The sequence below is a fragment of the Pelecanus crispus genome, chromosome 6, assembly GCF_030463565.1.
Source record: "Pelecanus crispus isolate bPelCri1 chromosome 6, bPelCri1.pri, whole genome shotgun sequence".
NCBI lineage: Eukaryota > Metazoa > Chordata > Aves > Pelecaniformes > Pelecanidae > Pelecanus > Pelecanus crispus.
In genome coordinates, this window is record NC_134648.1 from 65132560 (window position 1) to 65200982 (window position 68423).

Genomic DNA, 68423 nt, shown 5'->3' on the forward strand with positions numbered 1-68423 from the left:
TAGCGGCGCTGCCAGAGTTTGGGCTTTTTCAATCATGGGGTGGCCTGTGCGACACCAGGCCTGCTGGGGCCTGACGAGATTCACCGTTCTCAACGGGGGAAGAGTATTTTTGCTCACGAATTAGCGGTGCTGCTTGAAAGAGCTTTAAACTAGGTTTGAAGGCGGGGAGGGATAAAATCCGGCCTACTAGTGCTAAGCTATGGGACGGTATGTCACTGCTTGAGGGACGCTGTGCTAGCGAGAGCCTTCGCTCTGCTCCACGATGTACTGAGTACACTGGAGCGCATCTGAAATGTTTGTACGTTTTTTTCCAGTGAGGGTGGTGAGGCACTAGAACGGGTTGCCCAGACAGGTAGTGGAGGCCCCGTCCCTGGAAACCTTCAAGGTCAGGTTGGATGGGGCTCTCAGCAACCTGATCTAGTTAAAGGTGTCCTTGCTCGCTGCAGGGCGGTTGGGCTAGGTGACCTCTAAAGGTCCCTTCCAAGCCAAAGCATTCTACGATTCTGTGATTCTGTGATTCTGTGATTCCATGGAGTAGAGGCCTTGGCTCGGTGCCAGAGCTACGACATCATTGGCGTAAGTGAGACTTGTTGGGAAGAGTCCTGAGAGTGGAGCGCTGTGATGGAGACGGTTACAGGCTCTTCAGGAGAGAGAGGCAGGGCAGGCGAGGCGGACCGGTAGCGCTGCGTGTAAGGGAGGGGTCGGACTGTGCAGCGCTTGCAGGGGAGGACGACCTGGTTGAGAGCCTCTGCGTAAAGATTAGGGGAAAAGCTAATGAAGTGCGTGTACTTGCAGGAGTCTACTCTGGATTACCCAGCCAGGATGATGACACCGATGTCTTATTCTAGAAGGAATCAAGGGAAATGTCTAGATGAGTCGCCCTGTGTCGTCCTTACGGGCGACTTCAGCTTCCCAGCTGCTAACTGGGACTGCCATCGAGCAGACATGAACAGGCCCAGGAAATCCCTGAAGCCCACACTCAAGAGAACTTTTTGGTACGGGTACTAAGGGAGACGACTCGGAAAGGTGCCCTCCTAGACCTGTTGTTTGTACCTAGAGATGGCGTCGTGGGTGAAGTGACGATCGGTGGCTGTCTTGGCCGTGTAGCGATCGAGAAGCGGTTGAGTGGAAAACCTGGTGATATGGGAAAAACTGTCTGCAGAGCTACTACCCCGCACCCCGGGAGAGCAGACTTCAGGCTGCTCAAGGAGCTAGTTAGTAAGGTCCCCTGGCAGTCTGCTTTTGCGGGTATTGGTGTCCGTAAATGCTGGTCACTTTTTAAGAGCCCTTTCTTAAGAGCACAGGAGCGGGCAATTCCAACGTGTCGCAAGTCAAGCGAGAGGGGCAGAAGGCCAGTGGCTTGGCTGACCAGGAATCTCCTTTGGGAACTTAGGCAGCGAGCAAACACGTATGGGCTTTGGAAAGGGATCTGGGCATTTGGGTTGGTGGTCAGCTCAATAGGAGTCAAGAACGTGCCCTGGTGGCCAAAAGGGCCAGCCGTCTCCTGGGGTGCGCTAGGCACGGCGTAGCTAGCTGCTCGGAAGAAGGGATTGACCCACGACCCTCCGTCCTGGTGCGGCCTCACCTCGAGTACTGTGTGCCCTTTGGGGCACCACAGTGTAGGAAGGATATCAAACTATTAGAATGCGCTTCAAAAGAAGGCAGCAAAGATGGTGAAAGGACTAGCGGGCATGTGCTTACGAGGCGCGGCTGAGGACGCTGGGGTTGTTCAGCTTAGAGGAGAGGAGACCGAGGGCTGAGCTCACTGCTGTCTACAAATTCCTCACGACGGGGAGCGCAGAGGGAGGTGCTGATCTCTTCTCTCTGGGGGCCCGTGGTAGGACGCAAAGGAATGGCTTCAAGCGGCCTCAAGGGAAGTTCGGATTGGGTATTAGGAAAAAGTTGTTCACTGAGAGGGCGGGCAAGCAGCGGAGCAAGCTCCTCCCAGGAAACGGTCATGGCCCCAAGCCTGTTGGTATTCAAGAAGCGATGGGGCAACGCTCCTAGGTATACGCTTTAACTTCAAGGCTGCCCGGGGCGGAGTCACGGGTTGGACTCGATGATCCTCGTGGGTCCCTTCCAACTCAGGATATTCTGTGACTATGAGATTGCCGTGGCAGGCCGACGATAATAAATCCAAAAGAAAGCAGCACGCAAGCTCCTGTGGTTAAGCAGTTCACTCTAGGCCAGCCTTAGCCAGTAGAGCAGGGCAACTGCGAGTGGCTGAGCTGGGGGGGGGGGCCGAAGGGCGGGGCTGGCCGGCGGGCGTGCCTGTGATGCGCTCTGGCGCATAGGGGACGAGTCACAATGGGGGGCGGTTATAAAAGGCGCCAGCAGGCAGCGCTGCCCCAGTACGGCCTGGGACAGCGGTGAGTGCGCACGCGGCGGGAAGCCGGGCTGGACGAGGGCCGGGGCAGAAAGGCGGGCCCCCGGCACGGTGGGTTCTCACCCTGCACCGAGAGCCCAGCCGCTCGTGGCAGTGCCTTGGGCAAGGCACGGTGCTGCCAGGGCTGGGCTCGGGCCTTGCTGCCTCCCAGCTGCCTCGCCCCCTCGCCTACCTGCCCCCAGCTCCCTGCGGCTCCCCTCCCCGCTCCCCCCGCCACCAGCTCTCTCCCTCCCGGACCCAGCCAACCCCTGCTCTCCCTCCTCCTGCAGGCCATGGCTGCCACAAAAGTCCTTGCCGTGCTTCTGCAAAGCATCTTCCAGCTCCCCCAGATGGTCGGTGACGAGCTGGATGAGGCCACGCGCGAGCGCATGCAGCAGCGTGCGGAGCTGCTCAACGCCGAGATGACTCGCCTGCTGCAGGAGCTGGAGCAGAGGAGCCAGGAGCCGCGCAGCATTGCCTGGGGAGGCCAGCTCTTGGCTGCCTTGCAGCAGTGGCAGTTCTGGCTGATTGCCGGAGTCCTTGTCCTGCTCTTCGGGCTCTGCTGGTGGCTCAGGAAAACAATCCACGACGTGGATGGACAGCAGCAGCGACGGGGAGAGCTCCAGCAGCAGCACAGAGCTGGAGGAGGAAGAGGAGCAGCGGGAGGAAGAGGAGCAGGGGGAGGAAGAAGAGCAGGAGGAGGAAGAAAGTGAAGGAGAAGATCCTGCTGATGAGAGGGGTCTCGGCGGGAGTTTTGCAAAGCGCATCCAGTGGCCAGTGCAGAACCTGGCGTACAGGAGCCAGGTGGTGGGCGAAGCTGGTGGCCGACCTCCTCCGTGTCTTCCAGGTGCTCTTGTCAAATAGTTTCTTCCCGGTGCGGCAACCAGCCATCGGGGTGGGCAGTGCTTTTGAAGGTTGCAGTCCCCGTGGGGATGATGCTGTCTCCCGCCTGCTCGTGCCCCTGCAGCCCCGCTGTGGGCACACCTTCCACCTGGAGCTGGGCAACACGGGGGAGATGCAGGCAAAGGACTCCTGCCTCCGCGTGGAGCTGGAGTGCACCTGCACGAGGGAGCAGCTGGTGGAGAACCTGCTGTGCTTCCTCCACCACCCCAAGGAGGAGCTGAGGAGAAATCAGGGTCCCAGCCTCCTAGGCACCCTCTGCACTGGCTCCTACCTAGATGTGCAGAAAACTGCCCGCTGGTTCCAGAGCTTCGTCAGGTCAGCCCGGGTGGCAGTGCCTCGGTCGCGTCGCCACAATACGAAGGTGCTGCCCTCCAGCCGCTCCTGCAAGCTGCAGCTGACGAATGCCTCCGGGAGAACCCTCTTCATTGAGATAATGCTTGGGGTGCGGCAAGGCGACTCGGACATCTTCCTGAGCAGCCAGACTGCAGAGGCCATCTTCACCCCAAGCACAACGTGGCCAGAGAGCTACGCTGTGGCAGAGGTGAAGGTCTTCAGGCATACGGCCAGGCAGGCCCCGCATAACAGCTTCCACCTCAAATGCCTGCAGCTCTGCGCCCGCATCCTGGCGGGCACAGGCTTTTCCACCTGTGCCTTGAAGACAGCTGTGATGCACCTCCTGACCACCGCACCCCTGTCAGGCTGGCGCAGGAGGGATTTCCTGCTGCGGCTGCAGGGTATCATGCGCTACCTGCGCTGCTGCCTGCAGGAGAAACGCCTCGACCACTTCTTCTTTGGCAATGAGAACATGCCCGACGACGTCATCTTGCTCCCAGCTTTCCAGACGGCCAAGCCACCCAACCTCTTCCAGCGCCTGGCACAGGATCCAGCCGCCCATGCCGAGGCGCTGCGTGAGTCCGATGAGCTGCAAGACCGGCTCGTAAGACTGCTGTTCTACGGGCACTGAAGGAGGTCTTCATGCACGGGGCTGTGTTTGTGGGACTCACAGCTGATGGCAGACGGCCACCTCACACAGGACGGAGACAGAGGGAAGAATGCGGGACGCAGAAAGGAAAGGGCGAACCCCGTGCAGCAGCCCTCTGCCAAGGGCGGCACTGTTCTCCTCTCGATGGAGTCCCCAGCACAGCAGCCAGGGACAGCTACAGTGGCGACAAGGATGAGTTTTGCCCTGCTTTCCCCTCGCACTGGGCCAGCCAGGATGGCATTTCACACGGGCCCAGAAATTGTTGCTGGCACCTCCGGCTGTGCAGGGACCAAGCGAGAGGCACCGCTGATGTGCCTCTGTGTGTTCACTGGGGGCCAGGTGGAGAATCTGTGCTTCCTAGACGCTCCCCGGGGAGCTGGTGCTGCAGAACCCGGCACGCTGCACACGGAGAACACGCTGCTCAGTCGGCAGCGGGAACTGCTGCCACACCTGCCCCGCAGCTCCGCAGCAAAAGCGCGGTCCGGGCAGTGGGACCCGATGCAGCTGGAGCGGCCGTTGCAAGGAGCCTGGCAACAGAGACTCCCGTTACCACCTGGACAGCCACCGCCCTCCCTCTCTGGGAGAGTCCCTTCCCTCTGGGAGCTTGACCCTGTGCAAAGATGCCAATAAAGGACTCGTTTAACGCACAGACGCCGCCTCTGTGAGTGTCTGTGCATCACTCTGGGGAGGAAGGCAGGCACGGGCGACTGGGCTCTGGTTTCAACGATTCACTGGGCTTTGGCTTCCCAGGCGCGGCGGGTTAATCCCAGCAGGCAGCTTGGCATCACACAGCAGCTCAATCCCTTGCCCCCGGTGGGATGGTGGAGAGAATCTGACGGGCAAAAGCGGGAAAACGCGTGGGCTGGGAGCGGACAGGTTAGCAGGGAAAGCAAAATAAAGAATTCATTCACTACTCCCCTGCTCTGCCGACCAGGCCTGCCTTTTGGGGAAGCGTTCTGCCTCCCTGCGGCTCGGGTAGAAGGCGTCGCCAGGAAACCTCCTAGCCTTGTACGGCCCTCAGGTTATTATCAGCTCTTGCTTTTTCGTGCGGGTACCAACAAAGTCGCGACGAGAAGCCCAAGGGCGGTCAAGAGAGACTTCAGGGCCTCGGGGAGATTGGTGACGGGATCACGAGCGCAGGCAGGACTCTCCTCTGTCCTCCCAGCTCTAGGGAATGACATGGAAAGAAACAGGCAGACGCCGCGTATCACTACCTGGCCCCGAGGCTAGCGGCGCTGCCAGAGTTTGGGCTTTTTCAATCATGGGGTGGCCTGTGCGACACCAGGCCTGCTGGGGCCTGACGAGATTCACCGTTCTCAACGGGGGAAGAGTATTTTTGCTCACGAATTAGCGGTGCTGCTTGAAAGAGCTTTAAACTAGGTTTGAAGGCGGGGAGGGATGAAATCCGGCCTACTAGTGCTAAGCTATGGGACGGTATGTCACTGCTTGAGGGACGCTGTGCTAGCGAGAGCCTTCGCTCTGCTCCACGATGTACTGAGTACACTGGAGCGCATCTGAAATGTTTGTACGTTTTTTTCCAGTGAGGGTGGTGAGGCACTAGAACGGGTTGCCCAGACAGGTAGTGGAGGCCCCGTCCCTGGAAACCTTCAAGGTCAGGTTGGATGGGGCTCTCAGCAACCTGATCTAGTTAAAGGTGTCCTTGCTCGCTGCAGGGCGGTTGGGCTAGGTGACCTCTAAAGGTCCCTTCCAAGCCAAAGCATTCTACGATTCTGTGATTCTGTGATTCTGTGATTCCATGGAGTAGAGGCCTTGGCTCGGTGCCAGAGCTACGACATCATTGGCGTAAGTGAGACTTGTTGGGAAGAGTCCTGAGAGTGGAGCGCTGTGATGGAGACGGTTACAGGCTCTTCAGGAGAGAGAGGCAGGGCAGGCGAGGCGGACCGGTAGCGCTGCGTGTAAGGGAGGGGTCGGACTGTGCAGCGCTTGCAGGGGAGGACGACCTGGTTGAGAGCCTCTGCGTAAAGATTAGGGGAAAAGCTAATGAAGTGCGTGTACTTGCAGGAGTCTACTCTGGATTACCCAGCCAGGATGATGACACCGATGTCTTATTCTAGAAGGAATCAAGGGAAATGTCTAGATGAGTCGCCCTGTGTCGTCCTTACGGGCGACTTCAGCTTCCCAGCTGCTAACTGGGACTGCCATCGAGCAGACATGAACAGGCCCAGGAAATCCCTGAAGCCCACACTCAAGAGAACTTTTTGGTACGGGTACTAAGGGAGACGACTCGGAAAGGTGCCCTCCTAGACCTGTTGTTTGTACCTAGAGATGGCGTCGTGGGTGAAGTGACGATCGGTGGCTGTCTTGGCCGTGTAGCGATCGAGAAGCGGTTGAGTGGAAAACCTGGTGATATGGGAAAAACTGTCTGCAGAGCTACTACCCCGCACCCCGGGAGAGCAGACTTCAGGCTGCTCAAGGAGCTAGTTAGTAAGGTCCCCTGGCAGTCTGCTTTTGCGGGTATTGGTGTCCGTAAATGCTGGTCACTTTTTAAGAGCCCTTTCTTAAGAGCACAGGAGCAGGCAATTCCAACGTGTCGCAAGTCAAGCGAGAGGGGCAGAAGGCCAGTGGCTTGGCTGACCAGGAATCTCCTTTGGGAACTTAGGCAGCGAGCAAACACGTATGGGCTTTGGAAAGGGATCTGGGCATTTGGGTTGGTGGTCAGCTCAATAGGAGTCAAGAACGTGCCCTGGTGGCCAAAAGGGCCAGCCGTCTCCTGGGGTGCGCTAGGCACGGCGTAGCTAGCTGCTCGGAAGAAGGGATTGACCCACGACCCTCCGTCCTGGTGTGGCCTCACCTCGAGTACTGTGTGCCCTTTGGGGCACCACAGTGTAGGAAGGATATCAAACTATTAGAATGCGCTTCAAAAGAAGGCAGCAAAGATGGTGAAAGGACTAGCGGGCATGTGCTTACGAGGCGCGGCTGAGGACGCTGGGGTTGTTCAGCTTAGAGGAGAGGAGACCGAGGGCTGAGCTCACTGCTGTCTACAAATTCCTCACGACGGGGAGCGCAGAGGGAGGTGCTGATCTCTTCTCTCTGGGGGCCCGTGGTAGGACGCAAAGGAATGGCTTCAAGCGGCCTCAAGGGAAGTTCGGATTGGGTATTAGGAAAAAGTTGTTCACTGAGAGGGCGGGCAAGCAGCGGAGCAAGCTCCTCCCAGGAAACGGTCATGGCCCCAAGCCTGTTGGTATTCAAGAAGCGATGGGGCAACGCTCCTAGGTATACGCTTTAACTTCAAGGCTGCCCGGGGCGGAGTCACGGGTTGGACTCGATGATCCTCGTGGGTCCCTTCCAACTCAGGATATTCTGTGACTATGAGATTGCCGTGGCAGGCCGACGATAATAAATCCAAAAGAAAGCAGCACGCAAGCTCCTGTGGTTAAGCAGTTCACTCTAGGCCAGCCTTAGCCAGTAGAGCAGGGCAACTGCGAGTGGCTGAGCTGGGGGGGGGGGCCGAAGGGCGGGGCTGGCCGGCGGGCGTGCCTGTGATGCGCTCTGGCGCATAGGGGACGAGTCACAATGGGGGGCGGTTATAAAAGGCGCCAGCAGGCAGCGCTGCCCCAGTACGGCCTGGGACAGCGGTGAGTGCGCACGCGGCGGGAAGCCGGGCTGGACGAGGGCCGGGGCAGAAAGGCGGGCCCCCGGCACGGTGGGTTCTCACCCTGCACCGAGAGCCCAGCCGCTCGTGGCAGTGCCTTGGGCAAGGCACGGTGCTGCCAGGGCTGGGCTCGGGCCTTGCTGCCTCCCAGCTGCCTCGCCCCCTCGCCTACCTGCCCCCAGCTCCCTGCGGCTCCCCTCCCCGCTCCCCCCGCCACCAGCTCTCTCCCTCCCGGACCCAGCCAACCCCTGCTCTCCCTCCTCCTGCAGGCCATGGCTGCCACAAAAGTCCTTGCCGTGCTTCTGCAAAGCATCTTCCAGCTCCCCCAGATGGTCGGTGACGAGCTGGATGAGGCCACGCGCGAGCGCATGCAGCAGCGTGCGGAGCGGCTCAACGCCGAGATGACTCGCCTGCTGCAGGAGCTGGAGCAGAGGAGCCAGGAGCCGCGCAGCATTGCCTGGGGAGGCCAGCTCTTGGCTGCCTTGCAGCAGTGGCAGTTCTGGCTGATTGCCGGAGTCCTTGTCCTGCTCTTCGGGCTCTGCTGGTGGCTCAGGAAAACAATCCATGGCGTGGACAGCAGCAGCGACGAGGAGAGCTCCAGCAGCAGCACAGAGCAGGAGGAGGAAGAGGAGCAGCAGGAGGAAGAGGAGCAGGTGGAGGAAGAAAGTGAAGGAGAAGATCCTGCTGATGAGAAGGATCTCGGCAGGATTTTTGCAAAGCGCATCCAGTGGCCAGTGCAGAACCTGGCGTACAGGAGCCAGGTGGTGGACGAGCTGGTGGGCGACCTCCTCTGTGTCTTGCAAGTGCTCTTGTCAAATAGTTTCTTCCCGGTGCTGCAACCAGCCATTGGGGTGGGCAGTGCTTTCGAAGGTTGGAGTCCCCGTGGGGATGATGCTGTCTACCGCCTGCTCGTGCCCCTGCAGCCCCCCTGTGGGCACACCTTCCACCTGGAGCTGGGCAACACGGGGGAGATGCAGGCAAAGGACTCCTGCGTCCGTGTGGAACTGGAGTGCACCTGCACGAGGGAGCAGCTGATGGAGAACATGCTGTGCTTCCTCCACCACCCCAAGGAGGAGCTGAGGAGAAATCAGGGTCCCAGCCTCCTAAGCACCCTCTGCACTGGCTCCTACCTAGATGTGCAGAAAACTGCCCGCTGGTTCCAGAGCTTCGTGAGGTCAGCCTGGGTGGCAGTGCCTCAGTCGCATCACTACAATATGGAGGTGCTGCCCTCCAGCCGCTCCTGCAAGCTGCAGCTGACGAATGCCTCCGGGAGAACCCTCTTCATTGAGATAATGCTTGGGGTGCAGCAAGGCGACTCGGACATCTTCCTGAGCAGCCAGACTGCAGAGGCCATCTTCACCCCAAGCACAACGTGGCCAGAGAGCTATGCTGTGGCAGAGGTGAAGGTCTTCAGGCGTATGGCCAGGCAGGCCCCGCATAACAGCTTCCACCTCAAATGCCTGCAGCTCTGCGCCCGCATCCTGGCGGGCACAGGCTTTTCCACCTATACCTTGAAAACAGCTGTGATGCACCTCCTGACCACCACACCCCTGTCAGGCTGGCGCAGGAGGGATTTCCTGCTGCGGCTGCAGGATATCATGCGCTACTTGCGCTGCTGCCTGCAGGAGAAACGCCTCGACCACTTCTTCTTTGGCAATGAGAACATGCCCGACGACATCATCTTGCCCCCAGCTTTCCAGACGGCCGAGCCACCCAACCTCTTCCAGCGCCTGGCACAGGATCCAGCCGCCCATGCCGAGGCACTGCGTGAGTTCGATGAGCTGCAAGATCGGCTCGTAAGACTGCTGTTCTACGGGCACTGAAGGAGGTCTTCATGCACGGGGCTGTGTTTGTGGGACTCACAGCTGATGGCAGACGGCCACCTCACACAGGACGGAGACAGAGGGAAGAATGCGGGATGCAGAAAGGAAAGGGCAAACCCCGTGCAGCAGCCCTCTGCCAAGGGCGGCACTGTTCTCCTCTCGATGGAGTCCCCAGCACAGCAGCCAGGGACAGCTACAGTGGCGACAAGGATGAGTTTTGCCCTGCTTTCCCCTCGCACTGGGCCAGCCAGGATGGCATTTCACACGGGCCCAGAAATTGTTGCTGGCACCTCCGGCTGTGCAGGGACCAAGCGAGAGGCACCGCTGATGTGCCTCTGTGTGTTCACTGGGGGCCAGGTGGAGAATCTGTGCTTCCTAGACGCTCCCTGGGGAGCTGGTGCTGCAGAACCCGGCACGCTGCACACGGAGAACACGCTGCTCAGTCGGCAGCGGGAACTGCTGCCACACCTGCCCCGCAGCTCCGCAGCAAAAGCGCGGTCCGGGCAGTGGGACCCGATGCAGCTGGAGCGGCCGTTGCAAGGAGCCTGGCAACAGAGACTCCCGTTACCACCTGGACAGCCACCGCCCTCCCTCTCTGGGAGAGTCCCTTCCCTCTGGGAGCTTGACCCTGTGCAAAGATGCCAATAAAGGACTCGTTTAACGCACAGACGCCGCCTCTGTGAGTGTCTGTGCATCACTCTGGGGAGGAAGGCAGGCACGGGCGACTGGGCTCTGGTTTCAACGATTCACTGGGCTTTGGCTTCCCAGGCGCGGCGGGTTAATCCCAGCAGGCAGCTTGGCATCACACAGCAGCTCAATCCCTTGCCCCCGGTGGGATGGTGGAGAGAATCTGACGGGCAAAAGCGGGAAAACGCGTGGGCTGGGAGCGGACAGGTTAGTAGGGAAAGCAAAATAAAGAATTCATTCACTACTCCCCTGCTCTGCCGACCAGGCCTGCCTTTTGGGGAAGCGTTCTGCCTCCCTGTGGCTCGGGTAGAAGGCGTCGCCAGGAAACCTCCTAGCCTTGTACGGCCCTCAGGTTATTATCAGCTCTTGCTTTTTCGTGCGGGTACCAACAAAGTCGCGACGAGAAGCCCAAGGGCGGTCAAGAGAGACTTCAGGGCCTCGGGGAGATTGGTGACGGGATCACGAGCGCAGGCAGGACTCTCCTCTGTCCTCCCAGCTCTAGGGAATGACATGAAAACAGGCAGACGCCGCGTATCACTACCTGGCCCCGAGGCTAGCGGCGCTGCCAGAGTTTGGGCTTTTTCAATCATGGGGTGGCCTGTGCGACACCAGGCCTGCTGGGGCCTGACGAGATTCACCGTTCTCAACGGGGGAAGAGTATTTTTGCTCACGAATTAGCGGTGCTGCTTGAAAGAGCTTTAAACTAGGTTTGAAGGCGGGGAGGGATAAAATCCGGCCTACTAGTGCTAAGCTATGGGACGGTATGTCACTGCTTGAGGGACGCTGTGCTAGCGAGAGCCTTCGCTCTGCTCCACGATGTACTGAGTACACTGGAGCGCATCTGAAATGTTTGTACGTTTTTTTCCAGTGAGGGTGGTGAGGCACTAGAACGGGTTGCCCAGACAGGTAGTGGAGGCCCCGTCCCTGGAAACCTTCAAGGTCAGGTTGGATGGGGCTCTCAGCAACCTGATCTAGTTAAAGGTGTCCTTGCTCGCTGCAGGGCGGTTGGGCTAGGTGACCTCTAAAGGTCCCTTCCAAGCCAAAGCATTCTACGATTCTGTGATTCTGTGATTCTGTGATTCTGTGATTCCATGGAGTAGAGGCCTTGGCTCGGTGCCAGAGCTACGACATCATTGGCGTAAGTGAGACTTGTTGGGAAGAGTCCTGAGAGTGGAGCGCTGTGATGGAGACGGTTACAGGCTCTTCAGGAGAGAGAGGCAGGGCAGGCGAGGCGGACCGGTAGCGCTGCGTGTAAGGGAGGGGTCGGACTGTGCAGCGCTTGCAGGGGAGGACGACCTGGTTGAGAGCCTCTGCGTAAAGATTAGGGGAAAAGCTAATGAAGTGCGTGTTCTTGCAGGAGTCTACTCTGGATTACCCAGCCAGGATGATGACACCGATGTCTTATTCTAGAAGGAATCAAGGGAAATGTCTAGATGAGTCGCCCTGTGTCGTCCTTACGGGCGACTTCAGCTTCCCAGCTGCTAACTGGGACTGCCATCGAGCAGACATGAACAGGCCCAGGAAATCCCTGAAGCCCACACTCAAGAGAACTTTTTGGTACGGGTACTAAGGGAGACGACTCGGAAAGGTGCCCTCCTAGACCTGTTGTTTGTACCTAGAGATGGCGTCGTGGGTGAAGTGACGATCGGTGGCTGTCTTGGCCGTGTAGCGATCGAGAAGCGGTTGAGTGGAAAACCTGGTGATATGGGAAAAACTGTCTGCAGAGCTACTACCCCGCACCCCGGGAGAGCAGACTTCAGGCTGCTCAAGGAGCTAGTTAGTAAGGTCCCCTGGCAGTCTGCTTTTGCGGGTATTGGTGTCCGTAAATGCTGGTCACTTTTTAAGAGCCCTTTCTTAAGAGCACAGGAGCGGGCAATTCCAACGTGTCGCAAGTCAAGCGAGAGGGGCAGAAGGCCAGTGGCTTGGCTGACCAGGAATCTCCTTTGGGAACTTAGGCAGCGAGCAAACACGTATGGGCTTTGGAAAGGGATCTGGGCATTTGGGTTGGTGGTCAGCTCAATAGGAGTCAAGAACGTGCCCTGGTGGCCAAAAGGGCCAGCCGTCTCCTGGGGTGCGCTAGGCACGGCGTAGCTAGCTGCTCGGAAGAAGGGATTGACCCACGACCCTCCGTCCTGGTGCGGCCTCACCTCGAGTACTGTGTGCCCTTTGGGGCACCACAGTGTAGGAAGGATATCAAACTATTAGAATGCGCTTCAAAAGAAGGCAGCAAAGATGGTGAAAGGACTAGCGGGCATGTGCTTACGAGGCGCGGCTGAGGACGCTGGGGTTGTTCAGCTTAGAGGAGAGGAGACCGAGGGCTGAGCTCACTGCTGTCTACAAATTCCTCACGACGGGGAGCGCAGAGGGAGGTGCTGATCTCTTCTCTCTGGGGGCCCGTGGTAGGACGCAAAGGAATGGCTTCAAGCGGCCTCAAGGGAAGTTCGGATTGGGTATTAGGAAAAAGTTGTTCACTGAGAGGGCGGGCAAGCAGCGGAGCAAGCTCCTCCCAGGAAACAGTCATGGCCCCAAGCCTGTTGGTATTCAAGAAGCGATGGGGCAACGCTCCTAGGTATACGCTTTAACTTCAAGGCTGCCCGGGGTGGAGTCAGGGGTTGGACTCGATGATCCTCGTGGGTCCCTTCCAACTCAGGATATTCTGTGACTATGAGATTGCCGTGGCAGGCCGACGATAATAAATCCAAAAGAAAGCAGCACGCAAGCTCCTGTGGTTAAGCAGTTCACTCTAGGCCAGCCTTAGCCAGTAGAGCAGGGCAGCTGCGAGTGGCTGAGCTGGGGGGGGGCCGAAGGGCGGGGCTGGTCGGCGGGCGTGCCTGTGATGCGCTCTGGCGCATAGGGGACGAGTCACAATGGGGGGTGGTTATAAAAGGCGCCAGCAGGCAGCGCTGCCCCAGTACGGCCTGGGACAGCGGTGAGTGCGCACGCGGCGGGAAGCCGGGCTGGACGAGGGCCGGGGCAGAAAGGCGGGCCCCCGGCACGGTGGGTTCTCACCCTGCACCGAGAGCCCAGCCGCTCGTGGCAGTGCCTTGGGCAAGGCACGGTGCTGCCAGGGCTGGGCTCGGGCCTTGCTGCCTCCCAGCTGCCTCGCCCCCTCGCCTACCTGCCCCCAGCTCCCTGCGGCTCCCCTCCCCGCTCCCCCCGCCACCAGCTCTCTCCCTCCCGGACCCAGCCAACCCCTGCTCTCCCTCCTCCTGCAGGCCATGGCTGCCACAAAAGTCCTTGCCGTGCTTCTGCAAAGCATCTTCCAGCTCCCCCAGATGGTCGGTGACGAGCTGGATGAGGCCACGCGCGAGCGCATGCAGCAGCGTGCGGAGCGGCTCAACGCCGAGATGACTCGCCTGCTGCAGGAGCTGGAGCAGAGGAGCCAGGAGCCGCGCAGCATTGCCTGGGGAGGCCAGCTCTTGGCTGCCTTGCAGCAGTGGCAGTTCTGGCTGATTGCCGGAGTCCTTGTCCTGCTCTTCGGGCTCTGCTGGTGGCTCAGGAAAACAATCCATGGCGTGGACAGCAGCAGCGACGAGGAGAGCTCCAGCAGCAGCACAGAGCAGGAGGAGGAAGAGGAGCAGCAGGAGGAAGAGGAGCAGGTGGAGGAAGAAAGTGAAGGAGAAGATCCTGCTGATGAGAAGGATCTCGGCAGGATTTTTGCAAAGCGCATCCAGTGGCCAGTGCAGAACCTGGCGTACAGGAGCCAGGTGGTGGACGAGCTGGTGGGCGACCTCCTCTGTGTCTTGCAAGTGCTCTTGTCAAATAGTTTCTTCCCGGTGCTGCAACCAGCCATTGGGGTGGGCAGTGCTTTCGAAGGTTGGAGTCCCCGTGGGGATGATGCTGTCTACCGCCTGCTCGTGCCCCTGCAGCCCCCCTGTGGGCACACCTTCCACCTGGAGCTGGGCAACACGGGGGAGATGCAGGCAAAGGACTCCTGCGTCCGTGTGGAACTGGAGTGCACCTGCACGAGGGAGCAGCTGATGGAGAACATGCTGTGCTTCCTCCACCACCCCAAGGAGGAGCTGAGGAGAAATCAGGGTCCCAGCCTCCTAAGCACCCTCTGCACTGGCTCCTACCTAGATGTGCAGAAAACTGCCCGCTGGTTCCAGAGCTTCGTGAGGTCAGCCTGGGTGGCAGTGCCTCAGTCGCATCACTACAATATGGAGGTGCTGCCCTCCAGCCGCTCCTGCAAGCTGCAGCTGACGAATGCCTCCGGGAGAACCCTCTTCATTGAGATAATGCTTGGGGTGCAGCAAGGCGACTCGGACATCTTCCTGAGCAGCCAGACTGCAGAGGCCATCTTCACCCCAAGCACAACGTGGCCAGAGAGCTATGCTGTGGCAGAGGTGAAGGTCTTCAGGCGTATGGCCAGGCAGGCCCCGCATAACAGCTTCCACCTCAAATGCCTGCAGCTCTGCGCCCGCATCCTGGCGGGCACAGGCTTTTCCACCTATACCTTGAAAACAGCTGTGATGCACCTCCTGACCACCACACCCCTGTCAGGCTGGCGCAGGAGGGATTTCCTGCTGCGGCTGCAGGATATCATGCGCTACTTGCGCTGCTGCCTGCAGGAGAAACGCCTCGACCACTTCTTCTTTGGCAATGAGAACATGCCCGACGACATCATCTTGCCCCCAGCTTTCCAGACGGCCGAGCCACCCAACCTCTTCCAGCGCCTGGCACAGGATCCAGCCGCCCATGCCGAGGCACTGCGTGAGTTCGATGAGCTGCAAGATCGGCTCGTAAGACTGCTGTTCTACGGGCACTGAAGGAGGTCTTCATGCACGGGGCTGTGTTTGTGGGACTCACAGCTGATGGCAGACGGCCACCTCACACAGGACGGAGACAGAGGGAAGAATGCGGGATGCAGAAAGGAAAGGGCAAACCCCGTGCAGCAGCCCTCTGCCAAGGGCGGCACTGTTCTCCTCTCGATGGAGTCCCCAGCACAGCAGCCAGGGACAGCTACAGTGGCGACAAGGATGAGTTTTGCCCTGCTTTCCCCTCGCACTGGGCCAGCCAGGATGGCATTTCACACGGGCCCAGAAATTGTTGCTGGCACCTCCGGCTGTGCAGGGACCAAGCGAGAGGCACCGCTGATGTGCCTCTGTGTGTTCACTGGGGGCCAGGTGGAGAATCTGTGCTTCCTAGACGCTCCCTGGGGAGCTGGTGCTGCAGAACCCGGCACGCTGCACACGGAGAACACGCTGCTCAGTCGGCAGCGGGAACTGCTGCCACACCTGCCCCGCAGCTCCGCAGCAAAAGCGCGGTCCGGGCAGTGGGACCCGATGCAGCTGGAGCGGCCGTTGCAAGGAGCCTGGCAACAGAGACTCCCGTTACCACCTGGACAGCCACCGCCCTCCCTCTCTGGGAGAGTCCCTTCCCTCTGGGAGCTTGACCCTGTGCAAAGATGCCAATAAAGGACTCGTTTAACGCACAGACGCCGCCTCTGTGAGTGTCTGTGCATCACTCTGGGGAGGAAGGCAGGCACGGGCGACTGGGCTCTGGTTTCAACGATTCACTGGGCTTTGGCTTCCCAGGCGCGGCGGGTTAATCCCAGCAGGCAGCTTGGCATCACACAGCAGCTCAATCCCTTGCCCCCGGTGGGATGGTGGAGAGAATCTGACGGGCAAAAGCGGGAAAACGCGTGGGCTGGGAGCGGACAGGTTAGTAGGGAAAGCAAAATAAAGAATTCATTCACTACTCCCCTGCTCTGCCGACCAGGCCTGCCTTTTGGGGAAGCGTTCTGCCTCCCTGTGGCTCGGGTAGAAGGCGTCGCCAGGAAACCTCCTAGCCTTGTACGGCCCTCAGGTTATTATCAGCTCTTGCTTTTTCGTGCGGGTACCAACAAAGTCGCGACGAGAAGCCCAAGGGCGGTCAAGAGAGACTTCAGGGCCTCGGGGAGATTGGTGACGGGATCACGAGCGCAGGCAGGACTCTCCTCTGTCCTCCCAGCTCTAGGGAATGACATGAAAACAGGCAGACGCCGCGTATCACTACCTGGCCCCGAGGCTAGCGGCGCTGCCAGAGTTTGGGCTTTTTCAATCATGGGGTGGCCTGTGCGACACCAGGCCTGCTGGGGCCTGACGAGATTCACCGTTCTCAACGGGGGAAGAGTATTTTTGCTCACGAATTAGCGGTGCTGCTTGAAAGAGCTTTAAACTAGGTTTGAAGGCGGGGAGGGATAAAATCCGGCCTACTAGTGCTAAGCTATGGGACGGTATGTCACTGCTTGAGGGACGCTGTGCTAGCGAGAGCCTTCGCTCTGCTCCACGATGTACTGAGTACACTGGAGCGCATCTGAAATGTTTGTACGTTTTTTTCCAGTGAGGGTGGTGAGGCACTAGAACGGGTTGCCCAGACAGGTAGTGGAGGCCCCGTCCCTGGAAACCTTCAAGGTCAGGTTGGATGGGGCTCTCAGCAACCTGATCTAGTTAAAGGTGTCCTTGCTCGCTGCAGGGCGGTTGGGCTAGGTGACCTCTAAAGGTCCCTTCCAAGCCAAAGCATTCTACGATTCTGTGATTCTGTGATTCTGTGATTCTGTGATTCCATGGAGTAGAGGCCTTGGCTCGGTGCCAGAGCTACGACATCATTGGCGTAAGTGAGACTTGTTGGGAAGAGTCCTGAGAGTGGAGCGCTGTGATGGAGACGGTTACAGGCTCTTCAGGAGAGAGAGGCAGGGCAGGCGAGGCGGACCGGTAGCGCTGCGTGTAAGGGAGGGGTCGGACTGTGCAGCGCTTGCAGGGGAGGACGACCTGGTTGAGAGCCTCTGCGTAAAGATTAGGGGAAAAGCTAATGAAGTGCGTGTTCTTGCAGGAGTCTACTCTGGATTACCCAGCCAGGATGATGACACCGATGTCTTATTCTAGAAGGAATCAAGGGAAATGTCTAGATGAGTCGCCCTGTGTCGTCCTTACGGGCGACTTCAGCTTCCCAGCTGCTAACTGGGACTGCCATCGAGCAGACATGAACAGGCCCAGGAAATCCCTGAAGCCCACACTCAAGAGAACTTTTTGGTACGGGTACTAAGGGAGACGACTCGGAAAGGTGCCCTCCTAGACCTGTTGTTTGTACCTAGAGATGGCGTCGTGGGTGAAGTGACGATCGGTGGCTGTCTTGGCCGTGTAGCGATCGAGAAGCGGTTGAGTGGAAAACCTGGTGATATGGGAAAAACTGTCTGCAGAGCTACTACCCCGCACCCCGGGAGAGCAGACTTCAGGCTGCTCAAGGAGCTAGTTAGTAAGGTCCCCTGGCAGTCTGCTTTTGCGGGTATTGGTGTCCGTAAATGCTGGTCACTTTTTAAGAGCCCTTTCTTAAGAGCACAGGAGCGGGCAATTCCAACGTGTCGCAAGTCAAGCGAGAGGGGCAGAAGGCCAGTGGCTTGGCTGACCAGGAATCTCCTTTGGGAACTTAGGCAGCGAGCAAACACGTATGGGCTTTGGAAAGGGATCTGGGCATTTGGGTTGGTGGTCAGCTCAATAGGAGTCAAGAACGTGCCCTGGTGGCCAAAAGGGCCAGCCGTCTCCTGGGGTGCGCTAGGCACGGCGTAGCTAGCTGCTCGGAAGAAGGGATTGACCCACGACCCTCCGTCCTGGTGCGGCCTCACCTCGAGTACTGTGTGCCCTTTGGGGCACCACAGTGTAGGAAGGATATCAAACTATTAGAATGCGCTTCAAAAGAAGGCAGCAAAGATGGTGAAAGGACTAGCGGGCATGTGCTTACGAGGCGCGGCTGAGGACGCTGGGGTTGTTCAGCTTAGAGGAGAGGAGACCGAGGGCTGAGCTCACTGCTGTCTACAAATTCCTCACGACGGGGAGCGCAGAGGGAGGTGCTGATCTCTTCTCTCTGGGGGCCCGTGGTAGGACGCAAAGGAATGGCTTCAAGCGGCCTCAAGGGAAGTTCGGATTGGGTATTAGGAAAAAGTTGTTCACTGAGAGGGCGGGCAAGCAGCGGAGCAAGCTCCTCCCAGGAAACAGTCATGGCCCCAAGCCTGTTGGTATTCAAGAAGCGATGGGGCAACGCTCCTAGGTATACGCTTTAACTTCAAGGCTGCCCGGGGTGGAGTCAGGGGTTGGACTCGATGATCCTCGTGGGTCCCTTCCAACTCAGGATATTCTGTGACTATGAGATTGCCGTGGCAGGCCGACGATAATAAATCCAAAAGAAAGCAGCACGCAAGCTCCTGTGGTTAAGCAGTTCACTCTAGGCCAGCCTTAGCCAGTAGAGCAGGGCAGCTGCGAGTGGCTGAGCTGGGGGGGGGCCGAAGGGCGGGGCTGGTCGGCGGGCGTGCCTGTGATGCGCTCTGGCGCATAGGGGACGAGTCACAATGGGGGGTGGTTATAAAAGGCGCCAGCAGGCAGCGCTGCCCCAGTACGGCCTGGGACAGCGGTGAGTGCGCACGCGGCGGGAAGCCGGGCTGGACGAGGGCCGGGGCAGAAAGGCGGGCCCCCGGCACGGTGGGTTCTCACCCTGCACCGAGAGCCCAGCCGCTCGTGGCAGTGCCTTGGGCAAGGCACGGTGCTGCCAGGGCTGGGCTCGGGCCTTGCTGCCTCCCAGCTGCCTCGCCCCCTCGCCTACCTGCCCCCAGCTCCCTGCGGCTCCCCTCCCCGCTCCCCCCGCCACCAGCTCTCTCCCTCCCGGACCCAGCCAACCCCTGCTCTCCCTCCTCCTGCAGGCCATGGCTGCCACAAAAGTCCTTGCCGTGCTTCTGCAAAGCATCTTCCAGCTCCCCCAGATGGTCGGTGACGAGCTGGATGAGGCCACGCGCGAGCGCATGCAGCAGCGTGCGGAGCGGCTCAACGCCGAGATGACTCGCCTGCTGCAGGAGCTGGAGCAGAGGAGCCAGGAGCCGCGCAGCATTGCCTGGGGAGGCCAGCTCTTGGCTGCCTTGCAGCAGTGGCAGTTCTGGCTGATTGCCGGAGTCCTTGTCCTGCTCTTCGGGCTCTGCTGGTGGCTCAGGAAAACAATCCATGGCGTGGACAGCAGCAGCGACGAGGAGAGCTCCAGCAGCAGCACAGAGCAGGAGGAGGAAGAGGAGCAGCAGGAGGAAGAGGAGCAGGTGGAGGAAGAAAGTGAAGGAGAAGATCCTGCTGATGAGAAGGATCTCGGCAGGATTTTTGCAAAGCGCATCCAGTGGCCAGTGCAGAACCTGGCGTACAGGAGCCAGGTGGTGGACGAGCTGGTGGGCGACCTCCTCTGTGTCTTGCAAGTGCTCTTGTCAAATAGTTTCTTCCCGGTGCTGCAACCAGCCATTGGGGTGGGCAGTGCTTTCGAAGGTTGGAGTCCCCGTGGGGATGATGCTGTCTACCGCCTGCTCGTGCCCCTGCAGCCCCCCTGTGGGCACACCTTCCACCTGGAGCTGGGCAACACGGGGGAGATGCAGGCAAAGGACTCCTGCGTCCGTGTGGAACTGGAGTGCACCTGCACGAGGGAGCAGCTGATGGAGAACATGCTGTGCTTCCTCCACCACCCCAAGGAGGAGCTGAGGAGAAATCAGGGTCCCAGCCTCCTAAGCACCCTCTGCACTGGCTCCTACCTAGATGTGCAGAAAACTGCCCGCTGGTTCCAGAGCTTCGTGAGGTCAGCCTGGGTGGCAGTGCCTCAGTCGCATCACTACAATATGGAGGTGCTGCCCTCCAGCCGCTCCTGCAAGCTGCAGCTGACGAATGCCTCCGGGAGAACCCTCTTCATTGAGATAATGCTTGGGGTGCAGCAAGGCGACTCGGACATCTTCCTGAGCAGCCAGACTGCAGAGGCCATCTTCACCCCAAGCACAACGTGGCCAGAGAGCTATGCTGTGGCAGAGGTGAAGGTCTTCAGGCGTATGGCCAGGCAGGCCCCGCATAACAGCTTCCACCTCAAATGCCTGCAGCTCTGCGCCCGCATCCTGGCGGGCACAGGCTTTTCCACCTATACCTTGAAAACAGCTGTGATGCACCTCCTGACCACCACACCCCTGTCAGGCTGGCGCAGGAGGGATTTCCTGCTGCGGCTGCAGGATATCATGCGCTACTTGCGCTGCTGCCTGCAGGAGAAACGCCTCGACCACTTCTTCTTTGGCAATGAGAACATGCCCGACGACATCATCTTGCCCCCAGCTTTCCAGACGGCCGAGCCACCCAACCTCTTCCAGCGCCTGGCACAGGATCCAGCCGCCCATGCCGAGGCACTGCGTGAGTTCGATGAGCTGCAAGATCGGCTCGTAAGACTGCTGTTCTACGGGCACTGAAGGAGGTCTTCATGCACGGGGCTGTGTTTGTGGGACTCACAGCTGATGGCAGACGGCCACCTCACACAGGACGGAGACAGAGGGAAGAATGCGGGATGCAGAAAGGAAAGGGCAAACCCCGTGCAGCAGCCCTCTGCCAAGGGCGGCACTGTTCTCCTCTCGATGGAGTCCCCAGCACAGCAGCCAGGGACAGCTACAGTGGCGACAAGGATGAGTTTTGCCCTGCTTTCCCCTCGCACTGGGCCAGCCAGGATGGCATTTCACACGGGCCCAGAAATTGTTGCTGGCACCTCCGGCTGTGCAGGGACCAAGCGAGAGGCACCGCTGATGTGCCTCTGTGTGTTCACTGGGGGCCAGGTGGAGAATCTGTGCTTCCTAGACGCTCCCCGGGGAGCTGGTGCTGCAGAACCCGGCACGCTGCACACGGAGAACACGCTGCTCAGTCGGCAGCGGGAACTGCTGCCACACCTGCCCCGCAGCTCCGCAGCAAAAGCGCGGTCCGGGCAGTGGGACCCGATGCAGCTGGAGCGGCCGTTGCAAGGAGCCTGGCAACAGAGACTCCCGTTACCACCTGGACAGCCACCGCCCTCCCTCTCTGGGAGAGTCCCTTCCCTCTGGGAGCTTGACCCTGTGCAAAGATGCCAATAAAGGACTCGTTTAACGCACAGACGCCGCCTCTGTGAGTGTCTGTGCATCACTCTGGGGAGGAAGGCAGGCACGGGCGACTGGGCTCTGGTTTCAACGATTCACTGGGCTTTGGCTTCCCAGGCGCGGCGGGTTAATCCCAGCAGGCAGCTTGGCATCACACAGCAGCTCAATCCCTTGCCCCCGGTGGGATGGTGGAGAGAATCTGACGGGCAAAAGCGGGAAAACGCGTGGGCTGGGAGCGGACAGGTTAGCAGGGAAAGCAAAATAAAGAATTCATTCACTACTCCCCTGCTCTGCCGACCAGGCCTGCCTTTTGGGGAAGCGTTCTGCCTCCCTGCGGCTCGGGTAGAAGGCGTCGCCAGGAAACCTCCTAGCCTTGTACGGCCCTCAGGTTATTATCAGCTCTTGCTTTTTCGTGCGGGTACCAACAAAGTCGCGACGAGAAGCCCAAGGGCGGTCAAGAGAGACTTCAGGGCCTCGGGGAGATTGGTGACGGGATCACGAGCGCAGGCAGGACTCTCCTCTGTCCTCCCAGCTCTAGGGAATGACATGGAAAGAAACAGGCAGACGCCGCGTATCACTACCTGGCCCCGAGGCTAGCGGCGCTGCCAGAGTTTGGGCTTTTTCAATCATGGGGTGGCCTGTGCGACACCAGGCCTGCTGGGGCCTGACGAGATTCACCGTTCTCAACGGGGGAAGAGTATTTTTGCTCACGAATTAGCGGTGCTGCTTGAAAGAGCTTTAAACTAGGTTTGAAGGCGGGGAGGGATAAAATCCGGCCTACTAGTGCTAAGCTATGGGACGGTATGTCACTGCTTGAGGGACGCTGTGCTAGCGAGAGCCTTCGCTCTGCTCCACGATGTACTGAGTACACTGGAGCGCATCTGAAATGTTTGTACGTTTTTTTCCAGTGAGGGTGGTGAGGCACTAGAACGGGTTGCCCAGACAGGTAGTGGAGGCCCCGTCCCTGGAAACCTTCAAGGTCAGGTTGGATGGGGCTCTCAGCAACCTGATCTAGTTAAAGGTGTCCTTGCTCGCTGCAGGGCGGTTGGGCTAGGTGACCTCTAAAGGTCCCTTCCAAGCCAAAGCATTCTACGATTCTGTGATTCTGTGATTCTGTGATTCCATGGAGTAGAGGCCTTGGCTCGGTGCCAGAGCTACGACATCATTGGCGTAAGTGAGACTTGTTGGGAAGAGTCCTGAGAGTGGAGCGCTGTGATGGAGACGGTTACAGGCTCTTCAGGAGAGAGAGGCAGGGCAGGCGAGGCGGACCGGTAGCGCTGCGTGTAAGGGAGGGGTCGGACTGTGCAGCGCTTGCAGGGGAGGACGACCTGGTTGAGAGCCTCTGCGTAAAGATTAGGGGAAAAGCTAATGAAGTGCGTGTACTTGCAGGAGTCTACTCTGGATTACCCAGCCAGGATGATGACACCGATGTCTTATTCTAGAAGGAATCAAGGGAAATGTCTAGATGAGTCGCCCTGTGTCGTCCTTACGGGCGACTTCAGCTTCCCAGCTGCTAACTGGGACTGCCATCGAGCAGACATGAACAGGCCCAGGAAATCCCTGAAGCCCACACTCAAGAGAACTTTTTGGTACGGGTACTAAGGGAGACGACTCGGAAAGGTGCCCTCCTAGACCTGTTGTTTGTACCTAGAGATGGCGTCGTGGGTGAAGTGACGATCGGTGGCTGTCTTGGCCGTGTAGCGATCGAGAAGCGGTTGAGTGGAAAACCTGGTGATATGGGAAAAACTGTCTGCAGAGCTACTACCCCGCACCCCGGGAGAGCAGACTTCAGGCTGCTCAAGGAGCTAGTTAGTAAGGTCCCCTGGCAGTCTGCTTTTGCGGGTATTGGTGTCCGTAAATGCTGGTCACTTTTTAAGAGCCCTTTCTTAAGAGCACAGGAGCGGGCAATTCCAACGTGTCGCAAGTCAAGCGAGAGGGGCAGAAGGCCAGTGGCTTGGCTGACCAGGAATCTCCTTTGGGAACTTAGGCAGCGAGCAAACACGTATGGGCTTTGGAAAGGGATCTGGGCATTTGGGTTGGTGGTCAGCTCAATAGGAGTCAAGAACGTGCCCTGGTGGCCAAAAGGGCCAGCCGTCTCCTGGGGTGCGCTAGGCACGGCGTAGCTAGCTGCTCGGAAGAAGGGATTGACCCACGACCCTCCGTCCTGGTGCGGCCTCACCTCGAGTACTGTGTGCCCTTTGGGGCACCACAGTGTAGGAAGGATATCAAACTATTAGAATGCGCTTCAAAAGAAGGCAGCAAAGATGGTGAAAGGACTAGCGGGCATGTGCTTACGAGGCGCGGCTGAGGACGCTGGGGTTGTTCAGCTTAGAGGAGAGGAGACCGAGGGCTGAGCTCACTGCTGTCTACAAATTCCTCACGACGGGGAGCGCAGAGGGAGGTGCTGATCTCTTCTCTCTGGGGGCCCGTGGTAGGACGCAAAGGAATGGCTTCAAGCGGCCTCAAGGGAAGTTCGGATTGGGTATTAGGAAAAAGTTGTTCACTGAGAGGGCGGGCAAGCAGCGGAGCAAGCTCCTCCCAGGAAACGGTCATGGCCCCAAGCCTGTTGGTATTCAAGAAGCGATGGGGCAACGCTCCTAGGTATACGCTTTAACTTCAAGGCTGCCCGGGGCGGAGTCACGGGTTGGACTCGATGATCCTCGTGGGTCCCTTCCAACTCAGGATATTCTGTGACTATGAGATTGCCGTGGCAGGCCGACGATAATAAATCCAAAAGAAAGCAGCACGCAAGCTCCTGTGGTTAAGCAGTTCACTCTAGGCCAGCCTTAGCCAGTAGAGCAGGGCAACTGCGAGTGGCTGAGCTGGGGGGGGGGGCCGAAGGGCGGGGCTGGCCGGCGGGCGTGCCTGTGATGCGCTCTGGCGCATAGGGGACGAGTCACAATGGGGGGCGGTTATAAAAGGCGCCAGCAGGCAGCGCTGCCCCAGTACGGCCTGGGACAGCGGTGAGTGCGCACGCGGCGGGAAGCCGGGCTGGACGAGGGCCGGGGCAGAAAGGCGGGCCCCCGGCACGGTGGGTTCTCACCCTGCACCGAGAGCCCAGCCGCTCGTGGCAGTGCCTTGGGCAAGGCACGGTGCTGCCAGGGCTGGGCTCGGGCCTTGCTGCCTCCCAGCTGCCTCGCCCCCTCGCCTACCTGCCCCCAGCTCCCTGCGGCTCCCCTCCCCGCTCCCCCCGCCACCAGCTCTCTCCCTCCCGGACCCAGCCAACCCCTGCTCTCCCTCCTCCTGCAGGCCATGGCTGCCACAAAAGTCCTTGCCGTGCTTCTGCAAAGCATCTTCCAGCTCCCCCAGATGGTCGGTGACGAGCTGGATGAGGCCACGCGCGAGCGCATGCAGCAGCGTGCGGAGCTGCTCAACGCCGAGATGACTCGCCTGCTGCAGGAGCTGGAGCAGAGGAGCCAGGAGCCGCGCAGCATTGCCTGGGGAGGCCAGCTCTTGGCTGCCTTGCAGCAGTGGCAGTTCTGGCTGATTGCCGGAGTCCTTGTCCTGCTCTTCGGGCTCTGCTGGTGGCTCAGGAAAACAATCCACGACGTGGATGGACAGCAGCAGCGACGGGGAGAGCTCCAGCAGCAGCACAGAGCTGGAGGAGGAAGAGGAGCAGCGGGAGGAAGAGGAGCAGGGGGAGGAAGAAGAGCAGGAGGAGGAAGAAAGTGAAGGAGAAGATCCTGCTGATGAGAGGGGTCTCGGCGGGAGTTTTGCAAAGCGCATCCAGTGGCCAGTGCAGAACCTGGCGTACAGGAGCCAGGTGGTGGGCGAAGCTGGTGGCCGACCTCCTCCGTGTCTTCCAGGTGCTCTTGTCAAATAGTTTCTTCCCGGTGCGGCAACCAGCCATCGGGGTGGGCAGTGCTTTTGAAGGTTGCAGTCCCCGTGGGGATGATGCTGTCTCCCGCCTGCTCGTGCCCCTGCAGCCCCGCTGTGGGCACACCTTCCACCTGGAGCTGGGCAACACGGGGGAGATGCAGGCAAAGGACTCCTGCCTCCGCGTGGAGCTGGAGTGCACCTGCACGAGGGAGCAGCTGGTGGAGAACCTGCTGTGCTTCCTCCACCACCCCAAGGAGGAGCTGAGGAGAAATCAGGGTCCCAGCCTCCTAGGCACCCTCTGCACTGGCTCCTACCTAGATGTGCAGAAAACTGCCCGCTGGTTCCAGAGCTTCGTCAGGTCAGCCCGGGTGGCAGTGCCTCGGTCGCGTCGCCACAATACGAAGGTGCTGCCCTCCAGCCGCTCCTGCAAGCTGCAGCTGACGAATGCCTCCGGGAGAACCCTCTTCATTGAGATAATGCTTGGGGTGCGGCAAGGCGACTCGGACATCTTCCTGAGCAGCCAGACTGCAGAGGCCATCTTCACCCCAAGCACAACGTGGCCAGAGAGCTACGCTGTGGCAGAGGTGAAGGTCTTCAGGCATACGGCCAGGCAGGCCCCGCATAACAGCTTCCACCTCAAATGCCTGCAGCTCTGCGCCCGCATCCTGGCGGGCACAGGCTTTTCCACCTGTGCCTTGAAGACAGCTGTGATGCACCTCCTGACCACCGCACCCCTGTCAGGCTGGCGCAGGAGGGATTTCCTGCTGCGGCTGCAGGGTATCATGCGCTACCTGCGCTGCTGCCTGCAGGAGAAACGCCTCGACCACTTCTTCTTTGGCAATGAGAACATGCCCGACGACGTCATCTTGCTCCCAGCTTTCCAGACGGCCAAGCCACCCAACCTCTTCCAGCGCCTGGCACAGGATCCAGCCGCCCATGCCGAGGCGCTGCGTGAGTCCGATGAGCTGCAAGACCGGCTCGTAAGACTGCTGTTCTACGGGCACTGAAGGAGGTCTTCATGCACGGGGCTGTGTTTGTGGGACTCACAGCTGATGGCAGACGGCCACCTCACACAGGACGGAGACAGAGGGAAGAATGCGGGACGCAGAAAGGAAAGGGCGAACCCCGTGCAGCAGCCCTCTGCCAAGGGCGGCACTGTTCTCCTCTCGATGGAGTCCCCAGCACAGCAGCCAGGGACAGCTACAGTGGCGACAAGGATGAGTTTTGCCCTGCTTTCCCCTCGCACTGGGCCAGCCAGGATGGCATTTCACACGGGCCCAGAAATTGTTGCTGGCACCTCCGGCTGTGCAGGGACCAAGCGAGAGGCACCGCTGATGTGCCTCTGTGTGTTCACTGGGGGCCAGGTGGAGAATCTGTGCTTCCTAGACGCTCCCCGGGGAGCTGGTGCTGCAGAACCCGGCACGCTGCACACGGAGAACACGCTGCTCAGTCGGCAGCGGGAACTGCTGCCACACCTGCCCCGCAGCTCCGCAGCAAAAGCGCGGTCCGGGCAGTGGGACCCGATGCAGCTGGAGCGGCCGTTGCAAGGAGCCTGGCAACAGAGACTCCCGTTACCACCTGGACAGCCACCGCCCTCCCTCTCTGGGAGAGTCCCTTCCCTCTGGGAGCTTGACCCTGTGCAAAGATGCCAATAAAGGACTCGTTTAACGCACAGACGCCGCCTCTGTGAGTGTCTGTGCATCACTCTGGGGAGGAAGGCAGGCACGGGCGACTGGGCTCTGGTTTCAACGATTCACTGGGCTTTGGCTTCCCAGGCGCGGCGGGTTAATCCCAGCAGGCAGCTTGGCATCACACAGCAGCTCAATCCCTTGCCCCCGGTGGGATGGTGGAGAGAATCTGACGGGCAAAAGCGGGAAAACGCGTGGGCTGGGAGCGGACAGGTTAGCAGGGAAAGCAAAATAAAGAATTCATTCACTACTCCCCTGCTCTGCCGACCAGGCCTGCCTTTTGGGGAAGCGTTCTGCCTCCCTGCGGCTCGGGTAGAAGGCGTCGCCAGGAAACCTCCTAGCCTTGTACGGCCCTCAGGTTATTATCAGCTCTTGCTTTTTCGTGCGGGTACCAACAAAGTCGCGACGAGAAGCCCAAGGGCGGTCAAGAGAGACTTCAGGGCCTCGGGGAGATTGGTGACGGGATCACGAGCGCAGGCAGGACTCTCCTCTGTCCTCCCAGCTCTAGGGAATGACATGGAAAGAAACAGGCAGACGCCGCGTATCACTACCTGGCCCCGAGGCTAGCGGCGCTGCCAGAGTTTGGGCTTTTTCAATCATGGGGTGGCCTGTGCGACACCAGGCCTGCTGGGGCCTGACGAGATTCACCGTTCTCAACGGGGGAAGAGTATTTTTGCTCACGAATTAGCGGTGCTGCTTGAAAGAGCTTTAAACTAGGTTTGAAGGCGGGGAGGGATGAAATCCGGCCTACTAGTGCTAAGCTATGGGACGGTATGTCACTGCTTGAGGGACGCTGTGCTAGCGAGAGCCTTCGCTCTGCTCCACGATGTACTGAGTACACTGGAGCGCATCTGAAATGTTTGTACGTTTTTTTCCAGTGAGGGTGGTGAGGCACTAGAACGGGTTGCCCAGACAGGTAGTGGAGGCCCCGTCCCTGGAAACCTTCAAGGTCAGGTTGGATGGGGCTCTCAGCAACCTGATCTAGTTAAAGGTGTCCTTGCTCGCTGCAGGGCGGTTGGGCTAGGTGACCTCTAAAGGTCCCTTCCAAGCCAAAGCATTCTACGATTCTGTGATTCTGTGATTCTGTGATTCCATGGAGTAGAGGCCTTGGCTCGGTGCCAGAGCTACGACATCATTGGCGTAAGTGAGACTTGTTGGGAAGAGTCCTGAGAGTGGAGCGCTGTGATGGAGACGGTTACAGGCTCTTCAGGAGAGAGAGGCAGGGCAGGCGAGGCGGACCGGTAGCGCTGCGTGTAAGGGAGGGGTCGGACTGTGCAGCGCTTGCAGGGGAGGACGACCTGGTTGAGAGCCTCTGCGTAAAGATTAGGGGAAAAGCTAATGAAGTGCGTGTACTTGCAGGAGTCTACTCTGGATTACCCAGCCAGGATGATGACACCGATGTCTTATTCTAGAAGGAATCAAGGGAAATGTCTAGATGAGTCGCCCTGTGTCGTCCTTACGGGCGACTTCAGCTTCCCAGCTGCTAACTGGGACTGCCATCGAGCAGACATGAACAGGCCCAGGAAATCCCTGAAGCCCACACTCAAGAGAACTTTTTGGTACGGGTACTAAGGGAGACGACTCGGAAAGGTGCCCTCCTAGACCTGTTGTTTGTACCTAGAGATGGCGTCGTGGGTGAAGTGACGATCGGTGGCTGTCTTGGCCGTGTAGCGATCGAGAAGCGGTTGAGTGGAAAACCTGGTGATATGGGAAAAACTGTCTGCAGAGCTACTACCCCGCACCCCGGGAGAGCAGACTTCAGGCTGCTCAAGGAGCTAGTTAGTAAGGTCCCCTGGCAGTCTGCTTTTGCGGGTATTGGTGTCCGTAAATGCTGGTCACTTTTTAAGAGCCCTTTCTTAAGAGCACAGGAGCAGGCAATTCCAACGTGTCGCAAGTCAAGCGAGAGGGGCAGAAGGCCAGTGGCTTGGCTGACCAGGAATCTCCTTTGGGAACTTAGGCAGCGAGCAAACACGTATGGGCTTTGGAAAGGGATCTGGGCATTTGGGTTGGTGGTCAGCTCAATAGGAGTCAAGAACGTGCCCTGGTGGCCAAAAGGGCCAGCCGTCTCCTGGGGTGCGCTAGGCACGGCGTAGCTAGCTGCTCGGAAGAAGGGATTGACCCACGACCCTCCGTCCTGGTGTGGCCTCACCTCGAGTACTGTGTGCCCTTTGGGGCACCACAGTGTAGGAAGGATATCAAACTATTAGAATGCGCTTCAAAAGAAGGCAGCAAAGATGGTGAAAGGACTAGCGGGCATGTGCTTACGAGGCGCGGCTGAGGACGCTGGGGTTGTTCAGCTTAGAGGAGAGGAGACCGAGGGCTGAGCTCACTGCTGTCTACAAATTCCTCACGACGGGGAGCGCAGAGGGAGGTGCTGATCTCTTCTCTCTGGGGGCCCGTGGTAGGACGCAAAGGAATGGCTTCAAGCGGCCTCAAGGGAAGTTCGGATTGGGTATTAGGAAAAAGTTGTTCACTGAGAGGGCGGGCAAGCAGCGGAGCAAGCTCCTCCCAGGAAACGGTCATGGCCCCAAGCCTGTTGGTATTCAAGAAGCGATGGGGCAACGCTCCTAGGTATACGCTTTAACTTCAAGGCTGCCCGGGGCGGAGTCACGGGTTGGACTCGATGATCCTCGTGGGTCCCTTCCAACTCAGGATATTCTGTGACTATGAGATTGCCGTGGCAGGCCGACGATAATAAATCCAAAAGAAAGCAGCACGCAAGCTCCTGTGGTTAAGCAGTTCACTCTAGGCCAGCCTTAGCCAGTAGAGCAGGGCAACTGCGAGTGGCTGAGCTGGGGGGGGGGGCCGAAGGGCGGGGCTGGCCGGCGGGCGTGCCTGTGATGCGCTCTGGCGCATAGGGGACGAGTCACAATGGGGGGCGGTTATAAAAGGCGCCAGCAGGCAGCGCTGCCCCAGTACGGCCTGGGACAGCGGTGAGTGCGCACGCGGCGGGAAGCCGGGCTGGACGAGGGCCGGGGCAGAAAGGCGGGCCCCCGGCACGGTGGGTTCTCACCCTGCACCGAGAGCCCAGCCGCTCGTGGCAGTGCCTTGGGCAAGGCACGGTGCTGCCAGGGCTGGGCTCGGGCCTTGCTGCCTCCCAGCTGCCTCGCCCCCTCGCCTACCTGCCCCCAGCTCCCTGCGGCTCCCCTCCCCGCTCCCCCCGCCACCAGCTCTCTCCCTCCCGGACCCAGCCAACCCCTGCTCTCCCTCCTCCTGCAGGCCATGGCTGCCACAAAAGTCCTTGCCGTGCTTCTGCAAAGCATCTTCCAGCTCCCCCAGATGGTCGGTGACGAGCTGGATGAGGCCACGCGCGAGCGCATGCAGCAGCGTGCGGAGCGGCTCAACGCCGAGATGACTCGCCTGCTGCAGGAGCTGGAGCAGAGGAGCCAGGAGCCGCGCAGCATTGCCTGGGGAGGCCAGCTCTTGGCTGCCTTGCAGCAGTGGCAGTTCTGGCTGATTGCCGGAGTCCTTGTCCTGCTCTTCGGGCTCTGCTGGTGGCTCAGGAAAACAATCCACGACGTGGATGGACAGCAGCAGCGACGGGGAGAGCTCCAGCAGCAGCACAGAGCTGGAGGAGGAAGAGGAGCAGCGGGAGGAAGAGGAGCAGGGGGAGGAAGAAGAGCAGGAGGAGGAAGAAAGTGAAGGAGAAGATCCTGCTGATGAGAGGGGTCTCGGCGGGAGTTTTGCAAAGCGCATCCAGTGGCCAGTGCAGAACCTGGCGTACAGGAGCCAGGTGGTGGGCGAAGCTGGTGGCCGACCTCCTCCGTGTCTTCCAGGTGCTCTTGTCAAATAGTTTCTTCCCGGTGCGGCAACCAGCCATCGGGGTGGGCAGTGCTTTTGAAGGTTGCAGTCCCCGTGGGGATGATGCTGTCTCCCGCCTGCTCGTGCCCCTGCAGCCCCGCTGTGGGCACACCTTCCACCTGGAGCTGGGCAACACGGGGGAGATGCAGGCAAAGGACTCCTGCCTCCGCGTGGAGCTGGAGTGCACCTGCACGAGGGAGCAGCTGGTGGAGAACCTGCTGTGCTTCCTCCACCACCCCAAGGAGGAGCTGAGGAGAAATCAGGGTCCCAGCCTCCTAGGCACCCTCTGCACTGGCTCCTACCTAGATGTGCAGAAAACTGCCCGCTGGTTCCAGAGCTTCGTCAGGTCAGCCCGGGTGGCAGTGCCTCGGTCGCGTCGCCACAATACGAAGGTGCTGCCCTCCAGCCGCTCCTGCAAGCTGCAGCTGACGAATGCCTCCGGGAGAACCCTCTTCATTGAGATAATGCTTGGGGTGCGGCAAGGCGACTCGGACATCTTCCTGAGCAGCCAGACTGCAGAGGCCATCTTCACCCCAAGCACAACGTGGCCAGAGAGCTACGCTGTGGCAGAGGTGAAGGTCTTCAGGCATACGGCCAGGCAGGCCCCGCATAACAGCTTCCACCTCAAATGCCTGCAGCTCTGCGCCCGCATCCTGGCGGGCACAGGCTTTTCCACCTGTGCCTTGAAGACAGCTGTGATGCACCTCCTGACCACCGCACCCCTGTCAGGCTGGCGCAGGAGGGATTTCCTGCTGCGGCTGCAGGGTATCATGCGCTACCTGCGCTGCTGCCTGCAGGAGAAACGCCTCGACCACTTCTTCTTTGGCAATGAGAACATGCCCGACGACGTCATCTTGCTCCCAGCTTTCCAGACGGCCGAGCCACCCAACCTCTTCCAGCGCCTGGCACAGGATCCAGCCGCCCATGCCGAGGCGCTGCGTGAGTCCGATGAGCTGCAAGACCGGCTCGTAAGACTGCTGTTCTACGGGCACTGAAGGAGGTCTTCATGCACGGGGCTGTGTTTGTGGGACTCACAGCTGATGGCAGACGGCCACCTCACACAGGACGGAGACAGAGGGAAGAATGCGGGACGCAGAAAGGAAAGGGCGAACCCCGTGCAGCAGCCCTCTGCCAAGGGCGGCACTGTTCTCCTCTCGATGGAGTCCCCAGCACAGCAGCCAGGGACAGCTACAGTGGCGACAAGGATGAGTTTTGCCCTGCTTTCCCCTCGCACTGGGCCAGCCAGGATGGCATTTCACACGGGCCCAGAAATTGTTGCTGGCACCTCCGGCTGTGCAGGGACCAAGCGAGAGGCACCGCTGATGTGCCTCTGTGTGTTCACTGGGGGCCAGGTGGAGAATCTGTGCTTCCTAGACGCTCCCCGGGGAGCTGGTGCTGCAGAACCCGGCACGCTGCACACGGAGAACACGCTGCTCAGTCGGCAGCGGGAACTGCTGCCACACCTGCCCCGCAGCTCCGCAGCAAAAGCGCGGTCCGGGCAGTGGGACCCGATGCAGCTGGAGCGGCCGTTGCAAGGAGCCTGGCAACAGAGACTCCCGTTACCACCTGGACAGCCACCGCCCTCCCTCTCTGGGAGAGTCCCTTCCCTCTGGGAGCTTGACCCTGTGCAAAGATGCCAATAAAGGACTCGTTTAACGCACAGACGCCGCCTCTGTGAGTGTCTGTGCATCACTCTGGGGAGGAAGGCAGGCACGGGCGACTGGGCTCTGGTTTCAACGATTCACTGGGCTTTGGCTTCCCAGGCGCGGCGGGTTAATCCCAGCAGGCAGCTTGGCATCACACAGCAGCTCAATCCCTTGCCCCCGGTGGGATGGTGGAGAGAATCTGACGGGCAAAAGCGGGAAAACGCGTGGGCTGGGAGCGGACAGGTTAGCAGGGAAAGCAAAATAAAGAATTCATTCACTACTCCCCTGCTCTGCCGACCAGGCCTGCCTTTTGGGGAAGCGTTCTGCCTCCCTGCGGCTCGGGTAGAAGGCGTCGCCAGGAAACCTCCTAGCCTTGTACGGCCCTCAGGTTATTATCAGCTCTTGCTTTTTCGTGCGGGTACCAACAAAGTCGCGACGAGAAGCCCAAGGGCGGTCAAGAGAGACTTCAGGGCCTCGGGGAGATTGGTGACGGGATCACGAGCGCAGGCAGGACTCTCCTCTGTCCTCCCAGCTCTAGGGAATGACATGGAAAGAAACAGGCAGACGCCGCGTATCACTACCTGGCCCCGAGGCTAGCGGCGCTGCCAGAGTTTGGGCTTTTTCAATCATGGGGTGGCCTGTGCGACACCAGGCCTGCTGGGGCCTGACGAGATTCACCGTTCTCAACGGGGGAAGAGTATTTTTGCTCACGAATTAGCGGTGCTGCTTGAAAGAGCTTTAAACTAGGTTTGAAGGCGGGGAGGGATGAAATCCGGCCTACTAGTGCTAAGCTATGGGACGGTATGTCACTGCTTGAGGGACGCTGTGCTAGCGAGAGCCTTCGCTCTGCTCCACGATGTACTGAGTACACTGGAGCGCATCTGAAATGTTTGTACGTTTTTTTCCAGTGAGGGTGGTGAGGCACTAGAACGGGTTGCCCAGACAGGTAGTGGAGGCCCCGTCCCTGGAAACCTTCAAGGTCAGGTTGGATGGGGCTCTCAGCAACCTGATCTAGTTAAAGGTGTCCTTGCTCGCTGCAGGGCGGTTGGGCTAGGTGACCTCTAAAGGTCCCTTCCAAGCCAAAGCATTCTACGATTCTGTGATTCTGTGATTCTGTGATTCCATGGAGTAGAGGCCTTGGCTCGGTGCCAGAGCTACGACATCATTGGCGTAAGTGAGACTTGTTGGGAAGAGTCCTGAGAGTGGAGCGCTGTGATGGAGACGGTTACAGGCTCTTCAGGAGAGAGAGGCAGGGCAGGCGAGGCGGACCGGTAGCGCTGCGTGTAAGGGAGGGGTCGGACTGTGCAGCGCTTGCAGGGGAGGACGACCTGGTTGAGAGCCTCTGCGTAAAGATTAGGGGAAAAGCTAATGAAGTGCGTGTACTTGCAGGAGTCTACTCTGGATTACCCAGCCAGGATGATGACACCGATGTCTTATTCTAGAAGGAATCAAGGGAAATGTCTAGATGAGTCGCCCTGTGTCGTCCTTACGGGCGACTTCAGCTTCCCAGCTGCTAACTGGGACTGCCATCGAGCAGACATGAACAGGCCCAGGAAATCCCTGAAGCCCACACTCAAGAGAACTTTTTGGTACGGGTACTAAGGGAGACGACTCGGAAAGGTGCCCTCCTAGACCTGTTGTTTGTACCTAGAGATGGCGTCGTGGGTGAAGTGACGATCGGTGGCTGTCTTGGCCGTGTAGCGATCGAGAAGCGGTTGAGTGGAAAACCTGGTGATATGGGAAAAACTGTCTGCAGAGCTACTACCCCGCACCCCGGGAGAGCAGACTTCAGGCTGCTCAAGGAGCTAGTTAGTAAGGTCCCCTGGCAGTCTGCTTTTGCGGGTATTGGTGTCCGTAAATGCTGGTCACTTTTTAAGAGCCCTTTCTTAAGAGCACAGGAGCAGGCAATTCCAACGTGTCGCAAGTCAAGCGAGAGGGGCAGAAGGCCAGTGGCTTGGCTGACCAGGAATCTCCTTTGGGAACTTAGGCAGCGAGCAAACACGTATGGGCTTTGGAAAGGGATCTGGGCATTTGGGTTGGTGGTCAGCTCAATAGGAGTCAAGAACGTGCCCTGGTGGCCAAAAGGGCCAGCCGTCTCCTGGGGTGCGCTAGGCACGGCGTAGCTAGCTGCTCGGAAGAAGGGATTGACCCACGACCCTCCGTCCTGGTGTGGCCTCACCTCGAGTACTGTGTGCCCTTTGGGGCACCACAGTGTAGGAAGGATATCAAACTATTAGAATGCGCTTCAAAAGAAGGCAGCAAAGATGGTGAAAGGACTAGCGGGCATGTGCTTACGAGGCGCGGCTGAGGACGCTGGGGTTGTTCAGCTTAGAGGAGAGGAGACCGAGGGCTGAGCTCACTGCTGTCTACAAATTCCTCACGACGGGGAGCGCAGAGGGAGGTGCTGATCTCTTCTCTCTGGGGGCCCGTGGTAGGACGCAAAGGAATGGCTTCAAGCGGCCTCAAGGGAAGTTCGGATTGGGTATTAGGAAAAAGTTGTTCACTGAGAGGGCGGGCAAGCAGCGGAGCAAGCTCCTCCCAGGAAACGGTCATGGCCCCAAGCCTGTTGGTATTCAAGAAGCGATGGGGCAACGCTCCTAGGTATACGCTTTAACTTCAAGGCTGCCCGGGGCGGAGTCACGGGTTGGACTCGATGATCCTCGTGGGTCCCTTCCAACTCAGGATATTCTGTGACTATGAGATTGCCGTGGCAGGCCGACGATAATAAATCCAAAAGAAAGCAGCACGCAAGCTCCTGTGGTTAAGCAGTTCACTCTAGGCCAGCCTTAGCCAGTAGAGCAGGGCAACTGCGAGTGGCTGAGCTGGGGGGGGGGGCCGAAGGGCGGGGCTGGCCGGCGGGCGTGCCTGTGATGCGCTCTGGCGCATAGGGGACGAGTCACAATGGGGGGCGGTTATAAAAGGCGCCAGCAGGCAGCGCTGCCCCAGTACGGCCTGGGACAGCGGTGAGTGCGCACGCGGCGGGAAGCCGGGCTGGACGAGGGCCGGGGCAGAAAGGCGGGCCCCCGGCACGGTGGGTTCTCACCCTGCACCGAGAGCCCAGCCGCTCGTGGCAGTGCCTTGGGCAAGGCACGGTGCTGCCAGGGCTGGGCTCGGGCCTTGCTGCCTCCCAGCTGCCTCGCCCCCTCGCCTACCTGCCCCCAGCTCCCTGCGGCTCCCCTCCCCGCTCCCCCCGCCACCAGCTCTCTCCCTCCCGGACCCAGCCAACCCCTGCTCTCCCTCCTCCTGCAGGCCATGGCTGCCACAAAAGTCCTTGCCGTGCTTCTGCAAAGCATCTTCCAGCTCCCCCAGATGGTCGGTGACGAGCTGGATGAGGCCACGCGCGAGCGCATGCAGCAGCGTGCGGAGCGGCTCAACGCCGAGATGACTCGCCTGCTGCAGGAGCTGGAGCAGAGGAGCCAGGAGCCGCGCAGCATTGCCTGGGGAGGCCAGCTCTTGGCTGCCTTGCAGCAGTGGCAGTTCTGGCTGATTGCCGGAGTCCTTGTCCTGCTCTTCGGGCTCTGCTGGTGGCTCAGGAAAACAATCCACGACGTGGATGGACAGCAGCAGCGACGGGGAGAGCTCCAGCAGCAGCACAGAGCTGGAGGAGGAAGAGGAGCAGCGGGAGGAAGAGGAGCAGGGGGAGGAAGAAGAGCAGGAGGAGGAAGAAAGTGAAGGAGAAGATCCTGCTGATGAGAGGGGTCTCGGCGGGAGTTTTGCAAAGCGCATCCAGTGGCCAGTGCAGAACCTGGCGTACAGGAGCCAGGTGGTGGGCGAAGCTGGTGGCCGACCTCCTCCGTGTCTTCCAGGTGCTCTTGTCAAATAGTTTCTTCCCGGTGCGGCAACCAGCCATCGGGGTGGGCAGTGCTTTTGAAGGTTGCAGTCCCCGTGGGGATGATGCTGTCTCCCGCCTGCTCGTGCCCCTGCAGCCCCGCTGTGGGCACACCTTCCACCTGGAGCTGGGCAACACGGGGGAGATGCAGGCAAAGGACTCCTGCCTCCGCGTGGAGCTGGAGTGCACCTGCACGAGGGAGCAGCTGGTGGAGAACCTGCTGTGCTTCCTCCACCACCCCAAGGAGGAGCTGAGGAGAAATCAGGGTCCCAGCCTCCTAGGCACCCTCTGCACTGGCTCCTACCTAGATGTGCAGAAAACTGCCCGCTGGTTCCAGAGCTTCGTCAGGTCAGCCCGGGTGGCAGTGCCTCGGTCGCGTCGCCACAATACGAAGGTGCTGCCCTCCAGCCGCTCCTGCAAGCTGCAGCTGACGAATGCCTCCGGGAGAACCCTCTTCATTGAGATAATGCTTGGGGTGCGGCAAGGCGACTCGGACATCTTCCTGAGCAGCCAGACTGCAGAGGCCATCTTCACCCCAAGCACAACGTGGCCAGAGAGCTACGCTGTGGCAGAGGTGAAGGTCTTCAGGCATACGGCCAGGCAGGCCCCGCATAACAGCTTCCACCTCAAATGCCTGCAGCTCTGCGCCCGCATCCTGGCGGGCACAGGCTTTTCCACCTGTGCCTTGAAGACAGCTGTGATGCACCTCCTGACCACCGCACCCCTGTCAGGCTGGCGCAGGAGGGATTTCCTGCTGCGGCTGCAGGGTATCATGCGCTACCTGCGCTGCTGCCTGCAGGAGAAACGCCTCGACCACTTCTTCTTTGGCAATGAGAACATGCCCGACGACGTCATCTTGCTCCCAGCTTTCCAGACGGCCGAGCCACCCAACCTCTTCCAGCGCCTGGCACAGGATCCAGCCGCCCATGCCGAGGCGCTGCGTGAGTCCGATGAGCTGCAAGACCGGCTCGTAAGACTGCTGTTCTACGGGCACTGAAGGAGGTCTTCATGCACGGGGCTGTGTTTGTGGGACTCACAGCTGATGGCAGACGGCCACCTCACACAGGACGGAGACAGAGGGAAGAATGCGGGACGCAGAAAGGAAAGGGCGAACCCCGTGCAGCAGCCCTCTGCCAAGGGCGGCACTGTTCTCCTCTCGATGGAGTCCCCAGCACAGCAGCCAGGGACAGCTACAGTGGCGACAAGGATGAGTTTTGCCCTGCTTTCCCCTCGCACTGGGCCAGCCAGGATGGCATTTCACACGGGCCCAGAAATTGTTGCTGGCACCTCCGGCTGTGCAGGGACCAAGCGAGAGGCACCGCTGATGTGCCTCTGTGTGTTCACTGGGGGCCAGGTGGAGAATCTGTGCTTCCTAGACGCTCCCCGGGGAGCTGGTGCTGCAGAACCCGGCACGCTGCACACGGAGAACACGCTGCTCAGTCGGCAGCGGGAACTGCTGCCACACCTGCCCCGCAGCTCCGCAGCAAAAGCGCGGTCCGGGCAGTGGGACCCGATGCAGCTGGAGCGGCCGTTGCAAGGAGCCTGGCAACAGAGACTCCCGTTACCACCTGGAGAGCCACCGCCCTCCCTCTCTGGGAGAGTCCCTTCCCTCTGGGAGCTTGACCCTGTGCAAAGATGCCAATAAAGGACTCGTTTAACGCACAGACGCCGCCTCTGTGAGTGTCTGTGCATCACTCTGGGGAGGAAGGCAGGCACGGGCGACTGGGCTCTGGTTTCAACGATTCACTGGGCTTTGGCTTCCCAGGCGCGGCGGGTTAATCCCAGCAGGCAGCTTGGCATCACACAGCAGCTCAATCCCTTGCCCCCGGTGGGATGGTGGAGAGAATCTGACGGGCAAAAGCGGGAAAACGCGTGGGCTGGGAGCGGACAGGTTAGTAGGGAAAGCAAAATAAAGAATTCATTCACTACTCCCCTGCTCTGCCGACCAGGCCTGCCTTTTGGGGAAGCGTTCTGCCTCCCTGCGGCTCGGGTAGAAGGCGTCGCCAGGAAGCTTCCTAGCCTTGTACGGCCCTCAGGTTATTATCAGCTCTTGCTTTTTCGTGCGGGTACCAACAAAGTCGCGACGAGAAGCCCAAGGGCGGTCAAGAGAGACTTCAGGGCCTCGGGGAGATTGGTGACGGGATCACGAGCGCAGGCAGGACTCTCCTCTGTCCTCCCAGCTCTAGGGAATGACATGGAAAGAAACAGGCAGACGCCGCGTATCACTACCTGGCCCCGAGGCTAGCGGCGCTGCCAGAGTTTGGGCTTTTTCAATCATGGGGTGGCCTGTGCGACACCAGGCCTGCTGGGGCCTGACGAGATTCACCGTTCTCAACGGGGGAAGAGTATTTTTGCTCACGAATTAGCGGTGCTGCTTGAAAGAGCTTTAAACTAGGTTTGAAGGCGGGGAGGGATAAAATCCGGCCTACTAGTGCTAAGCTATGGGACGGTATGTCACTGCTTGAGGGACGCTGTGCTAGCGAGAGCCTTCGCTCTGCTCCACGATGTACTGAGTACACTGGAGCGCATCTGAAATGTTTGTACGTTTTTTTCCAGTGAGGGTGGTGAGGCACTAGAACGGGTTGCCCAGACAGGTAGTGGAGGCCCCGTCCCTGGAAACCTTCAAGGTCAGGTTGGATGGGGCTCTCAGCAACCTGATCTAGTTAAAGGTGTCCTTGCTCGCTGCAGGGCGGTTGGGCTAGGTGACCTCTAAAGGTCCCTTCCAAGCCAAAGCATTCTACGATTCTGTGATTCTGTGATTCTGTGATTCCATGGAGTAGAGGCCTTGGCTCGGTGCCAGAGCTACGACATCATTGGCGTAAGTGAGACTTGTTGGGAAGAGTCCTGAGAGTGGAGCGCTGTGATGGAGACGGTTACAGGCTCTTCAGGAGAGAGAGGCAGGGCAGGCGAGGCGGACCGGTAGCGCTGCGTGTAAGGGAGGGGTCGGACTGTGCAGCGCTTGCAGGGGAGGACGACCTGGTTGAGAGCCTCTGCGTAAAGATTAGGGGAAAAGCTAATGAAGTGCGTGTTCTTGCAGGAGTCTACTCTGGATTACCCAGCCAGGATGATGACACCGATGTCTTATTCTAGAAGGAATCAAGGGAAATGTCTAGATGAGTCGCCCTGTGTCGTCCTTACGGGCGACTTCAGCTTCCCAGCTGCTAACTGGGACTGCCATCGAGCAGACATGAACAGGCCCAGGAAATCCCTGAAGCCCACACTCAAGAGAACTTTTTGGTACGGGTACTAAGGGAGACGACTCGGAAAGGTGCCCTCCTAGACCTGTTGTTTGTACCTAGAGATGGCGTCGTGGGTGAAGTGACGATCGGTGGCTGTCTTGGCCGTGTAGCGATCGAGAAGCGGTTGAGTGGAAAACCTGGTGATATGGGAAAAACTGTCTGCAGAGCTACTACCCCGCACCCCGGGAGAGCAGACTTCAGGCTGCTCAAGGAGCTAGTTAGTAAGGTCCCCTGGCAGTCTGCTTTTGCGGGTATTGGTGTCCGTAAATGCTGGTCACTTTTTAAGAGCCCTTTCTTAAGAGCACAGGAGCGGGCAATTCCAACGTGTCGCAAGTCAAGCGAGAGGGGCAGAAGGCCAGTGGCTTGGCTGACCAGGAATCTCCTTTGGGAACTTAGGCAGCGAGCAAACACGTATGGGCTTTGGAAAGGGATCTGGGCATTTGGGTTGGTGGTCAGCTCAATAGGAGTCAAGAACGTGCCCTGGTGGCCAAAAGGGCCAGCCGTCTCCTGGGGTGCGCTAGGCACGGCGTAGCTAGCTGCTCGGAAGAAGGGATTGACCCACGACCCTCCGTCCTGGTGTGGCCTCACCTCGAGTACTGTGTGCCCTTTGGGGCACCACAGTGTAGGAAGGATATCAAACTATTAGAATGCGCTTCAAAAGAAGGCAGCAAAGATGGTGAAAGGACTAGCGGGCATGTGCTTACGAGGCGCGGCTGAGGACGCTGGGGTTGTTCAGCTTAGAGGAGAGGAGACCGAGGGCTGAGCTCACTGCTGTCTACAAATTCCTCACGACGGGGAGCGCAGAGGGAGGTGCTGATCTCTTCTCTCTGGGGGCCCGTGGTAGGACGCAAAGGAATGGCTTCAAGCGGCCTCAAGGGAAGTTCGGATTGGGTATTAGGAAAAAGTTGTTCACTGAGAGGGCGGGCAAGCAGCGGAGCAAGCTCCTCCCAGGAAACGGTCATGGCCCCAAGCCTGTTGGTATTCAAGAAGCAATGGGGCAACGCTCCTAGGTATACGCTTTAACTTCAAGGCTGCCCGGGGCGGAGTCACGGGTTGGACTCGATGATCCTCGTGGGTCCCTTCCAACTCAGGATATTCTGTGACTATGAGATTGCCGTGGCAGGCCGACGATAATAAATCCAAAAGAAAGCAGCACGCAAGCTCCTGTGGTTAAGCAGTTCACTCTAGGCCAGCCTTAGCCAGTAGAGCAGGGCAGCTGCGAGTGGCTGAGCTGGGGGGGGGGGCCGAAGGGCGGGGCTGGCCGGCGGGCGTGCCTGTGATGCGCTCTGGCGCATAGGGGACGAGTCACAATGGGGGGCGGTTATAAAAGGCGCCAGCAGGCAGCGCTGCCCCAGTACGGCCTGGGACAGCGGTGAGTGCGCACGCGGCGGGAAGCCGGGCTGGACGAGGGCCGGGGCAGAAAGGCGGGCCCCCGGCACGGTGGGTTCTCACCCTGCACCGAGAGCCCAGCCGCTCGTGGCAGTGCCTTGGGCAAGGCACGGTGCTGCCAGGGCTGGGCTCGGGCCTTGCTGCCTCCCAGCTGCCTCGCCCCCTCGCCTACCTGCCCCCAGCTCCCTGCGGCTCCCCTCCCCGCTCCCCCCGCCACCAGCTCTCTCCCTCCCGGACCCAGCCAACCCCTGCTCTCCCTCCTCCTGCAGGCCATGGCTGCCACAAAAGTCCTTGCCGTGCTTCTGCAAAGCATCTTCCAGCTCCCCCAGATGGTCGGTGACGAGCTGGATGAGGCCACGCGCGAGCGCATGCAGCAGCGTGCGGAGCGGCTCAACGCCGAGATGACTCGCCTGCTGCAGGAGCTGGAGCAGAGGAGCCAGGAGCCGCGCAGCATTGCCTGGGGAGGCCAGCTCTTGGCTGCCTTGCAGCAGTGGCAGTTCTGGCTGATTGCCGGAGTCCTTGTCCTGCTCTTCGGGCTCTGCTGGTGGCTCAGGAAAACAATCCACGACGTGGATGGACAGCAGCAGCGACGGGGAGAGCTCCAGCAGCAGCACAGAGCTGGAGGAGGAAGAGGAGCAGCGGGAGGAAGAGGAGCAGGGGGAGGAAGAAGAGCAGGAGGAGGAAGAAAGTGAAGGAGAAGATCCTGCTGATGAGAGGGGTCTCGGCGGGAGTTTTGCAAAGCGCATCCAGTGGCCAGTGCAGAACCTGGCGTACAGGAGCCAGGTGGTGGGCGAAGCTGGTGGCCGACCTCCTCCGTGTCTTCCAGGTGCTCTTGTCAAATAGTTTCTTCCCGGTGCGGCAACCAGCCATCGGGGTGGGCAGTGCTTTTGAAGGTTGCAGTCCCCGTGGGGATGATGCTGTCTCCCGCCTGCTCGTGCCCCTGCAGCCCCGCTGTGGGCACACCTTCCACCTGGAGCTGGGCAACACGGGGGAGATGCAGGCAAAGGACTCCTGCCTCTGCGTGGAGCTGGAGTGCACCTGCACGAGGGAGCAGCTGGTGGAGAACCTGCTGTGCTTCCTCCACCACCCCAAGGAGGAGCTGAGGAGAAATCAGGGTCCCAGCCTCCTAGGCACCCTCTGCACTGGCTCCTACCTAGATGTGCAGAAAACTGCCCGCTGGTTCCAGAGCTTCGTCAGGTCAGCCCGGGTGGCAGTGCCTCGGTCGCGTCGCCACAATACGAAGGTGCTGCCCTCCAGCCGCTCCTGCAAGCTGCAGCTGACGAATGCCTCCGGGAGAACCCTCTTCATTGAGATAATGCTTGGGGTGCGGCAAGGCGACTCGGACATCTTCCTGAGCAGCCAGACTGCAGAGGCCATCTTCACCCCAAGCACAACGTGGCCAGAGAGCTACGCTGTGGCAGAGGTGAAGGTCTTCAGGCATACGGCCAGGCAGGCCCCGCATAACAGCTTCCACCTCAAATGCCTGCAGCTCTGCGCCCGCATCCTGGCGGGCACAGGCTTTTCCACCTGTGCCTTGAAGACAGCTGTGATGCACCTCCTGACCACCGCACCCCTGTCAGGCTGGCGCAGGAGGGATTTCCTGCTGCGGCTGCAGGGTATCATGCGCTACCTGCGCTGCTGCCTGCAGGAGAAACGCCTCGACCACTTCTTCTTTGGCAATGAGAACATGCCCGATGACGTCATCTTGCTCCCAGCTTTCCAGACGGCCGAGCCACCCAACCTCTTCCAGCGCCTGGCACAGGATCCAGCCGCCCATGCCGAGGCGCTGCGTGAGTCCGATGAGCTGCAAGACCGGCTCGTAAGACTGCTGTTCTACGGGCACTGAAGGAGGTCTTCATGCACGGGGCTGTGTTTGTGGGACTCACAGCTGATGGCAGACGGCCACCTCACACAGGACGGAGACAGAGGGAAGAATGCGGGACGCAGAAAGGAAAGGGCGAACCCCGTGCAGCAGCCCTCTGCCAAGGGCGGCACTGTTCTCCTCTCGATGGAGTCCCCAGCACAGCAGCCAGGGACAGCTACAGTGGCGACAAGGATGAGTTTTGCCCTGCTTTCCCCTCGCACTGGGCCAGCCAGGATGGCATTTCACACGGGCCCAGAAATTGTTGCTGGCACCTCCGGCTGTGCAGGGACCAAGCGAGAGGCACCGCTGATGTGCCTCTGTGTGTTCACTGGGGGCCAGGTGGAGAATCTGTGCTTCCTAGACGCTCCCCGGGGAGCTGGTGCTGCAGAACCCGGCACGCTGCACACGGAGAACACGCTGCTCAGTCGGCAGCGGGAACTGCTGCCACACCTGCCCCGCAGCTCCGCAGCAAAAGCGCGGTCCGGGCAGTGGGACCCGATGCAGCTGGAGCGGCCGTTGCAAGGAGCCTGGCAACAGAGACTCCCGTTACCACCTGGACAGCCACCGCCCTCCCTCTCTGGGAGAGTCCCTTCCCTCTGGGAGCTTGACCCTGTGCAAAGATGCCAATAAAGGACTCGTTTAACGCACAGACGCCGCCTCTGTGAGTGTCTGTGCATCACTCTGGGGAGGAAGGCAGGCACGGGCGACTGGGCTCTGGTTTCAACGATTCACTGGGCTTTGGCTTCCCAGGCGCGGCGGGTTAATCCCAGCAGGCAGCTTGGCATCACACAGCAGCTCAATCCCTTGCCCCCGGTGGGATGGTGGAGAGAATCTGACGGGCAAAAGCGGGAAAACGCGTGGGCTGGGAGCGGACAGGTTAGTAGGGAAAGCAAAATAAAGAATTCATTCACTACTCCCCTGCTCTGCCGACCAGGCCTGCCTTTTGGGGAAGCGTTCTGCCTCCCTGCGGCTCGGGTAGAAGGCGTCGCCAGGAAGCTTCCTAGCCTTGTACGGCCCTCAGGTTATTATCAGCTCTTGCTTTTTCGTGCGGGTACCAACAAAGTCGCGACGAGAAGCCCAAGGGCGGTCAAGAGAGACTTCAGGGCCTCGGGGAGATTGGTGACGGGATCACGAGCGCAGGCAGGACTCTCCTCTGTCCTCCCAGCTCTAGGGAATGACATGGAAAGAAACAGGCAGACGCCGCGTATCACTACCTGGCCCCGAGGCTAGCGGCGCTGCCAGAGTTTGGGCTTTTTCAATCATGGGGTGGCCTGTGCGACACCAGGCCTGCTGGGGCCTGACGAGATTCACCGTTCTCAACGGGGGAAGAGTATTTTTGCTCACGAATTAGCGGTGCTGCTTGAAAGAGCTTTAAACTAGGTTTGAAGGCGGGGAGGGATAAAATCCGGCCTACTAGTGCTAAGCTATGGGACGGTATGTCACTGCTTGAGGGACGCTGTGCTAGCGAGAGCCTTCGCTCTGCTCCACGATGTACTGAGTACACTGGAGCGCATCTGAAATGTTTGTACATTTTTTTCCAGTGAGGGTGGTGAGGCACTAGAACGGGTTGCCCAGACAGGTAGTGGAGGCCCCGTCCCTGGAAACCTTCAAGGTCAGGTTGGATGGGGCTCTCAGCAACCTGATCTAGTTAAAGGTGTCCTTGCTCGCTGCAGGGCGGTTGGGCTAGGTGACCTCTAAAGGTCCCTTCCAAGCCAAAGCATTCTACGATTCTGTGATTCTGTGATTCTGTGATTCCATGGAGTAGAGGCCTTGGCTCGGTGCCAGAGCTACGACATCATTGGCGTAAGTGAGACTTGTTGGGAAGAGTCCTGAGAGTGGAGCGCTGTGATGGAGACGGTTACAGGCTCTTCAGGAGAGAGAGGCAGGGCAGGCGAGGCGGACCGGTAGCGCTGCGTGTAAGGGAGGGGTCGGACTGTGCAGCGCTTGCAGGGGAGGACGACCTGGTTGAGAGCCTCTGCGTAAAGATTAGGGGAAAAGCTAATGAAGTGCGTGTTCTTGCAGGAGTCTACTCTGGATTACCCAGCCAGGATGATGACACCGATGTCTTATTCTAGAAGGAATCAAGGGAAATGTCTAGATGAGTCGCCCTGTGTCGTCCTTACGGGCGACTTCAGCTTCCCAGCTGCTAACTGGGACTGCCATCGAGCAGACATGAACAGGCCCAGGAAATCCCTGAAGCCCACACTCAAGAGAACTTTTTGGTACGGGTACTAAGGGAGACGACTCGGAAAGGTGCCCTCCTAGACCTGTTGTTTGTACCTAGAGATGGCGTCGTGGGTGAAGTGACGATCGGTGGCTGTCTTGGCCGTGTAGCGATCGAGAAGCGGTTGAGTGGAAAACCTGGTGATATGGGAAAAACTGTCTGCAGAGCTACTACCCCGCACCCCGGGAGAGCAGACTTCAGGCTGCTCAAGGAGCTAGTTAGTAAGGTCCCCTGGCAGTCTGCTTTTGCGGGTATTGGTGTCCGTAAATGCTGGTCACTTTTTAAGAGCCCTTTCTTAAGAGCACAGGAGCGGGCAATTCCAACGTGTCGCAAGTCAAGCGAGAGGGGCAGAAGGCCAGTGGCTTGGCTGACCAGGAATCTCCTTTGGGAACTTAGGCAGCGAGCAAACACGTATGGGCTTTGGAAAGGGATCTGGGCATTTGGGTTGGTGGTCAGCTCAATAGGAGTCAAGAACGTGCCCTGGTGGCCAAAAGGGCCAGCCGTCTCCTGGGGTGCGCTAGGCACGGCGTAGCTAGCTGCTCGGAAGAAGGGATTGACCCACGACCCTCCGTCCTGGTGTGGCCTCACCTCGAGTACTGTGTGCCCTTTGGGGCACCACAGTGTAGGAAGGATATCAAACTATTAGAATGCGCTTCAAAAGAAGGCAGCAAAGATGGTGAAAGGACTAGCGGGCATGTGCTTACGAGGCGCGGCTGAGGATGCTGGGGTTGTTCAGCTTAGAGGAGAGGAGACCGAGGGCTGAGCTCACTGCTGTCTACAAATTCCTCACGACGGGGAGCGCAGAGGGAGGTGCTGATCTCTTCTCTCTGGGGGCCCGTGGTAGGACGCAAAGGAATGGCTTCAAGCGGCCTCAAGGGAAGTTCGGATTGGGTATTAGGAAAAAGTTGTTCACTGAGAGGGCGGGCAAGCAGCGGAGCAAGCTCCTCCCAGGAAACGGTCATGGCCCCAAGCCTGTTGGTATTCAAGAAGCAATGGGGCAACGCTCCTAGGTATACGCTTTAACTTCAAGGCTGCCCGGGGCGGAGTCACGGGTTGGACTCGATGATCCTCGTGGGTCCCTTCCAACTCAGGATATTCTGTGACTATGAGATTGCCGTGGCAGGCCGACGATAATAAATCCAAAAGAAAGCAGCACGCAAGCTCCTGTGGTTAAGCAGTTCACTCTAGGCCAGCCTTAGCCAGTAGAGCAGGGCAGCTGCGAGTGGCTGAGCTGGGGGGGGGGGCCGAAGGGTGAGGCTGGCCGGCGGGCGTGCCTGTGATGCGCTCTGGCGCATAGGGGACGAGTCACAATGGGGGGCGGTTATAAAAGGCGCCAGCAGGCAGCGCTGCCCCAGTACGGCCTGGGACAGCGGTGAGTGCGCACGCGGCGGGAAGCCGGGCTGGACGAGGGCCGGGGCAGAAAGGCGGGCCCCCGGCACGGTGGGTTCTCACCCTGCACCGAGAGCCCAGCCGCTCGTGGCAGTGCCTTGGGCAAGGCACGGTGCTGCCAGGGCTGGGCTCGGGCCTTGCTGCCTCCCAGCTGCCTCGCCCCCTCGCCTACCTGCCCCCAGCTCCCTGCGGCTCCCCTCCCCGCTCCCCCCGCCACCAGCTCTCTCCCTCCCGGACCCAGCCAACCCCTGCTCTCCCTCCTCCTGCAGGCCATGGCTGCCACAAAAGTCCTTGCCGTGCTTCTGCAAAGCATCTTCCAGCTCCCCCAGATGGTCGGTGACGAGCTGGATGAGGCCACGCGCGAGCGCATGCAGCAGCGTGCGGAGCGGCTCAACGCCGAGATGACTCGCCTGCTGCAGGAGCTGGAGCAGAGGAGCCAGGAGCCGCGCAGCATTGCCTGGGGAGGCCAGCTCTTGGCTGCCTTGCAGCAGTGGCAGTTCTGGCTGATTGCCGGAGTCCTTGTCCTGCTCTTCGGGCTCTGCTGGTGGCTCAGGAAAACAATCCACGACGTGGATGGACAGCAGCAGCGACGGGGAGAGCTCCAGCAGCAGCACAGAGCTGGAGGAGGAAGAGGAGCAGCGGGAGGAAGAGGAGCAGGGGGAGGAAGAAGAGCAGGAGGAGGAAGAAAGTGAAGGAGAAGATCCTGCTGATGAGAGGGGTCTCGGCGGGAGTTTTGCAAAGCGCATCCAGTGGCCAGTGCAGAACCTGGCGTACAGGAGCCAGGTGGTGGGCGAAGCTGGTGGCCGACCTCCTCCGTGTCTTCCAGGTGCTCTTGTCAAATAGTTTCTTCCCGGTGCGGCAACCAGCCATCGGGGTGGGCAGTGCTTTTGAAGGTTGCAGTCCCCGTGGGGATGATGCTGTCTCCCGCCTGCTCGTGCCCCTGCAGCCCCGCTGTGGGCACACCTTCCACCTGGAGCTGGGCAACACGGGGGAGATGCAGGCAAAGGACTCCTGCCTCCGCGTGGAGCTGGAGTGCACCTGCACGAGGGAGCAGCTGGTGGAGAACCTGCTGTGCTTCCTCCACCACCCCAAGGAGGAGCTGAGGAGAAATCAGGGTCCCAGCCTCCTAGGCACCCTCTGCACTGGCTCCTACCTAGATGTGCAGAAAACTGCCCGCTGGTTCCAGAGCTTCGTCAGGTCAGCCCGGGTGGCAGTGCCTCGGTCGCGTCGCCACAATACGAAGGTGCTGCCCTCCAGCCGCTCCTGCAAGCTGCAGCTGACGAATGCCTCCGGGAGAACCCTCTTCATTGAGATAATGCTTGGGGTGCGGCAAGGCGACTCGGACATCTTCCTGAGCAGCCAGACTGCAGAGGCCATCTTCACCCCAAGCACAACGTGGCCAGAGAGCTACGCTGTGGCAGAGGTGAAGGTCTTCAGGCATACGGCCAGGCAGGCCCCGCATAACAGCTTCCACCTCAAATGCCTGCAGCTCTGCGCCCGCATCCTGGCGGGCACAGGCTTTTCCACCTGTGCCTTGAAGACAGCTGTGATGCACCTCCTGACCACCGCACCCCTGTCAGGCTGGCGCAGGAGGGATTTCCTGCTGCGGCTGCAGGGTATCATGCGCTACCTGCGCTGCTGCCTGCAGGAGAAACGCCTCGACCACTTCTTCTTTGGCAATGAGAACATGCCCGATGACGTCATCTTGCTCCCAGCTTTCCAGACGGCCGAGCCACCCAACCTCTTCCAGCGCCTGGCACAGGATCCAGCCGCCCATGCCGAGGCACTGCGTGAGTCCGATGAGCTGCAAGACCGGCTCGTAAGACTGCTGTTCTACGGGCACTGAAGGAGGTCTTCATGCACGGGGCTGTGTTTGTGGGACTCACAGCTGATGGCAGACGGCCACCTCACACAGGACGGAGACAGAGGGAAGAATGCGGGACGCAGAAAGGAAAGGGCGAACCCCGTGCAGCAGCCCTCTGCCAAGGGCGGCACTGTTCTCCTCTCGATGGAGTCCCCAGCACAGCAGCCAGGGACAGCTACAGTGGCGACAAGGATGAGTTTTGCCCTGCTTTCCCCTCGCACTGGGCCAGCCAGGATGGCATTTCACACGGGCCCAGAAATTGTTGCTGGCACCTCCGGCTGTGCAGGGACCAAGCGAGAGGCACCGCTGATGTGCCTCTGTGTGTTCACTGGGGGCCAGGTGGAGAATCTGTGCTTCCTAGACGCTCCCCGGGGAGCTGGTGCTGCAGAACCCGGCACGCTGCACACGGAGAACACGCTGCTCAGTCGGCAGCGGGAACTGCTGCCACACCTGCCCCGCAGCTCCGCAGCAAAAGCGCGGTCCGGGCAGTGGGACCCGATGCAGCTGGAGCGGCCGTTGCAAGGAGCCTGGCAACAGAGACTCCCGTTACCACCTGGACAGCCACCGCCCTCCCTCTCTGGGAGAGTCCCTTCCCTCTGGGAGCTTGACCCTGTGCAAAGATGCCAATAAAGGACTCGTTTAACGCACAGACGCCGCCTCTGTGAGTGTCTGTGCATCACTCTGGGGAGGAAGGCAGGCACGGGCGACTGGGCTCTGGTTTCAACGATTCACTGGGCTTTGGCTTCCCAGGCGCGGCGGGTTAATCCCAGCAGGCAGCTTGGCATCACACAGCAGCTCAATCCCTTGCCCCCGGTGGGATGGTGGAGAGAATCTGACGGGCAAAAGCGGGAAAAACGCGTGGGCTGGGAGCGGACAGGTTAGTAGGGAAAGCAAAATAAAGAATTCATTCACTACTCCCCTGCTCTGCCGACCAGGCCTGCCTTTTGGGGAAGCGTTCTGCCTCCCTGTGGCTCGGGTAGAAGGCGTCGCCAGGAAGCTTCCTAGCCTTGTACGGCCCTCAGGTTATTATCAGCTCTTGCTTTTTCGTGCGGGTACCAACAAAGTCGCGACGAGAAGCCCAAGGGCGGTCAAGAGAGACTTCAGGGCCTCGGGGAGATTGGTGACGGGATCACGAGCGCAGGCAGGACTCTCCTCTGTCCTCCCAGCTCTAGGGAATGACATGGAAAGAAACAGGCAGACGCCGCGTATCACTACCTGGCCCCGAGGCTAGCGGCGCTGCCAGAGTTTGGGCTTTTTCAATCATGGGGTGGCCTGTGCGACACCAGGCCTGCTGGGGCCTGACGAGATTCACCGTTCTCAACGGGGGAAGAGTATTTTTGCTCACGAATTAGCGGTGCTGCTTGAAAGAGCTTTAAACTAGGTTTGAAGGCGGGGAGGGATAAAATCCGGCCTACTAGTGCTAAGCTATGGGACGGTATGTCACTGCTTGAGGGACGCTGTGCTAGCGAGAGCCTTCGCTCTGCTCCACGATGTACTGAGTACACTGGAGCGCATCTGAAATGTTTGTACGTTTTTTTCCAGTGAGGGTGGTGAGGCACTAGAACGGGTTGCCCAGACAGGTAGTGGAGGCCCCGTCCCTGGAAACCTTCAAGGTCAGGTTGGATGGGGCTCTCAGCAACCTGATCTAGTTAAAGGTGTCCTTGCTCGCTGCAGGGCGGTTGGGCTAGGTGACCTCTAAAGGTCCCTTCCAAGCCAAAGCATTCTACGATTCTGTGATTCTGTGATTCTGTGATTCCATGGAGTAGAGGCCTTGGCTCGGTGCCAGAGCTACGACATCATTGGCGTAAGTGAGACTTGTTGGGAAGAGTCCTGAGAGTGGAGCGCTGTGATGGAGACGGTTACAGGCTCTTCAGGAGAGAGAGGCAGGGCAGGCGAGGCGGACCGGTAGCGCTGCGTGTAAGGGAGGGGTCGGACTGTGCAGCGCTTGCAGGGGAGGACGACCTGGTTGAGAGCCTCTGCGTAAAGATTAGGGGAAAAGCTAATGAAGTGCGTGTTCTTGCAGGAGTCTACTCTGGATTACCCAGCCAGGATGATGACACCGATGTCTTATTCTAGAAGGAATCAAGGGAAATGTCTAGATGAGTCGCCCTGTGTCGTCCTTACGGGCGACTTCAGCTTCCCAGCTGCTAACTGGGACTGCCATCGAGCAGACATGAACAGGCCCAGGAAATCCCTGAAGCCCACACTCAAGAGAACTTTTTGGTACGGGTACTAAGGGAGACGACTCGGAAAGGTGCCCTCCTAGACCTGTTGTTTGTACCTAGAGATGGCGTCGTGGGTGAAGTGACGATCGGTGGCTGTCTTGGCCGTGTAGCGATCGAGAAGCGGTTGAGTGGAAAACCTGGTGATATGGGAAAAACTGTCTGCAGAGCTACTACCCTGCACCCCGGGAGAGCAGACTTCAGGCTGCTCAAGGAGCTAGTTAGTAAGGTCCCCTGGCAGTCTGCTTTTGCGGGTATTGGTGTCCGTAAATGCTGGTCACTTTTTAAGAGCCCTTTCTTAAGAGCACAGGAGCGGGCAATTCCAACGTGTCGCAAGTCAAGCGAGAGGGGCAGAAGGCCAGTGGCTTGGCTGACCAGGAATCTCCTTTGGGAACTTAGGCAGCGAGCAAACACGTATGGGCTTTGGAAAGGGATCTGGGCATTTGGGTTGGTGGTCAGCTCAATAGGAGTCAAGAACGTGCCCTGGTGGCCAAAAGGGCCAGCCGTCTCCTGGGGTGCGCTAGGCACGGCGTAGCTAGCTGCTCGGAAGAAGGGATTGACCCACGACCCTCCGTCCTGGTGTGGCCTCACCTCGAGTACTGTGTGCCCTTTGGGGCACCACAGTGTAGGAAGGATATCAAACTATTAGAATGCGCTTCAAAAGAAGGCAGCAAAGATGGTGAAAGGACTAGCGGGCATGTGCTTACGAGGCGCGGCTGAGGACGCTGGGGTTGTTCAGCTTAGAGGAGAGGAGACCGAGGGCTGAGCTCACTGCTGTCTACAAATTCCTCACGACGGGGAGCGCAGAGGGAGGTGCTGATCTCTTCTCTCTGGGGGCCCGTGGTAGGACGCAAAGGAATGGCTTCAAGCGGCCTCAAGGGAAGTTCGGATTGGGTATTAGGAAAAAGTTGTTCACTGAGAGGGCGGGCAAGCAGCGGAGCAAGCTCCTCCCAGGAAACGGTCATGGCCCCAAGCCTGTTGGTATTCAAGAAGCAATGGGGCAACGCTCCTAGGTATACGCTTTAACTTCAAGGCTGCCCGGGGCGGAGTCACGGGTTGGACTCGATGATCCTCGTGGGTCCCTTCCAACTCAGGATATTCTGTGACTATGAGATTGCCGTGGCAGGCCGACGATAATAAATCCAAAAGAAAGCAGCACGCAAGCTCCTGTGGTTAAGCAGTTCACTCTAGGCCAGCCTTAGCCAGTAGAGCAGGGCAGCTGCGAGTGGCTGAGCTGGGGGGGGGGGGCCGAAGGGCGGGGCTGGCCGGCGGGCGTGCCTGTGATGCGCTCTGGCGCATAGGGGACGAGTCACAATGGGGGGCGGTTATAAAAGGCGCCAGCAGGCAGCGCTGCCCCAGTACGGCCTGGGACAGCGGTGAGTGCGCACGCGGCGGGAAGCCGGGCTGGACGAGGGCCGGGGCAGAAAGGCGGGCCCCCGGCACGGTGGGTTCTCACCCTGCACCGAGAGCCCAGCCGCTCGTGGCAGTGCCTTGGGCAAGGCACGGTGCTGCCAGGGCTGGGCTCGGGCCTTGCTGCCTCCCAGCTGCCTCGCCCCCTCGCCTACCTGCCCCCAGCTCCCTGCGGCTCCCCTCCCCGCTCCCCCCGCCACCAGCTCTCTCCCTCCCGGACCCAGCCAACCCCTGCTCTCCCTCCTCCTGCAGGCCATGGCTGCCACAAAAGTCCTTGCCGTGCTTCTGCAAAGCATCTTCCAGCTCCCCCAGATGGTCGGTGACGAGCTGGATGAGGCCACGCGCGAGCGCATGCAGCAGCGTGCGGAGCGGCTCAACGCCGAGATGACTCGCCTGCTGCAGGAGCTGGAGCAGAGGAGCCAGGAGCCGCGCAGCATTGCCTGGGGAGGCCAGCTCTTGGCTGCCTTGCAGCAGTGGCAGTTCTGGCTGATTGCCGGAGTCCTTGTCCTGCTCTTCGGGCTCTGCTGGTGGCTCAGGAAAACAATCCACGACGTGGATGGACAGCAGCAGCGACGGGGAGAGCTCCAGCAGCAGCACAGAGCTGGAGGAGGAAGAGGAGCAGCGGGAGGAAGAGGAGCAGGGGGAGGAAGAAGAGCAGGAGGAGGAAGAAAGTGAAGGAGAAGATCCTGCTGATGAGAGGGGTCTCGGCGGGAGTTTTGCAAAGCGCATCCAGTGGCCAGTGCAGAACCTGGCGTACAGGAGCCAGGTGGTGGGCGAAGCTGGTGGCCGACCTCCTCCGTGTCTTCCAGGTGCTCTTGTCAAATAGTTTCTTCCCGGTGCGGCAACCAGCCATCGGGGTGGGCAGTGCTTTTGAAGGTTGCAGTCCCCGTGGGGATGATGCTGTCTCCCGCCTGCTCGTGCCCCTGCAGCCCCGCTGTGGGCACACCTTCCACCTGGAGCTGGGCAACACGGGGGAGATGCAGGCAAAGGACTCCTGCCTCCGCGTGGAGCTGGAGTGCACCTGCACGAGGGAGCAGCTGGTGGAGAACCTGCTGTGCTTCCTCCACCACCCCAAGGAGGAGCTGAGGAGAAATCAGGGTCCCAGCCTCCTAGGCACCCTCTGCACTGGCTCCTACCTAGATGTGCAGAAAACTGCCCGCTGGTTCCAGAGCTTCGTCAGGTCAGCCCGGGTGGCAGTGCCTCGGTCGCGTCGCCACAATACGAAGGTGCTGCCCTCCAGCCGCTCCTGCAAGCTGCAGCTGACGAATGCCTCCGGGAGAACCCTCTTCATTGAGATAATGCTTGGGGTGCGGCAAGGCGACTCGGACATCTTCCTGAGCAGCCAGACTGCAGAGGCCATCTTCACCCCAAGCACAACGTGGCCAGAGAGCTACGCTGTGGCAGAGGTGAAGGTCTTCAGGCATACGGCCAGGCAGGCCCCGCATAACAGCTTCCACCTCAAATGCCTGCAGCTCTGCGCCCGCATCCTGGCGGGCACAGGCTTTTCCACCTGTGCCTTGAAGACAGCTGTGATGCACCTCCTGACCACCGCACCCCTGTCAGGCTGGCGCAGGAGGGATTTCCTGCTGCGGCTGCAGGGTATCATGCGCTACCTGCGCTGCTGCCTGCAGGAGAAACGCCTCGACCACTTCTTCTTTGGCAATGAGAACATGCCCGACGACGTCATCTTGCTCCCAGCTTTCCAGACGGCCGAGCCACCCAACATCTTCCAGCGCCTGGCACAGGATCCAGCCGCCCGTGCCGAGGCGCTGCGTGAGTCCGATGAGCTGCAAGATCGGCTCGTAAGACTGCTGTTCTACGGGCACTGAAGGAGGTCTTCATGCACGGGGCTGTGTTTGTGGGACTCACAGCTGATGGCAGACGGCCACCTCACACAGGACGGAGACAGAGGGAAGAATGCGGGACGCAGAAAGGAAAGGGCGAACCCCGTGCAGCAGCCCTCTGCCAAGGGCGGCACTGTTCTCCTCTCGATGGAGTCCCCAGCACAGCAGCCAGGGACAGCTACAGTGGCGACAAGGATGAGTTTTGCCCTGCTTTCCCCTCGCACTGGGCCAGCCAGGATGGCATTTCACACGGGCCCAGAAATTGTTGCTGGCACCTCCGGCTGTGCAGGGACCAAGCGAGAGGCACCGCTGATGTGCCTCTGTGTGTTCACTGGGGGCCAGGTGGAGAATCTGTGCTTCCTAGACGCTCCCCGGGGAGCTGGTGCTGCAGAACCCGGCACGCTGCACACGGAGAACACGCTGCTCAGTCGGCAGCGGGAACTGCTGCCACACCTGCCCCGCAGCTCCGCAGCAAAAGCGCGGTCCGGGCAGTGGGACCCGATGCAGCTGGAGCGGCCGTTGCAAGGAGCCTGGCAACAGAGACTCCCGTTACCACCTGGACAGCCACCGCCCTCCCTCTCTGGGAGAGTCCCTTCCCTCTGGGAGCTTGACCCTGTGCAAAGATGCCAATAAAGGACTCGTTTAACGCACAGACGCCGCCTCTGTGAGTGTCTGTGCATCACTCTGGGGAGGAAGGCAGGCACGGGCGACTGGGCTCTGGTTTCAACGATTCACTGGGCTTTGGCTTCCCAGGCGCGGCGGGTTAATCCCAGCAGGCAGCTTGGCATCACACAGCAGCTCAATCCCTTGCCCCCGGTGGGATGGTGGAGAGAATCTGACGGGCAAAAGCGGGAAAACGCGTGGGCTGGGAGCGGACAGGTTAGTAGGGAAAGCAAAATAAAGAATTCATTCACTACTCCCCTGCTCTGCCGACCAGGCCTGCCTTTTGGGGAAGCGTTCTGCCTCCCTGCGGCTCGGGTAGAAGGCGTCGCCAGGAAGCTTCCTAGCCTTGTACGGCCCTCAGGTTATTATCAGCTCTTGCTTTTTCGTGCGGGTACCAACAAAGTCGCGACGAGAAGCCCAAGGGCGGTCAAGAGAGACTTCAGGGCCTCGGGGAGATTGGTGACGGGATCACGAGCGCAGGCAGGACTCTCCTCTGTCCTCCCAGCTCTAGGGAATGACATGGAAAGAAACAGGCAGACGCCGCGTATCACTACCTGGCCCCGAGGCTAGCGGCGCTGCCAGAGTTTGGGCTTTTTCAATCATGGGGTGGCCTGTGCGACACCAGGCCTGCTGGGGCCTGACGAGATTCACCGTTCTCAACGGGGGAAGAGTATTTTTGCTCACGAATTAGCGGTGCTGCTTGAAAGAGCTTTAAACTAGGTTTGAAGGCGGGGAGGGATAAAATCCGGCCTACTAGTGCTAAGCTATGGGACGGTATGTCACTGCTTGAGGGACGCTGTGCTAGCGAGAGCCTTCGCTCTGCTCCACGATGTACTGAGTACACTGGAGCGCATCTGAAATGTTTGTACGTTTTTTTCCAGTGAGGGTGGTGAGGCACTAGAACGGGTTGCCCAGACAGGTAGTGGAGGCCCCGTCCCTGGAAACCTTCAAGGTCAGGTTGGATGGGGCTCTCAGCAACCTGATCTAGTTAAAGGTGTCCTTGCTCGCTGCAGGGCGGTTGGGCTAGGTGACCTCTAAAGGTCCCTTCCAAGCCAAAGCATTCTACGATTCTGTGATTCTGTGATTCTGTGATTCCATGGAGTAGAGGCCTTGGCTCGGTGCCAGAGCTACGACATCATTGGCGTAAGTGAGACTTGTTGGGAAGAGTCCTGAGAGTGGAGCGCTGTGATGGAGACGGTTACAGGCTCTTCAGGAGAGAGAGGCAGGGCAGGCGAGGCGGACCGGTAGCGCTGCGTGTAAGGGAGGGGTCGGACTGTGCAGCGCTTGCAGGGGAGGACGACCTGGTTGAGAGCCTCTGCGTAAAGATTAGGGGAAAAGCTAATGAAGTGCGTGTTCTTGCAGGAGTCTACTCTGGATTACCCAGCCAGGATGATGACACCGATGTCTTATTCTAGAAGGAATCAAGGGAAATGTCTAGATGAGTCGCCCTGTGTCATCCTTACGGGCGACTTCAGCTTCCCAGCTGCTAACTGGGACTGCCATCGAGCAGACATGAACAGGCCCAGGAAATCCCTGAAGCCCACACTCAAGAGAACTTTTTGGTACGGGTACTAAGGGAGACGACTCGGAAAGGTGCCCTCCTAGACCTGTTGTTTGTACCTAGAGATGGCGTCGTGGGTGAAGTGACGATCGGTGGCTGTCTTGGCCGTGTAGCGATCGAGAAGCGGTTGAGTGGAAAACCTGGTGATATGGGAAAAACTGTCTGCAGAGCTACTACCCTGCACCCCGGGAGAGCAGACTTCAGGCTGCTCAAGGAGCTAGTTAGTAAGGTCCCCTGGCAGTCTGCTTTTGCGGGTATTGGTGTCCGTAAATGCTGGTCACTTTTTAAGAGCCCTTTCTTAAGAGCACAGGAGCGGGCAATTCCAACGTGTCGCAAGTCAAGCGAGAGGGGCAGAAGGCCAGTGGCTTGGCTGACCAGGAATCTCCTTTGGGAACTTAGGCAGCGAGCAAACACGTATGGGCTTTGGAAAGGGATCTGGGCATTTGGGTTGGTGGTCAGCTCAATAGGAGTCAAGAACGTGCCCTGGTGGCCAAAAGGGCCAGCCGTCTCCTGGGGTGCGCTAGGCACGGCGTAGCTAGCTGCTCGGAAGAAGGGATTGACCCACGACCCTCCGTCCTGGTGTGGCCTCACCTCGAGTACTGTGTGCCCTTTGGGGCACCACAGTGTAGGAAGGATATCAAACTATTAGAATGCGCTTCAAAAGAAGGCAGCAAAGATGGTGAAAGGACTAGCGGGCATGTGCTTACGAGGCGCGGCTGAGGACGCTGGGGTTGTTCAGCTTAGAGGAGAGGAGACCGAGGGCTGAGCTCACTGCTGTCTACAAATTCCTCACGACGGGGAGCGCAGAGGGAGGTGCTGATCTCTTCTCTCTGGGGGCCCGTGGTAGGACGCAAAGGAATGGCTTCAAGCGGCCTCAAGGGAAGTTCGGATTGGGTATTAGGAAAAAGTTGTTCACTGAGAGGGCGGGCAAGCAGCGGAGCAAGCTCCTCCCAGGAAACGGTCATGGCCCCAAGCCTGTTGGTATTCAAGAAGCAATGGGGCAACGCTCCTAGGTATACGCTTTAACTTCAAGGCTGCCCGGGGCGGAGTCACGGGTTGGACTCGATGATCCTCGTGGGTCCCTTCCAACTCAGGATATTCTGTGACTATGAGATTGCCGTGGCAGGCCGACGATAATAAATCCAAAAGAAAGCAGCACGCAAGCTCCTGTGGTTAAGCAGTTCACTCTAGGCCAGCCTTAGCCAGTAGAGCAGGGCAGCTGCGAGTGGCTGAGCTGGGGGGGGGGGGCCGAAGGGCGGGGCTGGCCGGCGGGCGTGCCTGTGATGCGCTCTGGCGCATAGGGGACGAGTCACAATGGGGGGCGGTTATAAAAGGCGCCAGCAGGCAGCGCTGCCCCAGTACGGCCTGGGACAGCGGTGAGTGCGCACGCGGCGGGAAGCCGGGCTGGACGAGGGCCGGGGCAGAAAGGCGGGCCCCCGGCACGGTGGGTTCTCACCCTGCACCGAGAGCCCAGCCGCTCGTGGCAGTGCCTTGGGCAAGGCACGGTGCTGCCAGGGCTGGGCTCGGGCCTTGCTGCCTCCCAGCTGCCTCGCCCCCTCGCCTACCTGCCCCCAGCTCCCTGCGGCTCCCCTCCCCGCTCCCCCCGCCACCAGCTCTCTCCCTCCCGGACCCAGCCAACCCCTGCTCTCCCTCCTCCTGCAGGCCATGGCTGCCACAAAAGTCCTTGCCGTGCTTCTGCAAAGCATCTTCCAGCTCCCCCAGATGGTCGGTGACGAGCTGGATGAGGCCACGCGCGAGCGCATGCAGCAGCGTGCGGAGCGGCTCAACGCCGAGATGACTCGCCTGCTGCAGGAGCTGGAGCAGAGGAGCCAGGAGCCGCGCAGCATTGCCTGGGGAGGCCAGCTCTTGGCTGCCTTGCAGCAGTGGCAGTTCTGGCTGATTGCCGGAGTCCTTGTCCTGCTCTTCGGGCTCTGCTGGTGGCTCAGGAAAACAATCCACGACGTGGATGGACAGCAGCAGCGACGGGGAGAGCTCCAGCAGCAGCACAGAGCTGGAGGAGGAAGAGGAGCAGCGGGAGGAAGAGGAGCAGGGGGAGGAAGAAGAGCAGGAGGAGGAAGAAAGTGAAGGAGAAGATCCTGCTGATGAGAGGGGTCTCGGCGGGAGTTTTGCAAAGCGCATCCAGTGGCCAGTGCAGAACCTGGCGTACAGGAGCCAGGTGGTGGGCGAAGCTGGTGGCCGACCTCCTCCGTGTCTTCCAGGTGCTCTTGTCAAATAGTTTCTTCCCGGTGCGGCAACCAGCCATCGGGGTGGGCAGTGCTTTTGAAGGTTGCAGTCCCCGTGGGGATGATGCTGTCTCCCGCCTGCTCGTGCCCCTGCAGCCCCGCTGTGGGCACACCTTCCACCTGGAGCTGGGCAACACGGGGGAGATGCAGGCAAAGGACTCCTGCCTCCGCGTGGAGCTGGAGTGCACCTGCACGAGGGAGCAGCTGGTGGAGAACCTGCTGTGCTTCCTCCACCACCCCAAGGAGGAGCTGAGGAGAAATCAGGGTCCCAGCCTCCTAGGCACCCTCTGCACTGGCTCCTACCTAGATGTGCAGAAAACTGCCCGCTGGTTCCAGAGCTTCGTGAGGTCAGCCCGGGTGGCAGTGCCTCGGTCGCGTCGCCACAATACGAAGGTGCTGCCCTCCAGCCGCTCCTGCAAGCTGCAGCTGACGAATGCCTCCGGGAGAACCCTCTTCATTGAGATAATGCTTGGGGTGCGGCAAGGCGACTCGGACATCTTCCTGAGCAGCCAGACTGCAGAGGCCATCTTCACCCCAAGCACAACGTGGCCAGAGAGCTACGCTGTGGCAGAGGTGAAGGTCTTCAGGCATACGGCCAGGCAGGCCCCGCATAACAGCTTCCACCTCAAATGCCTGCAGCTCTGCGCCCGCATCCTGGCGGGCACAGGCTTTTCCACCTGTGCCTTGAAGACAGCTGTGATGCACCTCCTGACCACCGCACCCCTGTCAGGCTGGCGCAGGAGGGATTTCCTGCTGCGGCTGCAGGGTATCATGCGCTACCTGCGCTGCTGCCTGCAGGAGAAACGCCTCGACCACTTCTTCTTTGGCAATGAGAACATGCCCGACGACGTCATCTTGCTCCCAGCTTTCCAGACGGCCGAGCCACCCAACCTCTTCCAGCGCCTGGCACAGGATCCAGCCGCCCATGCCGAGGCGCTGCGTGAGTCCGATGAGCTGCAAGACCGGCTCGTAAGACTGCTGTTCTACGGGCACTGAAGGAGGTCTTCATGCACGGGGCTGTGTTTGTGGGACTCACAGCTGATGGCAGACGGCCACCTCACACAGGACGGAGACAGAGGGAAGAATGCGGGACGCAGAAAGGAAAGGGCGAACCCCGTGCAGCAGCCCTCTGCCAAGGGCGGCACTGTTCTCCTCTCGATGGAGTCCCCAGCACAGCAGCCAGGGACAGCTACAGTGGCGACAAGGATGAGTTTTGCCCTGCTTTCCCCTCGCACTGGGCCAGCCAGGATGGCATTTCACACGGGCCCAGAAATTGTTGCTGGCACCTCCGGCTGTGCAGGGACCAAGCGAGAGGCACCGCTGATGTGCCTCTGTGTGTTCACTGGGGGCCAGGTGGAGAATCTGTGCTTCCTAGACGCTCCCCGGGGAGCTGGTGCTGCAGAACCCGGCACGCTGCACACGGAGAACACGCTGCTCAGTCGGCAGCGGGAACTGCTGCCACACCTGCCCCGCAGCTCCGCAGCAAAAGCGCGGTCCGGGCAGTGGGACCCGATGCAGCTGGAGCGGCCGTTGCAAGGAGCCTGGCAACAGAGACTCCCGTTACCACCTGGACAGCCACCGCCCTCCCTCTCTGGGAGAGTCCCTTCCCTCTGGGAGCTTGACCCTGTGCAAAGATGCCAATAAAGGACTCGTTTAACGCACAGACGCCGCCTCTGTGAGTGTCTGTGCATCACTCTGGGGAGGAAGGCAGGCACGGGCGACTGGGCTCTGGTTTCAACGATTCACTGGGCTTTGGCTTCCCAGGCGCGGCGGGTTAATCCCAGCAGGCAGCTTGGCATCACACAGCAGCTCAATCCCTTGCCCCCGGTGGGATGGTGGAGAGAATCTGACGGGCAAAAGCGGGAAAACGCGTGGGCTGGGAGCGGACAGGTTAGTAGGGAAAGCAAAATAAAGAATTCATTCACTACTCCCCTGCTCTGCCGACCAGGCCTGCCTTTTGGGGAAGCGTTCTGCCTCCCTGCGGCTCGGGTAGAAGGCGTCGCCAGGAAGCTTCCTAGCCTTGTACGGCCCTCAGATTATTATCAGCTCTTGCTTTTTCGTGCGGGTACCAACAAAGTCGCGACGAGAAGCCCAAGGGCGGTCAAGAGAGACTTCAGGGCCTCGGGGAGATTGGTGACGGGATCACGAGCGCAGGCAGGACTCTCCTCTGTCCTCCCAGCTCTAGGGAATGACATGGAAAGAAACAGGCAGACGCCGCGTATCACTACCTGGCCCCGAGGCTAGCGGCGCTGCCAGAGTTTGGGCTTTTTCAATCATGGGGTGGCCTGTGCGACACCAGGCCTGCTGGGGCCTGACGAGATTCACCGTTCTCAACGGGGGAAGAGTATTTTTGCTCACGAATTAGCGGTGCTGCTTGAAAGAGCTTTAAACTAGGTTTGAAGGCGGGGAGGGATAAAATCCGGCCTACTAGTGCTAAGCTATGGGACGGTATGTCACTGCTTGAGGGACGCTGTGCTAGCGAGAGCCTTCGCTCTGCTCCACGATGTACTGAGTACACTGGAGCGCATCTGAAATGTTTGTACGTTTTTTTCCAGTGAGGGTGGTGAGGCACTAGAACGGGTTGCCCAGACAGGTAGTGGAGGCCCCGTCCCTGGAAACCTTCAAGGTCAGGTTGGATGGGGCTCTCAGCAACCTGATCTAGTTAAAGGTGTCCTTGCTCGCTGCAGGGCGGTTGGGCTAGGTGACCTCTAAAGGTCCCTTCCAAGCCAAAGCATTCTACGATTCTGTGATTCTGTGATTCTGTGATTCCATGGAGTAGAGGCCTTGGCTCGGTGCCAGAGCTACGACATCATTGGCGTAAGTGAGACTTGTTGGGAAGAGTCCTGAGAGTGGAGCGCTGTGATGGAGACGGTTACAGGCTCTTCAGGAGAGAGAGGCAGGGCAGGCGAGGCGGACCGGTAGCGCTGCGTGTAAGGGAGGGGTCGGACTGTGCAGCGCTTGCAGGGGAGGACGACCTGGTTGAGAGCCTCTGCGTAAAGATTAGGGGAAAAGCTAATGAAGTGCGTGTTCTTGCAGGAGTCTACTCTGGATTACCCAGCCAGGATGATGACACCGATGTCTTATTCTAGAAGGAATCAAGGGAAATGTCTAGATGAGTCGCCCTGTGTCGTCCTTACGGGCGACTTCAGCTTCCCAGCTGCTAACTGGGACTGCCATCGAGCAGACATGAACAGGCCCAGGAAATCCCTGAAGCCCACACTCAAGAGAACTTTTTGGTACGGGTACTAAGGGAGACGACTCGGAAAGGTGCCCTCCTAGACCTGTTGTTTGTACCTAGAGATGGCGTCGTGGGTGAAGTGACGATCGGTGGCTGTCTTGGCCGTGTAGCGATCGAGAAGCGGTTGAGTGGAAAACCTGGTGATATGGGAAAAACTGTCTGCAGAGCTACTACCCCGCACCCCGGGAGAGCAGACTTCAGGCTGCTCAAGGAGCTAGTTAGTAAGGTCCCCTGGCAGTCTGCTTTTGCGGGTATTGGTGTCCGTAAATGCTGGTCACTTTTTAAGAGCCCTTTCTTAAGAGCACAGGAGCGGGCAATTCCAACGTGTCGCAAGTCAAGCGAGAGGGGCAGAAGGCCAGTGGCTTGGCTGACCAGGAATCTCCTTTGGGAACTTAGGCAGCGAGCAAACACGTATGGGCTTTGGAAAGGGATCTGGGCATTTGGGTTGGTGGTCAGCTCAATAGGAGTCAAGAACGTGCCCTGGTGGCCAAAAGGGCCAGCCGTCTCCTGGGGTGCGCTAGGCACGGCGTAGCTAGCTGCTCGGAAGAAGGGATTGACCCACGACCCTCCGTCCTGGTGTGGCCTCACCTCGAGTACTGTGTGCCCTTTGGGGCACCACAGTGTAGGAAGGATATCAAACTATTAGAATGCGCTTCAAAAGAAGGCAGCAAAGATGGTGAAAGGACTAGCGGGCATGTGCTTACGAGGCGCGGCTGAGGACGCTGGGGTTGTTCAGCTTAGAGGAGAGGAGAGGAGACCGAGGGCTGAGCTCACTGCTGTCTACAAATTCCTCACGACGGGGAGCGCAGAGGGAGGTGCTGATCTCTTCTCTCTGGGGGCCCGTGGTAGGACGCAAAGGAATGGCTTCAAGCGGCCTCAAGGGAAGTTCGGATTGGGTATTAGGAAAAAGTTGTTCACTGAGAGGGCGGGCAAGCAGCGGAGCAAGCTCCTCCCAGGAAACGGTCATGGCCCCAAGCCTGTTGGTATTCAAGAAGCAATGGGGCAACGCTCCTAGGTATACGCTTTAACTTCAAGGCTGCCCGGGGCGGAGTCACGGGTTGGACTCGATGATCCTCGTGGGTCCCTTCCAACTCAGGATATTCTGTGACTATGAGATTGCCGTGGCAGGCCGACGATAATAAATCCAAAAGAAAGCAGCACGCAAGCTCCTGTGGTTAAGCAGTTCACTCTAGGCCAGCCTTAGCCAGTAGAGCAGGGCAGCTGCGAGTGGCTGAGCTGGGGGGGGGGGCCGAAGGGCGGGGCTGGCCGGCGGGCGTGCCTGTGATGCGCTCTGGCGCATAGGGGACGAGTCACAATGGGGGGCGGTTATAAAAGGCGCCAGCAGGCAGCGCTGCCCCAGTACGGCCTGGGACAGCGGTGAGTGCGCACGCGGCGGGAAGCCGGGCTGGACGAGGGCCGGGGCAGAAAGGCGGGCCCCCGGCACGGTGGGTTCTCACCCTGCACCGAGAGCCCAGCCGCTCGTGGCAGTGCCTTGGGCAAGGCACGGTGCTGCCAGGGCTGGGCTCGGGCCTTGCTGCCTCCCAGCTGCCTCGCCCCCTTGCCTACCTGCCCCCAGCTCCCTGCGGCTCCCCTCCCCGCTCCCCCCGCCACCAGCTCTCTCCCTCCCGGACCCAGCCAACCCCTGCTCTCCCTCCTCCTGCAGGCCATGGCTGCCACAAAAGTCCTTGCCGTGCTTCTGCAAAGCATCTTCCAGCTCCCCCAGATGGTCGGTGACGAGCTGGATGAGGCCACGCGCGAGCGCATGCAGCAGCGTGCGGAGCGGCTCAACGCCGAGATGACTCGCCTGCTGCAGGAGCTGGAGCAGAGGAGCCAGGAGCCGCGCAGCATTGCCTGGGGAGGCCAGCTCTTGGCTGCCTTGCAGCAGTGGCAGTTCTGGCTGATTGCCGGAGTCCTTGTCCTGCTCTTCGGGCTCTGCTGGTGGCTCAGGAAAACAATCCACGACGTGGATGGACAGCAGCAGCGACGGGGAGAGCTCCAGCAGCAGCACAGAGCTGGAGGAGGAAGAGGAGCAGCGGGAGGAAGAGGAGCAGGGGGAGGAAGAAGAGCAGGAGGAGGAAGAAAGTGAAGGAGAAGATCCTGCTGATGAGAGGGGTCTCGGCGGGAGTTTTGCAAAGCGCATCCAGTGGCCAGTACAGAACCTGGCGTACAGGAGCCAGGTGGTGGGCGAAGCTGGTGGCCGACCTCCTCCGTGTCTTCCAGGTGCTCTTGTCAAATAGTTTCTTCCCGGTGCGGCAACCAGCCATCGGGGTGGGCAGTGCTTTTGAAGGTTGCAGTCCCCGTGGGGATGATGCTGTCTCCCGCCTGCTCGTGCCCCTGCAGCCCCGCTGTGGGCACACCTTCCACCTGGAGCTGGGCAACACGGGGGAGATGCAGGCAAAGGACTCCTGCCTCCGCGTGGAGCTGGAGTGCACCTGCACGAGGGAGCAGCTGGTGGAGAACCTGCTGTGCTTCCTCCACCACCCCAAGGAGGAGCTGAGGAGAAATCAGGGTCCCAGCCTCCTAGGCACCCTCTGCACTGGCTCCTACCTAGATGTGCAGAAAACTGCCCGCTGGTTCCAGAGCTTCGTGAGGTCAGCCCGGGTGGCAGTGCCTCGGTCGCGTCGCCACAATACGAAGGTGCTGCCCTCCAGCCGCTCCTGCAAGCTGCAGCTGACGAATGCCTCCGGGAGAACCCTCTTCATTGAGATAATGCTTGGGGTGCGGCAAGGCGACTCGGACATCTTCCTGAGCAGCCAGACTGCAGAGGCCATCTTCACCCCAAGCACAACGTGGCCAGAGAGCTACGCTGTGGCAGAGGTGAAGGTCTTCAGGCATACGGCCAGGCAGGCCCCGCATAACAGCTTCCACCTCAAATGCCTGCAGCTCTGCGCCCGCATCCTGGCGGGCACAGGCTTTTCCACCTGTGCCTTGAAGACAGCTGTGATGCACCTCCTGACCACCGCACCCCTGTCAGGCTGGCGCAGGAGGGATTTCCTGCTGCGGCTGCAGGGTATCATGCGCTACCTGCGCTGCTGCCTGCAGGAGAAATGCCTCGACCACTTCTTCTTTGGCAATGAGAACATGCCCGACGACGTCATCTTGCTCCCAGCTTTCCAGACGGCCGAGCCACCCAACCTCTTCCAGCGCCTGGCACAGGATCCAGCCGCCCGTGCCGAGGCGCTGCGTGAGTCCGATGAGCTGCAAGATCGGCTCGTAAGACTGCTGTTCTACGGGCACTGAAGGAGGTCTTCATGCACGGGGCTGTGTTTGTGGGACTCACAGCTGATGGCAGACGGCCACCTCACACAGGACGGAGACAGAGGGAAGAATGCGGGACGCAGAAAGGAAAGGGCGAACCCCGTGCAGCAGCCCTCTGCCAAGGGCGGCACTGTTCTCCTCTCGATGGAGTCCCCAGCACAGCAGCCAGGGACAGCTACAGTGGCGACAAGGATGAGTTTTGCCCTGCTTTCCCCTCGCACTGGGCCAGCCAGGATGGCATTTCACACGGGCCCAGAAATTGTTGCTGGCACCTCCGGCTGTGCAGGGACCAAGCGAGAGGCACCGCTGATGTGCCTCTGTGTGTTCACTGGGGGCCAGGTGGAGAATCTGTGCTTCCTAGACGCTCCCCGGGGAGCTGGTGCTGCAGAACCCGGCACGCTGCACACGGAGAACACGCTGCTCAGTCGGCAGCGGGAACTGCTGCCACACCTGCCCCGCAGCTCCGCAGCAAAAGCGCGGTCCGGGCAGTGGGACCCGATGCAGCTGGAGCGGCCGTTGCAAGGAGCCTGGCAACAGAGACTCCCGTTACCACCTGGACAGCCACCGCCCTCCCTCTCTGGGAGAGTCCCTTCCCTCTGGGAGCTTGACCCTGTGCAAAGATGCCAATAAAGGACTCGTTTAACGCACAGACGCCGCCTCTGTGAGTGTCTGTGCATCACTCTGGGGAGGAAGGCAGGCACGGGCGACTGGGCTCTGGTTTCAACGATTCACTGGGCTTTGGCTTCCCAGGCGCGGCGGGTTAATCCCAGCAGGCAGCTTGGCATCACACAGCAGCTCAATCCCTTGCCCCCGGTGGGATGGTGGAGAGAATCTGACGGGCAAAAGCGGGAAAACGCGTGGGCTGGGAGCGGACAGGTTAGTAGGGAAAGCAAAATAAAGAATTCATTCACTACTCCCCTGCTCTGCCGACCAGGCCTGCCTTTTGGGGAAGCGTTCTGCCTCCCTGTGGCTCGGGTAGAAGGCGTCGCCAGGAAGCTTCCTAGCCTTGTACGGCCCTCAGGTTATTATCAGCTCTTGCTTTTTCGTGCGGGTACCAACAAAGTCGCGACGAGAAGCCCAAGGGCGGTCAAGAGAGACTTCAGGGCCTCGGGGAGATTGGTGACGGGATCACGAGCGCAGGCAGGACTCTCCTCTGTCCTCCCAGCTCTAGGGAATGACATGGAAAGAAACAGGCAGACGCCGCGTATCACTACCTGGCCCCGAGGCTAGCGGCGCTGCCAGAGTTTGGGCTTTTTCAATCATGGGGTGGCCTGTGCGACACCAGGCCTGCTGGGGCCTGACGAGATTCACCGTTCTCAACGGGGGAAGAGTATTTTTGCTCACGAATTAGCGGTGCTGCTTGAAAGAGCTTTAAACTAGGTTTGAAGGCGGGGAGGGATAAAATCCGGCCTACTAGTGCTAAGCTATGGGACGGTATGTCACTGCTTGAGGGACGCTGTGCTAGCGAGAGCCTTCGCTCTGCTCCACGATGTACTGAGTACACTGGAGCGCATCTGAAATGTTTGTACGTTTTTTTCCAGTGAGGGTGGTGAGGCACTAGAACGGGTTGCCCAGACAGGTAGTGGAGGCCCCGTCCCTGGAAACCTTCAAGGTCAGGTTGGATGGGGCTCTCAGCAACCTGATCTAGTTAAAGGTGTCCTTGCTCGCTGCAGGGCGGTTGGGCTAGGTGACCTCTAAAGGTCCCTTCCAAGCCAAAGCATTCTACGATTCTGTGATTCTGTGATTCTGTGATTCCATGGAGTAGAGGCCTTGGCTCGGTGCCAGAGCTACGACATCATTGGCGTAAGTGAGACTTGTTGGGAAGAGTCCTGAGAGTGGAGCGCTGTGATGGAGACGGTTACAGGCTCTTCAGGAGAGAGAGGCAGGGCAGGCGAGGCGGACCGGTAGCGCTGCGTGTAAGGGAGGGGTCGGACTGTGCAGCGCTTGCAGGGGAGGACGACCTGGTTGAGAGCCTCTGCGTAAAGATTAGGGGAAAAGCTAATGAAGTGCGTGTTCTTGCAGGAGTCTACTCTGGATTACCCAGCCAGGATGATGACACCGATGTCTTATTCTAGAAGGAATCAAGGGAAATGTCTAGATGAGTCGCCCTGTGTCGTCCTTACGGGCGACTTCAGCTTCCCAGCTGCTAACTGGGACTGCCATCGAGCAGACATGAACAGGCCCAGGAAATCCCTGAAGCCCACACTCAAGAGAACTTTTTGGTACGGGTACTAAGGGAGACGACTCGGAAAGGTGCCCTCCTAGACCTGTTGTTTGTACCTAGAGATGGCGTCGTGGGTGAAGTGACGATCGGTGGCTGTCTTGGCCGTGTAGCGATCGAGAAGCGGTTGAGTGGAAAACCTGGTGATATGGGAAAAACTGTCTGCAGAGCTACTACCCTGCACCCCGGGAGAGCAGACTTCAGGCTGCTCAAGGAGCTAGTTAGTAAGGTCCCCTGGCAGTCTGCTTTTGCGGGTATTGGTGTCCGTAAATGCTGGTCACTTTTTAAGAGCCCTTTCTTAAGAGCACAGGAGCGGGCAATTCCAACGTGTCGCAAGTCAAGCGAGAGGGGCAGAAGGCCAGTGGCTTGGCTGACCAGGAATCTCCTTTGGGAACTTAGGCAGCGAGCAAACACGTATGGGCTTTGGAAAGGGATCTGGGCATTTGGGTTGGTGGTCAGCTCAATAGGAGTCAAGAACGTGCCCTGGTGGCCAAAAGGGCCAGCCGTCTCCTGGGGTGCGCTAGGCACGGCGTAGCTAGCTGCTCGGAAGAAGGGATTGACCCACGACCCTCCGTCCTGGTGCGGCCTCACCTCGAGTACTGTGTGCCCTTTGGGGCACCACAGTGTAGGAAGGATATCAAACTATTAGAATGCGCTTCAAAAGAAGGCAGCAAAGATGGTGAAAGGACTAGCGGGCATGTGCTTACGAGGCGCGGCTGAGGACGCTGGGGTTGTTCAGCTTAGAGGAGAGGAGACCGAGGGCTGAGCTCACTGCTGTCTACAAATTCCTCACGACGGGGAGCGCAGAGGGAGGTGCTGATCTCTTCTCTCTGGGGGCCCGTGGTAGGACGCAAAGGAATGGCTTCAAGCGGCCTCAAGGGAAGTTCGGATTGGGTATTAGGAAAAAGTTGTTCACTGAGAGGGCGGGCAAGCAGCGGAGCAAGCTCCTCCCAGGAAACGGTCATGGCCCCAAGCCTGTTGGTATTCAAGAAGCGATGGGGCAACGCTCCTAGGTATACGCTTTAACTTCAAGGCTGCCCGGGGCGGAGTCACGGGTTGGACTCGATGATCCTCGTGGGTCCCTTCCAACTCAGGATATTCTGTGACTATGAGATTGCCGTGGCAGGCCGACGATAATAAATCCAAAAGAAAGCAGCACGCAAGCTCCTGTGGTTAAGCAGTTCACTCTAGGCCAGCCTTAGCCAGTAGAGCAGGGCAGCTGCGAGTGGCTGAGCTGGGGGGGGGGGGCCGAAGGGCGGGGCTGGCCGGCGGGCGTGCCTGTGATGCGCTCTGGCGCATAGGGGACGAGTCACAATGGGGGGCGGTTATAAAAGGCGCCAGCAGGCAGCGCTGCCCCAGTACGGCCTGGGACAGCGGTGAGTGCGCACGCGGCGGGAAGCCGGGCTGGACGAGGGCCGGGGCAGAAAGGCGGGCCCCCGGCACGGTGGGTTCTCACCCTGCACCGAGAGCCCAGCCGCTCGTGGCAGTGCCTTGGGCAAGGCACGGTGCTGCCAGGGCTGGGCTCGGGCCTTGCTGCCTCCCAGCTGCCTCGCCCCCTCGCCTACCTGCCCCCAGCTCCCTGCGGCTCCCCTCCCCGCTCCCCCCGCCACCAGCTCTCTCCCTCCCGGACCCAGCCAACCCCTGCTCTCCCTCCTCCTGCAGGCCATGGCTGCCACAAAAGTCCTTGCCGTGCTTCTGCAAAGCATCTTCCAGCTCCCCCAGATGGTCGGTGACGAGCTGGATGAGGCCACGCGCGAGCGCA

At 59.7% G+C, this 68423-nt stretch overlaps 3 protein-coding genes and 1 pseudogene across 3 annotated transcripts; all 4 read left to right on the top strand.

The window, feature by feature from the left end:
• Positions 1 to 8135: 8135 nt before the first annotated feature.
• Positions 8136 to 9686, top strand: LOC142593829 (inositol 1,4,5-trisphosphate receptor-interacting protein-like 1). The gene has a single exon (XM_075713115.1). The coding sequence runs from the start codon at positions 8136 to 8138 to the stop codon at positions 9684 to 9686; it is 1551 nt and encodes a 516-aa protein (XP_075569230.1).
• A 3905-nt stretch (positions 9687 to 13591) lies between these two features.
• Positions 13592 to 15142, top strand: LOC142593798 (inositol 1,4,5-trisphosphate receptor-interacting protein-like 1). The gene has a single exon (XM_075712912.1). It carries the CDS (start codon positions 13592 to 13594, stop codon positions 15140 to 15142), a length of 1551 nt encoding a protein of 516 aa, XP_075569027.1.
• A 3905-nt stretch (positions 15143 to 19047) lies between these two features.
• Positions 19048 to 20598, top strand: LOC142593797 (inositol 1,4,5-trisphosphate receptor-interacting protein-like 1). The gene has a single exon (XM_075712911.1). The coding sequence runs from the start codon at positions 19048 to 19050 to the stop codon at positions 20596 to 20598; it is 1551 nt and encodes a 516-aa protein (XP_075569026.1).
• Positions 20599 to 40932: 20334 nt separating this feature from the next.
• Positions 40933 to 47983, top strand: LOC142593818 (inositol 1,4,5-trisphosphate receptor-interacting protein-like 1; annotated as a pseudogene).
• The last annotated feature ends 20440 nt before the right edge of the window (positions 47984 to 68423 follow it).

Coding starts and splice junctions, on each gene's coding strand:
- LOC142593797 (XM_075712911.1), top strand. CDS start 19,048: ATGGCTGCCACAAAAGTCCTTGCCGTGCTTCTGCAAAGCATCTTCCAG.
- LOC142593798 (XM_075712912.1), top strand. CDS start 13,592: ATGGCTGCCACAAAAGTCCTTGCCGTGCTTCTGCAAAGCATCTTCCAG.
- LOC142593829 (XM_075713115.1), top strand. CDS start 8,136: ATGGCTGCCACAAAAGTCCTTGCCGTGCTTCTGCAAAGCATCTTCCAG.